General features: G+C 57.3%; 7 protein-coding genes across 8 annotated transcripts in view; 1 reads left to right on the top strand and 6 right to left on the bottom strand.

Annotated features, from left to right (window-relative positions):
• Positions 1 to 3,171: 3,171 nt before the first annotated feature.
• Positions 3,172 to 4,152, bottom strand: GPR119 (G protein-coupled receptor 119). The gene has a single exon (XM_017816982.1). It carries the CDS (start codon positions 4,150 to 4,152, stop codon positions 3,172 to 3,174), a length of 981 nt encoding a protein of 326 aa, XP_017672471.1.
• Positions 4,153 to 7,256: 3,104 nt separating this feature from the next.
• Positions 7,257 to 14,279, bottom strand: SLC25A14 (solute carrier family 25 member 14). Its single transcript, XM_017817009.1, has 9 exons — positions 14,158 to 14,279; positions 13,915 to 14,062; positions 12,901 to 12,995; positions 10,854 to 10,939; positions 9,905 to 10,000; positions 9,417 to 9,541; positions 8,768 to 8,903; positions 8,301 to 8,381; positions 7,257 to 7,696 (listed from the first exon to the last, which is right to left on the bottom strand). Exons 1-9 carry the CDS (start codon positions 14,219 to 14,221, stop codon positions 7,655 to 7,657), a joined length of 873 nt encoding a protein of 290 aa, XP_017672498.1. The 5' UTR covers positions 14,222 to 14,279; the 3' UTR covers positions 7,257 to 7,654.
• A 713-nt stretch (positions 14,280 to 14,992) lies between these two features.
• On the bottom strand, positions 14,993 to 17,173 carry RBMX2 (RNA binding motif protein, X-linked 2). The gene is made up of 6 exons (XM_017816996.1): positions 17,151 to 17,173; positions 16,944 to 17,059; positions 16,788 to 16,839; positions 16,589 to 16,718; positions 16,324 to 16,504; positions 14,993 to 15,824 (listed from the first exon to the last, which is right to left on the bottom strand). The coding sequence occupies exons 1-6, from the start codon at positions 17,153 to 17,155 to the stop codon at positions 15,418 to 15,420; spliced, it is 891 nt and encodes a 296-aa protein (XP_017672485.1). The 5' UTR covers positions 17,156 to 17,173; the 3' UTR covers positions 14,993 to 15,417.
• A 351-nt stretch (positions 17,174 to 17,524) lies between these two features.
• Positions 17,525 to 21,017, bottom strand: RAB33A (RAB33A, member RAS oncogene family). The gene is made up of 2 exons (XM_017817019.1): positions 20,629 to 21,017; positions 17,525 to 18,026 (listed from the first exon to the last, which is right to left on the bottom strand). The coding sequence occupies exons 1-2, from the start codon at positions 20,854 to 20,856 to the stop codon at positions 17,568 to 17,570; spliced, it is 687 nt and encodes a 228-aa protein (XP_017672508.1). The 5' UTR covers positions 20,857 to 21,017; the 3' UTR covers positions 17,525 to 17,567.
• Positions 21,018 to 23,256: 2,239 nt separating this feature from the next.
• On the bottom strand, positions 23,257 to 26,951 carry MARS2 (methionyl-tRNA synthetase 2, mitochondrial). Its single transcript, XM_017814001.1, has 2 exons — positions 26,553 to 26,951; positions 23,257 to 24,487 (listed from the first exon to the last, which is right to left on the bottom strand). The coding sequence occupies exons 1-2, from the start codon at positions 26,835 to 26,837 to the stop codon at positions 23,285 to 23,287; spliced, it is 1,488 nt and encodes a 495-aa protein (XP_017669490.1). The 5' UTR covers positions 26,838 to 26,951; the 3' UTR covers positions 23,257 to 23,284.
• An 807-nt stretch (positions 26,952 to 27,758) lies between these two features.
• Positions 27,759 to 42,867, top strand: AIFM1 (apoptosis inducing factor, mitochondria associated 1). 2 transcript variants are annotated; one of them, XM_017818647.1, is made up of 16 exons: positions 27,759 to 27,846; positions 28,930 to 29,069; positions 31,704 to 31,794; positions 32,435 to 32,541; positions 32,668 to 32,798; positions 33,357 to 33,447; positions 34,190 to 34,274; positions 35,270 to 35,346; positions 36,188 to 36,296; positions 36,919 to 37,026; positions 37,823 to 37,911; positions 37,997 to 38,137; positions 38,662 to 38,804; positions 40,744 to 40,868; positions 41,356 to 41,552; positions 42,648 to 42,867. In XM_017818647.1, exons 1-16 carry the CDS (start codon positions 27,777 to 27,779, stop codon positions 42,717 to 42,719), a joined length of 1,776 nt encoding a protein of 591 aa, XP_017674136.1. In that variant the 5' UTR covers positions 27,759 to 27,776; the 3' UTR covers positions 42,720 to 42,867. The 2 variants fall into 2 exon arrangements, with proteins under 2 accessions (XP_017674136.1, XP_017674146.1); XM_017818657.1 differs by lacking the exon at positions 28,930 to 29,069 and adding an exon at positions 29,884 to 30,011 and having other exon boundaries at positions 27,825 to 27,846.
• Positions 42,868 to 47,340: 4,473 nt separating this feature from the next.
• BCORL1 (BCL6 corepressor-like 1) overlaps positions 47,341 to 66,308 on the bottom strand; it is a 24,644-nt gene continuing 5,676 nt past the window's right edge. Inside the window, exons 2-14 of the mRNA XM_017819703.1 lie at positions 64,182 to 64,320; positions 61,834 to 61,924; positions 58,974 to 61,664; positions 58,517 to 58,682; positions 58,041 to 58,121; positions 57,454 to 57,885; positions 55,306 to 55,535; positions 54,995 to 55,201; positions 54,742 to 54,908; positions 54,467 to 54,612; positions 53,532 to 53,609; positions 49,169 to 49,322; positions 47,341 to 48,600 (exon numbers count right to left, since the gene is read on the bottom strand). Coding sequence (XP_017675192.1) covers positions 48,324 to 48,600; positions 49,169 to 49,322; positions 53,532 to 53,609; positions 54,467 to 54,612; positions 54,742 to 54,908; positions 54,995 to 55,201; positions 55,306 to 55,535; positions 57,454 to 57,885; positions 58,041 to 58,121; positions 58,517 to 58,682; positions 58,974 to 61,664; positions 61,834 to 61,924; positions 64,182 to 64,267 — 4,806 coding nt within the window. The 5' untranslated portion in view covers positions 64,268 to 64,320 and the 3' untranslated portion in view covers positions 47,341 to 48,323. The remainder of the gene's footprint in view (positions 48,601 to 49,168; positions 49,323 to 53,531; positions 53,610 to 54,466; positions 54,613 to 54,741; positions 54,909 to 54,994; positions 55,202 to 55,305; positions 55,536 to 57,453; positions 57,886 to 58,040; positions 58,122 to 58,516; positions 58,683 to 58,973; positions 61,665 to 61,833; positions 61,925 to 64,181; positions 64,321 to 66,308) is intronic.

The raw sequence follows: 66,308 nt of genomic DNA, 5'->3' as shown, positions 1-66,308 counted from the left end.
GAACAGCCCATCGGGAACATCCCACTGGGACCGGCCTCCCAGAAACATCCCACGCGGAACAACCCACCGGGACCGGCCCCCCCGGAACATCCCACCAGGACCGTCCCACTGGGATCGGCCCACTGCGAACAGCCCACCGGCACCAGCCGTATCCCACCGGAACCATTACACCGGCACTGACCCCATCCCTTTGGGACCGGCCCCATTCTGTGGTGCCGCATCCCACCGGCACCACAGAATCCCAGAATGTGTCAGGTTGGAAGGGATCACAGTGGGTCGTCTGGTCCAACCTCCTTTGCTCAAGCAGGATCGTCCCAGAGTACGTGGCAGGGGATTGCGTCCAGAGGGTTCTGGAATATCCCCAGTGAGGGAGACTCCACACCCTCTCTGGGCAATCTGTTCTAGTGCGCGGTCAGCCGGCACGGTGAAGTTCTTCCGCATATTCAGCACAGGGCCCCGGCAGCGGCCGCGTCCCACCGGCACCAACCCCATCCCACCGGCCCCATCCCACCGGGACCATCCCACCGGGACCAACCCCATCCCACCAGCCCCACCCTACCGGGACTGTCCCAGCAGGACCAACTCCATCCCACTGGGACCGGCCCCATCCCACCAGCCACATCCCACTGGGACCATCCCACTGGCACCGTCCGCGTCCCACCGGGACCGGGCCCCCGGGAACATCCCACCGGCACCAGGCGGCCTCTCAGCCGCTCCCCCAAGTCCCCCCGGGTCCGCTGGTCTCGTTCTTCCTCCCCCCCCCCCGCCCCGGTTCTGTGTCCGCCCTCCGCGGCCGTTGCTGCTCCGTGGCCTCGGGCAGAGCCGCCTCGACCCCCCGGTAGCGGAGCAGAGACCATCCCGGCACAAAGGCGTTTATTCAGCGCAAGGCAGCAGCGGGGGGAGCGCCCTCCATTCTTCCCTCTTTCCCCGCGGGACAGGATGACCCCATCCCTCCTCCCTCCACGGCCTCCCAGCACCCACTCCGGTCCAGCCGTTCCCGCGGCGCTCTGCGGTCGCTGCGGGCTGGAGCAGCGGTGGGACGAGGGCTGAAAGCAGGCGTGGCCTCACAAGGAACGGCTGCTGCTCCAGGCTATCCCAGAGGGATATGGAGCTGTATCTATGGATGGAGCGCCAGCTAGGCCAGCCTGCGAGCGCCCCTCCAGCCCGGCTTGGGGAGAGGAGACAGGTCAGTGTCAGAGCGAGATGCCCAGCAAGGGATGCTCTGCTGCAGGAGGAGCTCTGCTTCCAGCTGCAGCATGTCCTCCATGCACAGTGTCATAGAATCCCAGAAGGGTTTGGGTTGGGAGGGACCTTAAAGCTCATCCTGTTCCACTCCCTTGTCCTGTCACTCCAAGCCCTTGTCCAAAGTCCATCTCCAGCTCTCTTGTAGGCTCCCTTCAGATACTGGAGATGTCCCCTCTCTCATCCAAGCCGCTGTGTTGTGCCCATGGTACCAAGGAAGCTGCCTGAGCCATGATCCTGCTTGGATGGGGGATCCTGCACAGCCAGGACTCCCGCTCCTCATGTTGATCCAGACCTGGAGCCTCAGGGCACACACTGCTGCAGGCCAGCCCCACTCTGGGCAGTCAAGAAGCTTGGGAAGCAGCAAGAGGCCCACATCCAAAGTGTCCCTGTTCCTGCTGGTACCTGCTGTGAGAAGGCATTGGACAGAGGCAGGGATCGACTGTGGCAGTACCAGAGGCTCGGTGAGGATGAGGATGATCAAAGCAATAGCCGACAGAGCTCGGGTGTCACCAAGAACAGGCAGCAAAGCCCTGTTGCAGGGAGATGATGTGTTGATCCCCAGAGCTGAATCAGGCTGGATCCACCTGCTAGATCCACCTACACAGAGCCTGGCAGCCTTCCCTCAGGCTCAGTCCATCTGGCACAGCCAGGAACAGCAGCTGCTGAGTGGTACCCGGTCCCAGGCCCTTCCCAGGTGGAGGGGGTTGTCACAGAGGGCCTCTTGGTTTGGTTTGTTTTAAAGGCACCTTTATTTCTTCCTCTTCCTCTAGGATGGGGAAAGCCTTGGGACCAAGGCAGATTCTGGATGCGACTGGATACAGCCCTGAGCCTTCATGTCTGCCGGTGGTGCAAGGGCAGAGGTGGAAACAACGGCTACTTCATGCAGATCACCCTCATTTTCAGGTTAGGGTACATTTTTAGCAAATAAACAGCTTTTAAGGGAAGATTTCTTTCCATGTGGATTAAATGGGATGATTTTATGAGAATCAATTAAATATTATAACCTCTGGCAGGGACAGCCATGTGGCTACCGCTGCAGAGCAGGCAGAGTGCTCCCATGGGATGAGCAGGAAAATAGGAACACTTCCAGTCCCAAATCCTGGGTGGGACAGGGCAGCTCTCCTGCCGGCGGATCTCCCTGGTTCCTAGGCAGCCAGTCCTCCTGCTCCCTGTTCAGCCAGTTACTCATTAACTCCCTTTATAGCCTGGGCAAACAGCAACAGCACAACCTGTGCTGTGCCCCACTCGTGGGGCTGCCCCCACCCCTGAGACTGCCCCCCACCCTGAGTCAGTCCAGCCCACACACAGACACAGCTGCTGCCAAGCCCCTCTGTGTCCCCCATGCCCGAACCCACCCTCCTCACCTCTGCCTCTGGTGGGCACAGCCCAGAGCAGGGATGACTGTGTGAGATGGGTTTGGGAAGGGAGTGCCTGTGGTCCAGGAGAGCTTGAGGATGTTCACACCCCTCCCAGCCTTTACTGCTGGGGCCAAGCCAAGGGGGTGTAGCCCCTACTGTGCCCCCACCTGCATGGGGTCTCATTGCCCATGGAGTCGATGCTGCAGGCAGAGGGGAGGGCAGGAGGTCAGGTCTGGCAGGGGAAGCCGGGCAGTGATGGCTGAAGGGTCCTTTCCTGTGGAGCGAGTGGCAGGGCTTGGTCCAGGAGACACGAGGCTGCTCCAACGGAGGCTCTCCAGGGAAAACCTGCAACCTGGGGTGCCTGGGGCTGGTGCAGAGCTGGCTGTGCTGTGGGTTGTGGGGCAGTGGGCAGGATGGAATCTGGTAGGGAATGTCTGGGATGTCTGGGAATCAGCATCCAGATTGGTCCCGCCCCTCTGGGATCTCCTTCACAGCTGGTAGGCCTTGAGTTCATGGTCACAATGCAGGAGGGGAGCTGGAAAGCTGGAGACAGCTGCTCCTTACTGAGTCAGTCCTGGAGCTGTGGGCAGGACACGGCTGGGAGAGGCTTGGGGCCTCTGCCAGGGAAACAGCGGCCCTTGCCGAGGTGGAGCAGGACCCTCCTCTTCACACCTGCAGCCAGCTGGGAGAGCTGGAGCCGCACATCCCTCTGCCAGTAGGAATAGAGCAGCGGGTTCAGGAGGGAGTTCCCCAGCCCCAGCAGCCAGAGGAAGTTCTCGATGATTTTGTAGGGGAAGCACTTGGGGCAGAACATCAGCACGATGCTGGCGATGCAGAAGGGCAGCCAGGAGAGGGTGAAGCAGCCGATGAGTGCGGCGACCGTGCGCATGGCCTTCATGTCGCTGGCGGTGCGGGGTGGGGGGCAGCCCCCCGCCAGCCCGGCCTGCTCCACCTCCTGGATGTGCTGCACGTGCACCGAGGCGATTTTCAGCATGTCACAGTAGAGGTAGAGAAAGAGGAAGAGCGCGGGGAAGAAGCCCATGAAGAACATGGTGAGCAGGTAGGCAGGGTGGAAGACATGGAAGAAGGAGCACTTCCCACAGTCGGAGAACCTCTGGAAGACGGGGACGAAGACCGGGAGGAAGCCGACGGTGGCAGCAACCAGCCAGAGCCCCACCAAGCACATCCCGATCCTTTGGCCCGTCACCAGCTGGACATAGTGGAAAGGCTTCCGGATGGCCAGGTGCCTGTCACACGCAACCAGGATCAGGGACAAGATGGAGGCAGCAGAAGAGAAGATCACAAAAGCCATTCTGAGGGTGCAGAACTTCTGGGAAGGATAAAATGGCTGGGAAATCTCGTCTATGGCCAGACTCATGACCGTGAAGCCAACACTGGTGTCCGCAATGGCGAGATTGAGGACAAAACAGAGCCCCTTGTTGCTGCTCTTCGGGATGAGGAAGAGGAGGACAATGGCCACCAGCACGTTGGCAGCGAGGATGAGTGAGGCCAGCAGGGCGAGGATGGCTCCCACTGCCCAGCTGCCCATGGCTGTCCCCTGCACAGGGATGGCACGACCCCAACACGATTCTCAGGCACCTCTCACCTGGGGCCTCTCAGCAGGTGCAGGTCGGTGGTAGGTGCAGCCCCTCACTCTCTGGGGAGCAGTGGGATCCTGGGGAGCAGTGGGAGCCCAGGGAGCAGCGGTGCCTCTCAGGGAAGCGGAGCTCTGCCAACGCCTGCCTGTGGAAGGGACCGCTGGACTCACAGCACCCGCTGTGCCCACTGAGGTCCCTCCCCTCCAGCCACGTTTCCAGACAACCCTGGAGAAGAGGGGAGAACAGCAAGCACCTGGGCAGGAAGCTGCCACGGTGGCACGTGGGGCGGTGGCTGTCCCCCACCCAGGGACCAGGGCATCGAGCAGAGCCTGCTCAGACACGTTAACTGGGAATGGGGACAAGCACAGAGAGTTCCCAAAGCCTGGCACAGCCTGTAGGGCTCCTGGGAGTCACCACCAGACCCAGGGAAGCCTCTTCCTGCAGGGACCAAGGAATACCACCAACCCCTTGCCGGAGCAGCAGCTGTGAAGGCGACCTGGTTACGATGAGGAAAAGCACTGAGAAGGGATGTCTGCTCAAATACAGATGGAGAAACATCTCCCAGTCTGGGAACCCAGCAGGCACAGCTGGGAGTCTGTAAGATGGAAATCTTGGCAAGCACAGCAGGGAGCCCAGGGTATCCTTGGGGACCCTAAAACCCAGCTGCTCCAAGAGCTGGTGTCCTCTGTGCACTCATGGATTTATGCAGAAGTAACTGGCTATTGCCTAAAATGAGCCCCTCTCTCTCCAAGAGCTCCCCCTACACAGTCCTTCAGACCCCCTGGAACTCCAGGCTGGCCCCAGGCTCCACATGGATCATGTCCAAAGAGAGACTTTGTCCGTCACCAACAGACCTCACTCCTGCGGGAGTTTAATGAGCTTCCAATGATACTTCCAATGAAATTTATATAAGTGCTAAAAAATATAAATAATACTAAAAAATACTAATAATAATTCTGTAGATACACAATTGCCTTACTAATCACTAGTGTATTTACCTCACTAATAGTAACTTGTAACAAAGAAATCCATGGAAGCAAAGCCACCACATCCTTGTCTTGCAGAATCCCACAACACCCACCCACCACATCCCTTACACCCCCTGGGGTGGGTTGACCCTCACAGGCTGTGACAGTGACTGCTCCATCCCTTAGACAAAGTGCCACAAGCCCTCTCCTGCCTCATGAGCCGGAAAAATCCGAGCTGCCAGGAAACGAGGCCGGTCCGAGCCTTCCTCTGTCAAACAGTAACCTGGGGAGAGGCTGAGGCAGGACATGGGCACTGCGGTGGGGAGGGAGGGTGCAGCACACACGGGAATGGTGGGCACTGGCTGGAGCTCTGGAGCAGGGAGGCCTCCCAGGAACACTCTGGGTCTGCACTGCAGGTGGCCACAGGAAGGACTCCAGTGGCCACAGGAAGGGTTCTGGTGACCTTACACCCCTTCTTTTGTTTGCCCAGGGAGACACCTGGGGAGCCTTTCCCCTGATGCTGGAGAGGGTCCAAACGCCATGGCATGAGATCAAGGTGGAGGGAGGATTTGCAGGGCAGTGTGGAGGAAGAGCCAGCACCTCCCTGTCCTGGTTCACTGCCATTTTTGTCTTTAATGTGGCAGGACCACACATATTTCTACCTTAAACACTTGGGGAGGGCTGTGACTGGTTCCCAGGGCACCTTGAACCCCTTCCACGTCAGAGTTCAACCCCAGGGACCTTCCTGGGGGTGCAGGGGAGCAGGTACAGACCACTCAGGTGTGCTCTCACACGTTACCTGGCACAGCAGGGACAAGGTCAGACAGAGAGACACGTGAACCTGAGCACATATGACAACAGATGTTTCCTTCCTAGGAAGGAAATCCTGAGGGAATGAGGTCCCAGAGCAGAAGGAGCACCTTCAAAGCCATCCAGGGACACTGGTCCAACAGGAAGAAGAAGAGGGGGCAGAACAGCCTCTCACCAAGCACCTTACAGCTGAGAAATGCAGCAAAGTGGCTGTGGGGACACTTGTCTGGCATTGCTGAGGGGCTCCCTGTACCAGCCTGAGGAACAGCAAGGAAATGTCTGAGGATCAGTCCCAAAACAACTGGTGGCAGCAGCATCCCATGGAGCTGCACAGGAATGGCTCCAGAACTACTGGAGAAACCCAAAAGATCAGGAACCACAGCTAAAACACATCTCAGACTTGTGTTCATCCACCACATATGGTGGATGTATTTATTTAATAAATAAAGTACTTATTTACTTTGTCATGTTTGGAAACCCTCAGCCAGGTGAGGCACAGGAACCTTGTTCACTCCCAATCCATCACTGCCTGTTCCTGGGAGATTGTATGGACAGTTAAATTCTGACAACAACCCTCTGGCCTGCTGAGCTGGGCCCTGCACTAAAAGACCTGTTCAAGGCAGTGTTTAAGTCCAAGAGCTCAGCACCTTCACTACACCTGCAGCTGCAAAGGCATCTCTGCCTTTGCAAAACCAATTCCCTCTTATTTTTCCCAGCTGGATTTGGCTAAACATTCCTTGTGTGACCTGCATAGAAACTCTGCTCACAGCAGGCCCAGCCAGGACACGGTGCTGTCACGAGGGACCTTCATCCAAACTAAAGGCACCCCACAAACAGGAAAGTGAGTAGGAACTTCAGAGCCGTTTGCTTTCATAGCCATAAACACTAATAAATAACCAAAAACCAGAAGAGGACAACCAAAATAATCCTGCTGGGTATTCTGCTCAGCACCAGCCGTGTCAGAGCCACCATTTTCAAGTGCTGAGTTCACCTTTAAACCACATTACCTGTGTTTACATCATTTACAAATGATCTAAGCAAAAATAATATAAGCAATAAGCAGTAAGCTAAGAGACCCAGGTTTGGCAAAACTGAGCTGAGAAGGCAACAGCGTCACTTTCTGACACCAACAAACTTGGGTTTAGAAACACCTCTGTCCTAATGAATCCTACAGATTGCTCTTACATAAATACATGGAGAAAAAAAGGTACATATAGTGTGGTGAAAACCAGCAAGGGCAGACACCCCTGCAGTAAACCAGACCCAAACTCAAGCCATCCAGTCAATAAATAATTTAATGGAGTTACAGTTCGGCAATAAACATGACGATGGCACCTTCCAGGGCCCCAGCCCCGCCCTGTGGGCACGAGAGGACACCCACGCTGCCAACCCAGGAGCCACAGTGCCCTGAAGGCCACTGGAATGCACAGATCTTCACAGAAGATATTCCTGCAGGCCCAGGCACACGTACACCTCCGGGTGGGAAACATGCAGCTCCTGCCACGGGCTCCCGGCTATCCCAGCCAGCTCATGCTCCAGGGACCATGCATTTGGGGGGGAGCCCAGCCCACAGGTACCAAACACCACGACATGGGGACGGTGGGATGAAGAGGGAGGCGGCAGCACAGCTCTGCTGCCAGCCCTGAGGGTGACTGTGGTGAGATGAAGGCAGCTGTCAGAATGGGAGGCGCTTCAACTGCTCGTACGTGATAAAAAACTGAAGGGAACGTCAAGGAATTAGGACAGAGACGTGTGAGGCAGCTGCCTGGAATGGTGGGCAGAGCATCAGCACAGCTGGTGGAGACCCACATAGGGAGCTCCTTGCCCAAGCAGCACAAACTGATGTGCACAGGTAGAACAGAGCTGGGGGACAGGGGCTGCAAGGACAGGGGACAGACTGACCCAGAGCAAACCGGCCCAGCCTTGCCCAGACCACTGAGAGGAGGAGGTGGCTCCAAGCCCAGACTGGGAGCTCTTTACAGTAAATTCCCCACCCAGTTTCAGAGGGTAGAAGGGTCTGGGTCAGCACACGGGTACTGCTGGTCCTGCACAGCGGGTCAGCACCTGCCTCAGAGCACGAGAATGCTCCCCAGGATTCCCTCCCAAACAGGAGTTGATCCAGGAACTGCAGCACCTCCCACAGCCCAGGACAGAGAGAAGGTCTCAGCCAAGTCCTCAGAGCACTGGCTCTACAGAAACCAGCAGAGGTGCCCAGCAGGGTCACCAGTGCACTGCACTGGAGTGTCAGCCCCGCTCTGCCCTTCCCAGCTCGGTTCTCCCCTTGTCCCCCATCCACCTCCCAGCAGCACACAGAAGGATACAATGATGTTCCAGGGACCCAGCCGAAGCCAGTTGGGCCAAAAGCCTTTGTAGAGTGCAAAGAAGCCTTCACTCTTCCATGTCTGGGAGGAGAAGACACAGGTGAATTAGGAGCCAGGCCAGGCCCACACTCTGCCCACGTCCCCAGTGCCACGTGTGACACACTGTCCCTCCCCAGCAGCTGCAGGGAGCAGACAGGCCCGTGCAGGTGCAGTGTGTGGAGCATCACTTGCAGTCTCTGAACCTGATTAACTGCATCACAGCCTAAATTTTGTCCCAGAAGGCTGGGAGGATGTTCAGGCTGACAGTGACAACCTGAGGAAGTGACTCTGGGCCCTTCCCTGTCTGTCTGACACACTCGCTGAGGACACGTTCTGTGGCTGTAGGATCTCACTGTTCCCATCAGTGTGGTGCTGGGACCCAGCCAGCCTCCCAGGACAGGCACGTGCCCACCTCTCCTCCCCCTTACCTTCACAAGGCCATCCAGAGTGCCCTTGTAGAGCTCCGTGCTGCCCACGATCGCCCGCTGGTTCATCATCCGCGTCCGCACCACGTCCACGGGGTTGGAGGCGATGGCCCCCGCCAGCCCACACGTGAAGCTGGAACTACACCCCCCAAATCAGGACAGGGACAGCCCTGAACATGGCCACTCCCGCTCAGGCGGGCACAAAGTACCTTCCACCAGGTTTTATGAAAGGCATTTAGCAGTAAACAGGAGCTGCACCACCTGCCTGGTTCATACCAGGGCACAGATGTTGGGCAACAGCATTTCTGGCCATCAGCCAGCCGAAACCAAGCTGACATTCCATGTCACCAAAGGATTTCTGCCAGGTCCTTCCCCAGGGAGGTCTGTCTGGGGATGTGGGACTGGTTTAGTGGTGGCCTTGGCAGTGCTGGGGGAACGACTGGTCTTTTTTAAAGTCTTACCCAGCCTTTATGATTTTGCACTTGCTGCCCACTCTGAGCTGCTCCAGCCAACAGAGCAGATCCTTCAGAAGAACCGAGCCTGTTCCCTGCAGCCCCAGAGCACTCGCTCCATGAGCAAATCCCTCCAGATCCCACCTGGCTGCTCTGCTCCACACACCCCTCCAAGCCTGCTGAGAGCAGCAGATACTCACACGAAGTGGGCGAAGATGGTGTCACCCATGAGGCCTGACAGGATTAAATGCTTCTTGGTGATGTCGTAGACTGGCAGCTCCACCCCCACCACGATGGCAGCTCGCTGGGCCGTGGGGACAACACCCTGTGGGGCAGGAACACCATCACAAGCTGCTCCCAGGGCCTTTTCCTGACAGTCTTCCCCGTGTCCTCCCTGCAGCTCTTCAGGCAGACCAACTTTGCTCTAAAGCCAAGGAAGATCCCTCCACCCTGGCAGTATTATTCCAGTTGCATTAACTGCACGCTGCTTCTGTCCTCCCAGCACACAGGAACCAGGCTGTCACCCCCTCGCCTTCCCCACAAGTTCCAGGAAAGATTCTGTCCCACAAGAGCGGCAGTTTAAGGAGCTGGAAGGGGCTCCAGGTGCTCCCTGCTAAGAGAGCACCCGCTTCCATAAGGCTTTTGTTAGCTGTGCTGCTGGTGGGGGATTCTGGGAGCTGGTGCTCACCCTCCAGAGGCCTCGGGTACCTTCCTGCTGGTAGATGTCAATGAAGCTGCCGATCATCCCGCCCTGGAACAAGCTGCCCTGAGCCTGCATTCGGATCTGGAAGGAAGGGCAGAGTCAGCGGGTGGACACCAGCACCTGTCCTGACATCAGCACCTGCCCCAGAGGGCAGGGACACCGGGGATACCAGCTCCATGGAACTCCTGGGAGCAGGAACACAGAGCAGCTCACAGCTGACACTGCTCTCCACGTCTCTCTCCCTGCAAACCATGCAGCCAATGATGGCAGCAGGCAAGGAGCAGGGAGAGCAGAGGGGTGGGAGCACAGGGACATGAAGGATGAGGCCTTCCTGCCCTGGAAACAGCCTAAGAAGGTGGATCTACACAGGGAGAAGCATAGGGAAGTTCTCCAGGCTCTCTCAGCCCAGAGCAGGGCTACCCTGACTCCAGGGCATCAGGCAGTCCCCACTGGGCTCTGCTCACTCCACGTAACAGGCAGTGCCAGCACAGTGACCAAGGGGAGAGCAGCAGGGCAGGTGTGAGGAACATCTGGCTGCCACCTGCTCACCTTGCCCAGGTCGGATAAGGCAGCATCCATCCTTCACCACAGCAAATTTCATGACCTTTGTTGCCCAGAGAAGTTGTGGCTGCCCCATCCCTGAAGTGTCCAAGGCCAGGTTGGATGGGGCTTGGAGCAACCTGGGACAGTGGAAGGTGTCCCTGCCTACGTCAGGGAAGTGGGACAAGATGAGCTTTAAAGTCCCTTCCAACCCAAACCCTTCTGGGATTCTGTGATCTTTAAGAGCTGTGCTTTTTGCTGTTAATTGCTCTGGGCTTCGGTCTCCATTTATTAGAAAAGCCCAAATTAGCAGAACTGGTGGCTCAGGGAGCACTGAGCTGCACCTCCCACAGGTCCCACAGCCAGCCAAGTGCTGGCCAGGAGCTGCCCTTACCTTCAGCACATCTGTGGGATTGGCCAGCGCAGAGGAGATGACCCCCGAGACCACCCCACAGATCACATTGATGAGCAACGTTTCATCTGCAAGCAAGGGAAGAAGGTCAGACCCTACAGACCTCACGGGAAGGGGCACAGGTGGGATGGAACAAGGGCTGGGAAGAGCAGAACAGCTCAGCTCTCAAATCTCACAGTGAAGCTGCAGGAGCAGGGGCTGGGCAGGTGCCACACCTCGTGGCAGGTCTGTCCCCACACCTGCCAGGGACAGGAGGTGGCAGCTGGGACACTCAGCAACTCACTCTCTCAGAGGGGCAGGTCTGACGGATGAGAAGGAAAATCACGGGACACGTGAAAATTGTGAACAATTATCTGAGATTTCAGTGTCCAGTGATGCATTTCTCATGATAGGGACAAGCCAGGACAGAGGGAGACAGAGAGGGACAACCCAGCACTTCTCAAGGCCACCTGATACCAAATGGTTTTGGCTCCAGTGAGACCATGCAGCCACCCAGAGCCAGCTGAGGACTGGGACCAGGTGGGGAGTTAGATGGGATTAGTTCCAGGGAATAACCTGAGACTTCCAGGCCCAGTATTAGGATGATGGTTACGTTGGGAAAAGGCACAGCACTTTGCTGGTACTGACCACGACACTTCCCAGAGGAGACCAGGCCACTGGCTGCCCCAGGCCTGTAGGGAGACAAACATTCAGGCTCACAGCTCACAGACAAATGGAGCTCACAGCTGGAAAGGCTGGAACAGCGAGGAGGGGCCTGTGTACACGGACAGAACCAGGCAGGGAGAGGCGTTACTGGAGCAGGGAGAGACATTACTGAGGACAGAGCAACCCTGGAAAGGAGCTCTAGTGAACCACAGCATCTCCTGAGTTGGATGATCCACAAGGATCATCGAGTCCAACTCCTGGTCCTGCCCAGGACACCCCAACAAGTCCCTGAGAGCACTGTCCAAATGCTCCTTGAGCTCTGGCAGCCTTGGGGTCGTGACCACTGCCCTGGGGAGCCTGTTCAGTGCCCAATCACCCTCTGGGGGAAGAACTTTTCCTGATATCCCACCTAAACCTCCCCTGACACAGTTCCATGCCATTAGTGTGCTGCATCTCGTCCGCCCACCCTGCTTTCCCAGGTTGGAATGGTGTTACAACATTCCCTCATGTCACCCCAGGGACAAAAATCACCCCTGCAGATCTCAGTGCTCCCTCAGGCAGCATCCACCAGACTCCTGCTGCTCCACTGCCCAGGGAGGAGCTGCAGAGGCCTCCTAAGCAGAGGGCATGGGTCAAGGGCACTGGTGGCATCTCACCTTTAAATCAGGGCCAAAGCTACAGAGCTGAGTCACAAAATCCCAATCCAAACGTTGCTCAGATAAGATGTGACTGCCCCATGCCTGGAAATGTTCAAGGCCAGGTTGGACAAGGCTTGGAGCAGCCTGGGATAGTGGAAGGTGTCCCTACCCACAGCAGGAGGGCGGAACTGGATAATTTTTTCTGGCTCCAAGGTGCAAAGCAGAGATAAAGGCTTAACAGAACGAGAGGACTCCCCCAAGTTGTGCCAGGGGAGGGTCAGGTTGGACATTAGGAAGAATTTCTTCATGGAAATGGCTGTCAGGCATTGGAAGGGGCTGCCCAGGGAGGTGGTGGAGTCCCCATCCCTAGAGGTATTCAAGGAAGGACTGGACATGGCACTCAGTGCTCTGGGCTGGGCAACAAGGTGGGTATGGGGCACAGGTTGGATTTGATAGCCTTGAAGCTCTTTTCCAACCTAAATGATTCTGGGATTCTCCTATGATTCCATGAAAGGAAGGACCTGGCTGGAGGGAGGTGGTTGGGTAGGGATCACAGGTTCCCATTGGGATTGAAACTGATCCACGCCACCACTGACAAACAAAACCACAGCGCCCAGTAACAGAGCTCCATTCCTGTGGGAATCTCGAGGTGGGAAGGACAGAGCAGGGAATGAGCAGAACATACAAGAGAGTGTAGGATCAGTGAGCTGGGAGGTGCCCCTGCTGCCCCATTCCCTGATACTGACCTTCCATGCGATCCACGAAGAGCCGCTTCAGGCTCTGGTAGATCCCGATCTTGATGGTGCCATAGGATGCCTGTCTCAGCAGTGCCGGGGCGATCCTGAGGGGGAACAATCCCTGAGCGTCCCTGTGTGCCAGCTTCCCACCAGCCCCCAAACTGCTGAGGACCAGGCGTGTCGCTGCCATGGCTCCAGTGCCCGGGATAACTGCTGGGATTGCCCCCCACTGTGCCAGGGGCTGGCATCCACACAGTGCTGGCCTTGCTCCTCATCTCGGGAAAACAGGGAGTCTCCACTGCCCCGGTCCCTGGGCTCAGGGCTGGGTGGGATCTCGGGGTCACAGTGCCATGCAGGGAGTGGGAGCGGGCTGGGATGGGCAAAGGGGAGGGGGGAACTAGGATGGACAGGGTGGATGCCAGGACAGAAGGTGGAAGAGGAAGCCCGGGGTGGGGAGGGGGTGCCAGGACAGAAGTAGGGGCCAGGGTGGGCAGAGGGGAAGGACCTGGGATGGGTGGGAGGACCCAGGAGGACCTCGGGAAGGCAGAGGGGGATGCCAGAGTGGAGGGGGGAAACTGGAATGGGCTCGGGGGTCAGACAGGATGGCGGGGATGATGCTGTGACCGAAGGGTGGCCCAGGACAAGCGGTGAGAGATGGTGGGGCAGGGGGGAAGGACCCGTGGCGGGCAGTGGGGAAGCCCAGGGTGGGTGGAAGGAAACGTCAGGCCTGGTGGAAGACCCGTGGCAGATGGGGGCACGGATGCAGGGGGGTTCCCGGGGTGGATCGCGGGGCCCAGGGCGGATGGAGGGTCCTGGTCCCAGTAGGGGAGTCCCGGTGTGGATGGACTGGGGGGGGCAGGGTGGATGGGAAGGACCCGTGGCTTATGGGGGTCTCGGGATGGATGGAGCCCGGTGCCGATGGGATGGGTCCCTGTCCCGATGGGTCCCGGTGGCGATGGGAATCCCGGTACAGATGGGCCCCTATCCCGATGGGGTCCCTGTGCCGATGGTCCCGGTGCTCACCCCGAGTACAGGGCCCGTCCTCCCTCCTCGCGGCAGATGCGGAAGAGCGCGTGGAACATGCCCCGGTACCGCACCTCGCGGAACCGCGCGTCGGTGCTCTGCCCCTGCACCTGCAGCCGCGTCTTGGTGAGGTCCACGGGGAACGTGCCTGCGGGGACAGCGGGGACAGCGGGGACAGCGGCGTCAGCGCCCGCCGGGACCGGCCCCGGTGCCGCTGCCGCCCCGCCGGCCCCGCCGCCTCACCGAACTCGGCCACGATGGAGGCGAGCCCGCCATACACGAAGGGTTTCCAGTTGAGCGCGGACATGGCATGGCGGGCGGGCACCGCCGCCACCGGGACCGGGACCGGAACAGCCGCCGGAAGGGCCACCGGCACCGCCGCGCCCCCCGCCGGCCCCCGGCGGCACCGCACCGGGACCGGGCACCGCCCCCGGCACCGCGGGCAGGGCGGGGCTCAGACCCACCCGAATACCGGGAACAGGACGGGGCTGAGCGCCCCCGACACCGGGAACAGCATGGTCACAGCCCTCCGGACACTGGGAACAGAATGGTGACCATCCCCCGCGTACCGGGAGCAGGACGGGCCTAAGCTTCCCCGGGGTACCGGGAGAACGGTCACAGCACCCTCGGACACCAGGAGCAGGAAGGGGCTGAGCCCTTCCAGGTACCGGGAGCAGAATGGTGACCGCTCCCCGGGGTACCGGCAGCTGGACGGTCACAGCCCCCCCGGGGTATCAGGAGCAGGATGGGGCTGAGCCCCCTGCCCAGCACACTGGGAACCCCCCGGGTCTGCCCCTGCCCCCATCTGACCCCACATCGGGCACCTCTGGGCTCAGTCCCAATTGTTCCATGGGGAAAATGCCCCCTCTGCCCCTCATGCCTGGAACTGCTGTGGACTCTGTCTGGAGGGATTACTCACGGGAATCACATCCAGCTCAAACCATCCCAAAGCCCATCCCTCTCATCACTGTGTGCACCACTCCCCAACTCTGTATCCATCACTCCCGCTTTTCCAGCCAAATCAGCCCAAAATCAGCATCAGGAGCAGGAAGACTGCTCCTGAGACCAGCTTCTGGCAAACAGGAATTTTTATTAGAAGACCTTTAAACACACCCACGGGGAACGGCCCCAATACAGCGGCGCATGCCTGCAGATCCACCACAGAACCTGGAGATGCTGGGTGGGCACAGGACCCACTGGCAGGCGAGGCCAGACCAGACACCCACAGGCCTCTTCTCGCACTGCAAGAGGGGGACACCCCCCAGCACTGACAGAACTGGGGGTTTGGAGAAGGGGAGCATCCTGCTGCTCCCAGCCCCCAGCTCCTGCCACCCTCCATGGCCAGCACTGAAGGCCAACACAGAGAGCCCTGGCCCAGAGCAGGATGAGATCCAAAGGGAAGCTCCCGTGAGGCAAGCAGTCCAGCTGCAGTGCCCTGGGAGCTTGGAGCAGCTGTTTGGGGAGGATCAAGGCCTCCCTGGCCCTGGAATGCTCTCCCAGGGCTCAGTGGCGGCCAGAGTCTCTGCCAGAGCCCCGCTCCTTGTGCCTGGAATGGGGTTCCCGGGATCTGCCTCCCTTGGGGGACACATCCCGCCGGCTGCCGTGCCCGTCACTCCTCCTGCCAGCCTCCTCCCTCTTGTCCCGCTCCTCCCAGGAGCTGCTCTGTCCCCTCTGCTCCTGGTCGCTCTTGTCCCCCCTCCTCTCCGAGGGCCGCTGGTGCCGCCGCTGCTCCTCGTCCCGCTGTGTCCTGTTCCCAGCGTTCCTGTCAGAGCTCCCGCTGGCGTAGCGCTCATACCCAGGGTCCTCCTTCTCCTTCTTGATCTTGATCCTGGGATGTGGCTCCTCTGTGCCAACGCGCTTCCCGGCCTGCTGGCCTGGCTTCGGCTGCTCCGCTCTGCTCCGTGGCTTCTCTGGAACACGGGTTCACAACTTGCCATGGACCCAATTCCAGGAGCGCCCCCAACCCCCCCATTTCACGGCACTGCCCCAACTCCCCTCCCATCACGAGTTGTTCCCCTATACTCCCAATATGCCAGCCTGCTTCCCCCTCAGGGAGATCCCACTCCACTTCTTAGCGTGACACCCTTCTCCTCCAGCTGCGGCCACCCTGCTTCCCTCTTGAACGCTCACATCATGTTCTTTCCAGCAATGCTGGGCACTTCCACTCATTCCCTTTACTCAGTAACATCATGATCCGTTCTGCAGAATTTCCCAGTCCAGACCCGATGACTCTTTTCCCTCTTTGCTCTCCCTCTCCTCCCTCATTTTCAAGCACCTCCTCAACACCTCAGAGCAACACCTTGTCCCCATCCTCACTTCGTGCCCATTTTCCTCCCTCCAACCCTTCTCTCTACCCAGACTCCAGCTCCTAATCCCACCTGGGATCCAGCCTGCCAGAACACTCCTTACCTTTCTGCTTTTTCACAGGCACATCCTCCTCCTCCGACGGGGACTCGGACGAGGAGCGAGGCGGCGTTTTGACCCCGCAGCCCTTGGCATGGAGAGCTCTAGTCACCTCATCCCAGTCCTCCGACTCCTTGGGGGGCCGGTAGTTGGCCACGTGGTCCACGCGGATGGTCCGTCCCTTGATCTGGAGAAGCCGGGCTCTCAGACCGCGGGCAGGTCCCCGGGAGCACCTGGGGAGCCGCGGCAGCAGCACCCGAGCCCCGCTCACCTTGATCCCATTGAAGTTGTCCACAGCTAGGATGGTGCTCCTCTGATCCTCATAGCACAGGAAGCAGAACCCTTTGGACTTCCCCGTCTTTTTGTCCCGCACGAGGTTGATGTTGACGACCTCGCCGTACCTGTGACACACCGTCAGCACCCTCCGCCAGCGCCCGGGCGGGCGGCGGGGCCGGGGCTGCAGCACTTACTGCGAGAACACGCAGATGACATCGCCCTCCGTCAGCTCGTAGTGCAGCCCGCCTGCGGGGAGAGGGATGGAACAGGTCACCGGCACCGAGCGGGCCCGACCCGACCCGACCCGACCCGACCCGACCCGACCCGACCCGACCCGGCCCGGCCCGTACCCACAAAGATCCAGGCGCTGTCCTTGTACTCCGCGTGCCACGACACCGCCTCCTGCACGCCCAGCTCCGCCTCCCGCGCGTTCAGCTCGTTGATCAGCTTCACCTTCGTCAGGGGGCTGCGGGCGAGGCACCGTCAGCGCCGGAACCGACAGAACCAAAACTTCCCCCATCCCTCCCTCCCGCTCCCCTCACAGTCCCCACACCTACTTCATGGCGGCGGCGGCGCGCACTGCGCCTGCGCGCGGCACCGCGCCTGCGCGCTGCGCACCTAGCAGAACGGACTCGGCCGAGAGTCGCCGAGTGGAGCCTATTTTAGCCGAGTGGAAACGATTGTAGCCGAGTGAAGACGATTGTAGCCGAACTAGGCCGAGCGCGGCCCAGCGGGGCCGATTGTAACCGAAGCGGGCCGATTACAACCGAGCGCTACTCGCCGAACCGGGCCGAGCGTGGCCGAGCTGGGCCGAACCCGGCCGATTGTAACCGAACCGGGCCGATCACAGCCGAGCCGGGCCGGTTTTACCCGAGCGCTACCCGCCGGACCGAGCCGAGCGTGGCCGAGGCGCAAAGCAGGAGTCGGAGCGCAGGGGGCTCAGAGCCTTTATTGGGGTCCGGGCCAGGTCCCGCTCAGCACGGGCAGGAGCCTTTCCCGCTGGCCTCGTCCAGCCGGCGGGACTGCGGCTGGGGCTGCCCCGGCCAGCCCTCGGCGTCCCGGCAGGGCAGCGAGCGCTGCGCCTTCAGCCGGCAGGCCAGGCACATGAAAATGGCGTCCACGTTCTGGCTCTCCTGCGGGTCCTTGGCCGAGGTCTCAAACAAAAGCATGTTGTGAGCGTCGGCGAACTTGAGGGCCAGGCTGGACGGCACCTGGATCAGGTCCTTCAAGTCACACTTGTTCCCCACGAGCACCCTGGGGACGAGCGGGGACACCGCGTGCCCATTGCACTCCTCAATCCATGTCTTGAGGTTGGTGAAGGAGCTCATCTTTGTCACGTCGTACACGAAGACCACGGCGTGCACGTTGCGGTAGTAGTGCTCCACCATGCTCTTCCGAAACCTCTCCTGGCCGGCCGTGTCCCACACCTGCACCTGGGAAGCGAAGCAGACGAGAGAAGAGGCTACAGGAGCATGGCCCTGGGAAGGGTTCAGGGGGGCTTCCTGCTGTCTGGCTTTCAGAGAGTCATGGAATGGTTTGGGCTGGAAGGGACCTTAAAGATCATCCAGTCCAACCCCCTGCCATGGGCAGGAACACCTTACTAGACCAGGTTGCTCCAAGCCTTGTCCAGCCTGGCCCTGAATACTTCCAGGGATGGGGCATCCAGAGCTTCTCTGGGCAACCTATGCTAGGGCCCCACCATCCCCACTTTCTTCCCAATGCCCCATCTAATTCTGCCCTGCTTCAGCTTAAGGCCATTCCTCCTTGTCCTGTCCCTCCAGGCCCTTGTCCCAAGTCCCTCTCCAGCTCTCCTGGAGCCCCTTTAGGCACTGGAAGGGGCTCTCAGGTCTCCCTGAAGCCTGCCTTTCTCCAGGTGAACCCCCCCAGCTCTCCCAGCCCGGCTTCAGAGCAGAGGGGCTCTGGCCCTGAGAGCATCTTTGTGGCCTCCTCTGGACTCACTCCAACAGGTCCATGTCTACTTGTCTACCAAATCCTACACCATGAACAAGAACCCTGATAATTTCACAGAGGAGTCAGGGCAAAGAGAAGACGAGGACGGGGAGTCACCCTTCATGTGAGAGTGCAGCAGGAGGCCATGGACCTCTGTGGGGATAGGTGAGGAGCCATCACCCATGGCTCACCCTCACCATGGTGAGGAGATTGTAGTGGAGGATTAAAGAGCAGAACATCACAGAGAGCATTGTAGGGAATCTCCACTCTAGACCATCTGGCCAGGAAGAGCAAGCAGATGAGGTGCTCTATGGACAGAAAGGAACAGCCTTGTATTTGCAGCCCCTGGTCCTCACTGAGAATCTCAAACACCTCAACAGCTGCTGGAATGACAGCACAGCAGGGCACAGGCAGTCCAGAACATTCCCGGAGCCCTCAATGACAACTCCCTGACCCAAGTGACAGAGGAGCCAAGAAGCTCCTAAACTGGATGAGCAGTGAGGTGGATTGGGAACTGGCTGAATGTCTGGGCCTAGAAGGTGGTGTCGAGTGACACCAAGTCTGGTTGAACACTGGTAAGGAGCAGGGTGCCCCCAGGGGTCAGTCTGAGTTCTCCTGGTAACATCTTGAAGCTTGGAACTGGCAATTTCCAAATTAATCCGAATCACCCTGTACCCACAGAGAGACCGCCTGCCCCGAGGTCTTTCAGAGTGAAAAATGCTGGCAAAGCAGAGCTGCTGCTCAGCCCTTTCTGGGCCAGTGCCTGGGAAGAGCAGGAGAGGGAGGGTCCATCTCCCACCTCTCACCTCTCCTCTTGGATGCATTATCCTAGGAAAAGGCCAGTTTGCTGCACTGCCTCCCACTCACGCCCGCTGAAGCACGAATAATATCCAAAGGTAGAAACCCTGGCAGTGTTTTCCTGCCATTGGCCATGAGACAGGCTCCATGCCAGCCTGCACCAGAGCTCACACTAGCACGGCTCCGTGGGGCTGGACAGAGCTGGGGAGGGCAGGGGGGAAAGACCACATCTAAAGGAGAAAGGGAAAAACATTAATGGACAGTCTAGAAGCACAACTAAAGCTCTCACCCACCAACATGAGCTTTGGTTTCATTGTGATTTCAACTTTTGATCACCCATCTGTCAGTACAGCAGCAATATTTGTTCCTCCAGCACCAGCCTCACACTCGGAGGCTGTGGGTGCTGATCCCCCTGAACCTGGCAGGCCAAGTTCCACCACAAGCTCTGCTCCTGGATGGAGCAGCAGATCTGCTCCAACACACCAGCCAGAGCTTTACAGGTCTGGGCTGGTCATTCCTTACAGGTGTCACACGGGCCTTCATAGAGCAAATTCATCCTGTTCCAGTCGTCCTGCAATCACAGCTCCCGGTGCCAGCTGGGAGCAGATTCCAGCAGTGCTCCCACAGCTGCCAAGCCTGCTGCCACCGGCCCGTGGGAGCTCCCAGCCTTCCAGCCTCCCTCTGCCCCCCCAGATGCCCCGGTTCTGGCACACAGCTCCATCCTCCAGCTGTGCCCCTCTGCTAGTCCAATGCCCGGAGCTGGAGCCACCTCGATGCCCCAAGGCTGTGCTGGGAGGGCAGCAGTGGCTCACCCCAACCCATCGCTTCAGGCCGCTGCAGGCTCAAACCAACCCCAGAAATAGCGACAAGGCAGCAGGGATGGATGGGTCCAGAAGCATCTCTGCTGACCACAGGCATGAGAATTCTCCCGTCCCTGTCTCCTCCCTCCAGCTAGGATGAAAGGGAAAGCCCCCAGGAGGGCTTTGGGGTGCGACATGCAGCCCTGGGGCAGGGAATGGGGCTGGAGCAGGGATGAGGACCGGCTGCCGTCGTTGCTAGGGCTGGTGCTGGTCAGCTCGGGGCCAGCACGGGGCCCATCGGGGCCAGTGGGGGGCTCCCCGGGGCTGGTGCTGGTCAGCCCGGGGCCCGTGCGGGGCCCATCGGGGACAGAGCGGGGCTGACCGAGGATGAAGCAGAGCCCACCGGAGCCGGTGCAGAACCTATCGGGGACAGAGCAGGGCCCTGCGGGACTGATGTCAGCCAGCCCGGGGCCGGTGCGGGGCCCACCTTGATGCGCTCCCCCTCGATCTCCACCGTCTTCTCGCGGAAGTCCACGCCGATGGTGGCCTCGGTCTTGCCGGGGAAGGTGCCCCCGCAGAAGCGGAAGGTCAGGCACGTCTTGCCCACGTTGGAGTCTCCGATCACGATGATTTTGAAGATGCGGGTCTGCACGTAGGGCTCCAGCGCGGGGTCGGAGCCCGGCGGCCGCCCCCCGCCGCCGCCGCCCGCCGCCATCCCTCCCGCACCGCCGCCGCCTCACCGGCTCATGGGGGCGCGGCGCCCCGCGCACTGGCTACGGCACCGCACGGCACCGGCACCGCCCCGCGTAGCGGCACCGGCACAACACGGCACCGCCCCGTGGAGCGGCACCGGCACCGCTCCGCCCCACGCACCGGCTACGGCACCGCGCGTCCCCGCCCCGTGGAGCGGCACCGGCACAGCCCCGCGCACCGGCACCGCGTACGGGCGCCAACACAACACGGCTCCGCCCCGGGTACCGGCACTGGCACAGTCCCGTGTAGCGGCACCGGCACCGCACGGCTCCGCCCCACGCACTGGCTACGGCACCGCAGATCCCCGCCCCGCGTAGCGGCACCGGCGCAGCCCCACGCACCGGCACCGGCACCGCGTACGGGCACCGATACAACACGGCTCCACCCCGCGCACTGGCACCGGCACATCCCCGGGTACCGGCACCGGCACGGCACGTCCCCGCTCCGCGTAGCGGCACCGGCACCTCGCGGCTCCGCCCCACGCTCTGGCACCGGCACCGCACATCCCCGGGTACCGGCGCCGGTCCCACCCCACGCACCGGTACCGGCTCTGGGCCAGCCGCCACGCCAAACCCCAGACCGGGGACCGAGTGCTTTCAGCCCGGGCCGGCCCGGGCATCCCCAAGGGACAGGCAGGGACCGGCGGGGCTGCAGGCAGCGGGACTGGCCTCTCCCGGGAGAGAGCCAGGGACACCGAGGGATAGCGGGGCAGGAGCAGACACCAGCGCACACAAACACCCGCACGCTCCAACACGGGGTCACTGCCACCCATGCCAGAGTGACCCTCTCCATGTCCGGCCAGCAGCCACAGCCCCCAGGTGCCAGCATCAGAGGGACCGGGAAGGGGATGTGTCCCTCCTGTCCCCAAGGAGCAGGGCAGCGGGGTGCCAGCACCCACAGTGCTAGGGCACAGGGGCTGCAGCAGGAAGGATGCTCAGAGGGATGGCAAGAGCAGGGGAGCAGGTGACACTCGGCAGGGGAAGGGAACCACGGCAGGAGGGGATGAGGGGACCCGGGTCAGCTGAAACTGGGACAGCATCAGGCTGTGGCACAGCGAGGGTGTGGGAACTGGCAGGGGCGGGCAGACTATGGAGGCTGCACTGCTTTTGCTCACACAGCCCAGGCAACCCCAAGAGCTCACAACCCCCCAAAACAGGCCCATGAAAGAAGATGACTCCTGCACTAATGGGACCTGGAGGAGCTGGGAAGGACTTACCAAAGATCCTCAGTGGTCACCACTGCCCCAGGGTGCCAATGCTCAGCTGCTTCCAGCAGCACTGACATGAAACTAGGGTGCACTAAGCCTTGCAGGAGGCAGAAAAGCCTCAGGAAGGTGAGGCTGGGCCTGAAACACATGCCCCCTTTCCCATTCTGGTGATGCCAGCAGGTCTGCACAGCCAAATGAGACTTCCTGTTCAACCTCGGTGCTGTCCTGCCCCTGGAAAAGAGTGGTCACACAGGATCATCCTCATCAAGGCTCACTCAGACTTGTTTTGGCCCACAGAGGAAGCTCAGTTGAGGGATCCAACAGATCCATGGGCACCACAGCCCATGGGCACCCATATCTGACCACCCCCAGCTACTTCTGGCCTGGCCAAAAACCTGGGAATTAAAGGTGAGATGAGGACACTGATTGTAGAGCAACACCAAGAAGGACCAGGACCAACCCCATCCCTCCTCAGGGCTTTCTTGATCCCCCTGGATACTCATCCTGAACATCAGCCCAAGAAGGGATTGCTGGAGTGAGTGAGGTGGGAGCTGCTGTTTCTGGAAGGGATGGCTGAGCAGACTGGCTGCCACATCCATGGTTACAATGTCTTCAGAACAGCACCTGAGGCTCCTCGCCTCAGACAAGGTAAAGGAAGGGAGTGTTCCAGACCGGATAGGGCTTGGAGCAACCTGGTCTAATGGAAGGTGTCCCTGTCCATGGCAGAGGATTGGAACAAGATGGGCTTTAAGGTCCTTCCAACACAAACCAGTCTAGGATTCTATGCTTCTGTGAGAGACACAGGCAAGAGGGCTCTGGTGGAGCCCCAGGACTGTACAGGAAAACCTTCCTATTTTAAGGGGATAAATATTTGCCTCAGTTGCTTTTTACATCCCATAAAATACATCGAGGCAAAAAAAGCAGCAATACTGAAACCTGAGGCTGTGTCTTTGGTTCAGTTACCAATTTGGCTACTCAGGCATTCTGAGGGTGCTGCCTGAGCTTCCTGAGCCCTCAGCTCTGCTCACACAATCTCCTGCCCAAGCATGTGTGGTCAGCCCCAGGCCTGTCACTGGGACAGCACAGCCCTGGTCAGGCCAGCTTCCCACCCCTCCACACCACCACCATCAATAGAAGGAAGACGAAAAGACAACATTTCCCAGGAGTTCCTGAAGGTTTTTATTCACAGAAGCTGTTTGTCAGAGACTCGAGCTTCTTGCTTTCTGTTCTTCATAGTTTCCAACTTCTCCAGCCTCTGGAACAAGACGCCAGTGTCAGGTCCGAGCTGTCTCCCCTCAAAGGGACAGGGCTTTCCATCATAGCGCGCCAAGAACGTCAGATCAGAGAGGCCCCTCTCTCCTGGCTCAACAGCCAGCCGGGACAGCAGCTTGTCTGCCATGTGTGGGACCACAGGCTGCAGGAGCGTCCCGTAGACACGCAGGCACTCCAGCGTGACGTGCAGGATGGTGTCCAGCCAGAGCCGCTCCGCAGTGTCCCTTCGGTCGAGTTTCCAAGGCCTGTGTCTCTGGAAGAAGCCATTGGTCTGCCTCACGCACTGGGCAATGCATTCCAAAGCCTTGTAAATCTGGAAGCCTTCGAAATAACCAGCCACCTGCGCAGGCAGCGAGGCCACCGCTGCCACGAGTTCGTAGTCCTCAGCAGACACCCTGCCCATGCCTTTTGCTTCCCTGGAATCCAGGACCTTTGGAAAACAGGGCTCTGAGAAGCGTGGGTAGGTGTTGCTGGGGTTGATGCTGGGGGCTGTTGAGCGATTCAGCAGCCCCCCGAGTGCATCCGCCAGCTCCGAATTCAGCAACTTCACCACCTTCTCGTCGTAATAGTCGCAATCCCGCTCCGGGACGCCCTGCCGCAGCAGGAAGTACCGGAACCCGTCCACGCCGTACTGCCCCACGCACGTGGCGGGGTCCACCACGTTGCCCAGGCTCTTGGACATCTTCTGCCCACGCACGGTCCAGTGGGAGTGCACCAGGATGCGCTCGGGGGGGGGCAGCCCTGCCGCCAGCAGCAGCGCCGGCCAGTACAGCGCGTGGAACTTGAGGATGTCCTTGCCCACGACGTGGTGCGCGGCCGGCCACCACGCACCGTGGCTCTCGGGGTACCCCACCACGCTCAGGTAGTTCACCAGGGCGTCCACCCACACGTAGATGGTCTGTGTGGGGTCACCGGGCACGGGGATGCCCCACTGCAGCCGGCTCCGCTCGCGGGACACCGACAGGTCCGGCAAATCCTCGTCCAGCCAGCGGAGCACGCGCTGGTAGAAAGGGTCGGGAGCAATGGAGCGTGGGTTGTCCCGGAGCCAGTTCTGCAAGGGATCCCGGAACGCCGAGAGCTTGAACATGTAATTCTCCTCTTTGGTCCAGTGCACCTGGGATGGGAGAAGAGGAAAGGATTACGGCCCAAATGCTACGAGAACAGGCTGACAATTTGCACACAGCATTCTCAGTGTGGAGTTTGTCGCAAGCTCCCTGTGCCTGGGTGTCCTCCCACCCCATGGAAAGCCCCTGGTATCTTTCCATGACTAGTAGGAACCTCCTTGCCCAAGACACGCCTGAGGACTTGGGCACCTGGGATGGTTCAGCATCCTGCTTTTAAATACTTCCATAATCCCAGGAAGGAACACCTTTCCACCTGCCAGGTTGATGTGACATCAGGAAGGAATTAGGGAGATGAGAACACACTTTCTTACTTTCTTAACAACATAGTTGTGCTATGATAGTGGAAAATCATGAAAAGACACAATGATGTTGTAATTCCCGCCCTACTGGCACTCCTGGTGCCTGCCTTTGCTGTTCTGCTGGGGGCCATGTTCCTCTTTTTCCCCAGTTTATGCATTAATGCATCTCAGTCACTAACTTTGTTTGCTTATGGCACTGACAGCACTTCTCCCCTACTGTTAAATCCATTAAACGACACATTTAGCTAAACCAGTGAAAAATGGTGGGTGGATGCAGTACAAGTGAGCTGTGTAAGGCACTCAGGGATCCATGGCTGGGTCAGGAATCTCGCAGGGTACAAGGAAGACCTGAAGAACATTCAAAACATATTCAAAGACAAGCTGTACCCCTTCACCCCCAGGCTCCACTGGACACCAGAACCCAGACACTCACCAGAAGTCTGGGGTTTATGGCATGTCCCCAGTTATCTTAGGGGCTTTCTCAAGAGTTATTATTTGCTAATACAGCCCTTTCTGTGTGACCCAACACTCCTACGCCCCAGCCTCATACGAAGACCACAGGAGCATAACCTGTGCTGAGCTCTGAGCAGGATTATCTGCAGCTGATGGATTAAATAATGTAACTCCTGGCACCTAGAAAACGCAGTGGCAGAGAGACTCTGGGGCAGGTACCACAGTCCTGGGTGCACCCATCCAGGCATCAAGCTGACCACAGGCAGGTGATGTTACAATGGTTTAGGTGGGGCCAAAACCCACATAAAGAGATTGGTTAAGTGTCCAGAGGCCACACTGAACTGTCTCATAAAATAGGTCTCAAACTCTGGACCCCCAAGGAACCCCTCAGCTACAAACACCATTATCTTCCCACTCAGCTAATTTCTCTCATTGCCACTGTAAAATACCACTTCCAGGCCAGCAGGCTGCAGAACCCCCAGCAGCTGAATCCTTGGCACGTGGCTGTGATGTGCATCTGCCAGGTGGGGTTTGGCAGCTCTCCCTCGGACCCCCACTCACCACCATAACACAGAGAATCACAGACTGGTTTGGGCTGGGAGGGACCTTAAAGGCCATCTCGTTCCACCCCCTGCCATGGACAGGAACACCTTCCACTAGACCAGGCTGCTCCAAGCCCCATACAACCTGGCCTTGGATGCTTCCAGGGAAGGGGCATCCACAGCTTCTCTGGGCAACCTGTGCCAGGACCTCACCATCCTCACAGGGAAGAATTTCTTCTGAATACCCAATCTAACCCTGCCCTCTGTCAGTGGGCAGCCATTCCCCCTTGTCCTGTCACTCCAGGCCTTTGTAAATAGTCTCTCTTCATTTTTCTTGCAGGCTCCCTTCAGATACTGGAAGGCTGCTATGGGTTTTCCCCAAAGCTTCTTTTCTCCAGGCTGAACAATCCCAATTCTCCCAGCCTTTTCTCACAGCAGAGCTGCTCCATCCCTCTGATCACCTTGGTGGCCTCCTCTGGCCTCTCTCCAACAGGTCCATGTCCTTCCTGTGCTGGGAACCCCAGAGCTGGAGGCTCTGGGGGGGTCTTACCTGAGTGGGGCAGAGGGGTAGAATCCCCCCTCACACTGTGGTGATCAGGCCAGGACAGAAGGTTTCTGGACTGACAGGTGACACTCCACTGAAATACAGGTGAGTCTCAGCCAACATGAATGACAAAAGGCTGCAGGAAGCATTAAACACCCCAAATTCGGCCAGAGCAGAGCAGCAGATGCGCGCGTGGTGCTCCCGCAGGTGCCGTTACCTCATGGCCGGTCTCCAAGGACACCTTGCAGGGGCGCCCCTGGGCATCCCTGCGCTCAGCGAGCTGGCTCTCGGGCAGGAAGCTTTCCTCGGGAGTGCAGTACCAGCCCTCGTAGGAGCCCTTGTAGAGCGCCCCGCAGTCACGGAGGGCACCCCAGAAGTGCCGCACGGCCCGCTGGTGCCGGGGCTCGCTGGTGCGCGTGAAGTCGGTGAAGGCGACGCCGGCCTGGGCCAGGGCCTGGCGGAACAGCCCCGAGACGCGCTCGCAGAGCTCAGGGGGTGACATCCCCGCCGCCGCCGCTGCCTGTTGGATCTTCAGCCCGTGCTCGTCGGTGCCTGGAACAGAGAGAGGCCGTGGGGCCGTGGGGAGGGGTGCAGGGCTGGATGCCCCCTGCGGGGACACAGGGCCAACCTGGGGGCATTGGGAGCGGGGTCAGCTCCGGGGATGGGGATCAGACCGGGAGGGGGGTCAGCCCCTGGGGAGGGGGTCAGACCCAGGGAGAGGAGTCAGACTGGGACGGGGTCAGTCCCGGAGGTGGGAGTCAGAGCAGGAGGGGGGTCAGATCGGGGCAGGGGGTCAAATCGCAGGGAGCTGGTCAGCCCCGAGGTGTGGGGGGGTCAGTCCTGGGAGTGGGAATCAAACGGGCGGGGGACCAGACCGGGAGGGGGTGTCAGCTCCGGGAAGGAGTTGAGTCCCGGGAAGGAGAGTCAGCTCCGAGAAGGAGGGTCAGCCCCGAGGGACTGGGGTCAAACGGAGGGAGAGGGGTTCAGACCGCGGGAGGGGGGATGAGCCCCAGAGAGGGGAATCAGCCCCGGCACAGGGGGTCATCCCGGCACCCCCGCTGACCCGTGCAGAGCCGCCCGGGCCCGGCGGCGCGCAGGCGGCGGTGGCGGAGCAGCGCGTCGGCCAACAGCGCCGAGTACAGGTGCCCGATGTGCGGCGGCCCGTTCGCGTAGAAGATGGGGGTGGAGAGCAGCAGGCGGCGGCCGGGCCCGGCGGCGCTGGCGGTGCCGATGGCGCGGCGGGGCGGGCGCGGGAGGCGGCGGGGCGGCCGCAACATGTCGGTGTCGGTGTCGGCGGCGGCTCCGGCACCATCGAGGCGGCGGCGCGGAGCGGCCGCCCGGAAGCGGCGGCAGGAGGCGGTGGCGGGAGGCGGCGCGTGCGCGGCGGGGCCGGGCCGGGGCCGGGCCGGCGGGGCCGCGACCGAGAGGCGACACCGGCGACATGTTCCGCTGCCGCGGGGCCCTGGCGCGCGCCCTGCGCCCCCCGCCGCCGCGAGGGCGCGCACAGGCGGGTCAGTGTCGGCACCCGGGGGACGGGCACGGGCACGGGCACGGGCACGGGCACGGGGGGGGCGCGGCGTGCGCGATCCCCTCCGCTGCCGCCGGTTCGTCCCGCGCGCGGGTCGGGACGCGCCGTCCCTCCCCTGCGGCCCCGGGGGTGGCACCGGAGGGCACCGGGCCGGGAGGGCGCGGGCGCGGCCCTGCCCGGATCCAGCGGGATGCCCCGGGAGCGGGAGGGAAAACCGTGCTTGGGACACCGCGAGTGACCTGCAGCTGCGCGGTCGCCATTCGGGTGGCTTCGGTGTGGCCGCGGTTTTTGTTAGAAATAAGCGCGTTTGGGCAGAGCTGAGGCGGGTTCGGGTGTCCGCCGCGGGAGGTGGGGAGGGACAGACCCCAGACCTCTCCTGGGAGCATCGGCCGTGCCGCGAGCAGGGCTCGGAGCCGTCCCCGCCGTCGCTCCGGGGGGGGATCAACTCCGTGGAGGGGCGGGCCGTGATCAGGCCGTAGTGCAACAAAACGCCGCGTAGCTGCTCAGCCAGGTGTGCTCCTTGTGTGCCGGGAGGTGCCTGCACCTGGATCTGCTCAGTTCCACGGGGGATGTGCTTTGTGCCGGCTGTGTCCTGCTGCTGGTTGACCCCGGTGGAATGAGGCGTGCGGGCAGGGAGGGGGGTTCGTGCCGCTGTGGCCATCCCTGCTGCTCACCCCGGCGAGGTTACCTGGAGCCAGGTGCATCCTCGGACAGGAGAGGCCTGGAGAAGGTGTGGGAACCACCAGCGCACGTCTCTGTGCTCTCCCAGGCCTGTGTGGCCGCAGGCTCCAGCTGCAGGCAGCCTTTTCAGCTGCCTGGAGATGCTCCTGCTATTAATTAGCTCAGTTACTCCTTGATCCTACAGATGTTTTCATATCCACGGCTGCCTGGAGCACGCTGTTGTGGCACGGGATAAATTCCCTGCGGTCGCTCAGATGTGGTGCCACATTTTCCAAACAAGGAACTTGTTTGGTTTCAGAAATGACTTAAGTCTCTAAATTTCTGGGCGTACCTTTGTGTTGACAGTGTTTTTGTGTTGTTTTCTCCAATAAATTGTGTCCCTTAGGCACCTTGTTGCAGCGCTGGAATGTGCCCCCAGACCTGCAGCTGAGCAGACAAGTGCAGACAGGCGTGCCCGGGGAAAAAGGCAGTAATAAGTTTTTTGCCTTTATTGTGGGCTTGACCACCTTAGGAGCAGGTGCCTATGTAAGTAGAAAGGTGGTTCCTTGGGAAGAAGCCACAATCCATCTCTCCTGTCGAGCGTTTTCTGTATTCCAGCTCTCTTTACTCAGCTTTTGATCTCTGTAGCTTTGTCTCTGCTTCCTCCTTCAGAAAACTTTAAGGGGAGCTAACTGGAAATTAACTTCTTGTGATTACTTGGTTTTTAACTGTAATTTCAGTTACCTGTTAGGGTTTTTTTTACCTTAAAGGCACTCTTGGGTTTCTTCTGTTATGACCAAACACAGCTCTGTCTGTTGTCATGTGTGGGATTTGATACCAAAGCAAACCTTTCCTTGCCAAATCTCAGTTCAGAACATTTGTTTAACTTCTTTAAGGATACCAAATCAACTCCCAATTTGTGAGCATTTATGTCCTACATGAAAAGAATAAGGGTTTTTGGCCCGACTTAGTAAATGACACTCCCAGAGAGCTGAAGAGTAGCAGCATTGCCTGGGAGTAGATGGATCCCAAGTTTACATCAAACAAATCTGTGTTTCCAACTTCTTTCTCTTAGAGGATCATATTCATTAAAAGTTCCAAATCCCGATTTTCTCCTAAAGAAAGTCCTGGGAAAGGGGAAAAAAAAAAATTAAAACAGTGCATGGAGGAAAAGTTTTTTCCTATTCCCTTTAAATTTAATTCTTTCCTGTGCCTTTCTGCCCTTTTTTTTTTTTTTGGCAGCCAAGGTAGCTGAAATTACAAAGCCCACTCTGCTTTTCCTAGGGCCTGTTTAATCAAGAATCTTTCCTAATATACAGCTCTTTCCTTCTTCTCTTCCATTGCCTGTCTTCACCTGCAGTTTTGCATTGCCATCCGCTAAGATGCCCTTCTAGATCCCTGATGTCTTCAGGTGTTCCTGGCAAAGCTGGCAGCAACCTCTTGTTATACTTAATAGTGGGAGGAACAGTCACTGGGACAGGAGCTTATGTAAGATGCTTCAAAAAACGTGTTTATTGGGTAGGAGGGTGGAGGGAGGGCACCTGTCTGTACCTCCCACTAAGTTACCCTTCACTTCAAACCCTCTTTGTGCTCCACGGCCTCAGGTATTAATTTTCAAGGGGGCACTGCCAAATAATTTAAGGTTATAAATTTGATATTCTCAGGCAGTGCAGTTCTCAGTGGAGAAATCTGCCTTAGAATTAACCTTTCCACTTTAAGTAAATCTAAACCAAACTGGCCATCTTTGATTTGTAACCATCAGAAAGGCACTAGTTCATTAATTAATGCACCTATCGTGGTATCAGTAATGTCAGCATGCTGAAAAGGAAATAATAACTAAATATAAGTGTGCTGATGGTAAAAAACTTGTCCAGTGTTATGATTTCTTTGGGGAAGAGCACTGAAATGTCACCCCATGATCTGGCAAAGTACAGTTGTGTTTCTGACTAGAAAGAAGTTGACATTGTCCTGTTGGAAATATTTGTCCTGAAGGCCTCATCTGATGTTTTGCTTGTGGTTTTTCCTAAGAGATAGGTTTAATTTGCAGTATGCTGCCCTTTGGACTCGCTTAAAACCTTCCTGGTTCTGCTTGCAAAGACAGAGGTGGTTTGTTAACCTTGGCTTTTCTGTCTTTAAGCAAAAGGCTTTAAAAATACCATTCTCTTGAATTCTGTTCAACACTGACAAATTCTTGTTTCTGAAATTTTTGACATTGCTCCAGTTCCCTGGACAGGCTTTTGTCTGCCCATGATCTTTTTTTGTGCCTGGCGTTAAATTCCTCCATTTTTATTTGAGACTATTTGCTATAAAACACCAACTTGTGGGAGTTGGCAAATGAAATTTGATGTTGCACAAATGCTAGAGATTATTAGCAAGGCTGGGTTTTGCCTTAAAAAGAAGGTTTGCTTCCCTCTAATTTGTTAGCCATGGGGGCAAACACTGGACTCTCACCTGCTCCCAGCACTCCCAGTGTCCAGCTCCTCTCCATTACCAGTTCTTGTTGGAGGTTAACATGACGTAAGAGATGTTCCCTCTTTATCTGTGCCACTAAATTGTACCTGCTGTATCCTGAATTTTCACAGTCAAATAAACAGGTGAGCATTCAGCTGGAAGAGATTCCGTGTCCAAAGGCTGTTACCTGGAGCAGCCCTGCTCCTGTGGCTGAAGGCACTGCTGAGATCAGGGGTGTCACCACTGCCACCACCATGCCTCTAACACCTGGCCTAGAGAAAGCCACTCAGGTTGTTGGCTCTACCCGGCCGCTCTGCGCTTGGGAAGCTGGGAGATGCTTTTTCTTTGGATTCGTCTTCCATTTTGCAGCCTTGTGTCGTGGCCCAGCTTGCACGTGGCCTCGGGGTTGGTTTGGCTGCATTTCCTGCGCTGGAGCTGGTTCCTCTTGGAACAGGTTTGCAGCCAAACACCTACAGGAAGGTTCATTGCTTCTGGGAAGCAGCCAGGCACCCAAGGCTCATCAGACCAGGGGCAAAGCAGGTAATTTTCTGAGCACAGTCTCAATGGGCACCTTGTCCAGTGAGGTGTATTTTGGGTCTGTGTGTTTTAACTAAAAGCAGATGGCTTTTCCAGCACGCGGGATGGACAAAAACCTGTCAGGGCGTAGGAGCAGGATGGTGCCTTGGTTCTGTAAGGTGCACAAGGTCAGTATCTCCTGTCTGTCTCCAGGTGTACAAAACACTGAAGGACAACAAGGAGCGATTCACCAGCCGGGTCTCGTCGATTACGCGACCCCAAGACGAGGAATCCTCTGCAGCCGGTGGGTACCAGCCTGCTGGTTCTGGGGTCGGCTCTGTTCTCAGCCTGTGACTTCCCAGCACAGAAGATGGTGCTGGCTCTCCATGACCCAGAACCAGACTGTTTTACAGACAATCCTGAGGGTGAAGCAGGGTATTTCCTTGGGCTGATTTCTGCTGGTTATTCCTTCTGTGATAAAAAGAGAAAAGAGTGAGCCCTGCTTTTGGCTTTTACCTTTGCGCAGTCTGACAAGGACATTGTGATTCCAAGGGGCCTCTTTCCCTCGATAGCAGAGGAAGAGGACCTGCCCGTGGTAGGAGGTGCCTTCTGCAGGAACTCAAAAGTGGTCTCCTTTAATACAATTACAGAAATATGTGCCTCGGCCTTTTTGGGAACTTCCCTTTCTTATCAACTGTTCCCTGGTTGGCCAGTGCAGAGTTTTCGGTCTTGCTTAGAAAAACCAATTTGCTGAAATCTGGCTGGTTTCTGCAGGGAGCCAGCTTTGGGGGAAGCATCAACGTGGTTCTTGGGAAGGGTACGGGGGTGGAAGGTATTTGGAGGACAATTAGCCAAAGGAAGTCAGGATGTGGAAGGCCCCTGGCGAGACCCAGTTTCCTTGAGTATTTGCAGTAAGGTGTCCCCTCTGTCACCTGCATCTCCAGGCGCTCATGTCAAGGTCCCATCCCACGTCCCTTTCCTGCTCATCGGTGGAGGAACTGCTGCTTTTGCTGCTGCCAGATCCATCCGTGCCCGTGACCCCGGAGCCCGGGTAAGAGCTGTCCTGCTCCAGAGCAGGCCTGTGGGTGGCTGAACGCTGTGCTCGCTCCAGAGCCTCTGTGTGTGTTGCCATTTGCCTGCCACTGCTCCAGCTGATGTGTTTCCTGACCAATTACAGGTGCTGATTGTGTCTGAAGATCCTGCCCTGCCCTACATGCGTCCACCTCTTTCCAAAGAACTGTGGTTTTCCGATGATCCCAATGTGACAGAGACTTTGCGGTTCAAGCAGTGGAATGGCAAGGAGAGGAGGTATGTGGCACTGCAGGTGACAAGGCTGAAGGGCAGTGTTTAGTGACAGGGTGACAATGATCAAAGAGTTCTTGGGAGAGAACCACAAGCCACTGTAGGTGTGTTGGTGCTGGCAGGGCTTGAGGAGCTCTGCTTCCCACCTGAGTCTGCTCTGTACTTGATAGCTCTTGAACCTTGCTGGGATTCCCTTAGACGTGTCCCACCATGGGAATCCTGTGAAATAAGTTAATAAAGGTGAAGCTCCGTGGGTTAGAACAGAGCTCCAGGGACACTGGATCACGTCTGATCCTTGTAACATCTGTGATTATCCCTTACTTGATGGTTGGACTTGATGATCTTAAAGGTCTTTTCCAACCTGACCAATTCTATGATTCTGTGATCCAAAACCCTTGAACTTCAACAGTGTGAAGACCCTGATTCTTAAGAACAGATAAATAAGAGTTCTGGAGCTTGTTATGGATGCCCAGAGTTGTCTTTGTCTCATTGGAATTGCTGAATAGCTGGATCTCTGGTATCCCAGAGCAAGTGGAACCCATTTGGTAATGGAGCTTTTCTCAGTATCTATTTCCAGCCACCGTCATTCTACGTGCCTGTCCAGGACCTGCCCTCTGTGGAAAATGGTGGGGTGGCAGTTCTGTGTGGCAAGAAGGTGAGTACGGCACTGGTTGTTGTTCCTACAGCTTTTCCCAAGCAGAGCCTGGGCTCTAGGCTGGTACTGAACCCCTGGAGGTGCAGGGAGTGTTGGCTGGGAAGGGGGATGTGTACAAGTTTGGGAGAAGTGTGATGGAGCAGAGGTTATGTTAGTCTTAAGTTTGAAAACAGGAGAAGCCAAGAGGAATAGCAGTGAGCTGAGGGAAGATGATGAAGAAGAGAGAAGGATAGGTCTGGAGTCTGGGCATGGGACAAGAAAACGTAGAGCTTAGAGACAAGGTGTGACAAAGCGGAACTGGGCTGTGTTGGCCGGAGGGTGAGGTGAGGAGAGCACAGTGATCCAGGTAATGGGTGATAAGGTGGCCAGGAGCAATGTGCAGAAGCAGCAGGAAGGTGGAGAAATTTAAGGTGAGCCTTCTACTATACTCATGTCCTCAGTTTTTTGTATGTTGCTATGATAAGATGTCAGTGACTCCTCTTCCTGCTGAACTGTGCTGTGTCTGAGCCCATTTCAGACTCAGACCCTGGGAAGATCAGTCTGAGCTGTGGTGACTCCCGTAGAAGTTGTCTTAATTCCCACTTCCAGTCATCTCCCTTCCCACCTCCTGCCCCCCTGCCCCTAAACTTAAAGGTGGGAAAATGTTAATTCCGAGTTTGCATCTCTGATCAGTAGTGCATGCACTTTAACTCAAACAGCCACAGTGCACAGCAGCTTGAGCTTGGCTTGGTTAATCCTGCAGGTTGTACATATGGATGTTAGAGGGAACACAGTGAAGCTCAGTGATGGGACCCAGATAACCTACGACAAATGTCTCATTGCCACTGGTAAGACTTTGAGGTTTTTTGATCTTGTTCCTTGTCTTGTGCCAGGCTTTTTATTACGGTGGCATTTAGCTAGAGATAAATTCTCTAGAGCACCTCTCTTGTGGAGACAGGCTGGGAGAGCTGAAGAAGAGAAGGCTCTGGAGAGACCTTAAAGACTCTTCCAGTGCCTAAAGGGGCTCCAAGAGAGCTGGAGAGGGACTTGGGACAAGGGCCTGGAGTGACAGGACACAGGGAATGGCTTCCCACTGCCAGAGGGCAGGGTTAGATGGGATATTGGGAGAAATTCTTCCCTGTGAGGGTGGGGAGGCCCTGGCACAGGGTGCCCAGAGAAGCTGTGGCTGTTCCATCCCTGGAATTGTTCAAGGCCAGGTTGGACAGGACTTGGAGCAACCTGGTCTAGTGGAAGGTGTCCCTGCCCATGGCAGGGGGTGGAGCTGGATGGTCTGTAAGGTCCCTCCCAACCCAAACCATTCCATGACTCTGTGGTTCTATCTGACAAGTTTCTTCAGTAAGTGCAAACCCTTGGGAGAGCAGTCACACAGAGGACAGTCATGCAGCCAGCTATGCTGTTGGCTTTTGCAGCTGCCTTGCATCATCCAGCTTTTCTGGGACTTCCAAAGTTTTGGCCTGTGAAGGGTAGGAAGGAGGAAAATGTGACTTCCCCGGAAGGAGCTCCTGTACAGACCAACCTCTTCAAATCCTGCCTGTGTGGCAGCAGCAAGCAGAACCAGCAGCTCTTGCTTGGGCAGAGCATTGCTCCAGCATTGGCTCCAGCATTTCTAGAGCAGTTCAGGTGGCACTGGCTGTCTCCAGGCAGTGGGGCAGGGTGTGGGTGTGGGGTCACCTGCTGCTCACACAGGTCAGCAGCAGGGATGGAGCATACTGCAGCAGTTTGGAAAGCACAGTCGGGATCCAAGGCAGCTTTGCACTGTCTGGATAGCCAGTGCCATGGCCCTGGTGTTACTGGTCTCTCTTCTCTCCCTCCTTGTCCTCAGGGGGGACCCCAAGGAACCTGCCCGCCATCGAAAGAGCAGGAAAGGACGTACAGAAAAGGCTGACGCTGTTCCGAAAGGTAATCTCCAGGTGCTGCCAGTCCTGGGGCAAGACTGAATAAATCAGAGCCACTACCCCTGCTTTCAGCTTTTAAATTCTTCTGCTCTGGCCAGGACAGCCTTGCCTTGGCACTGCTTCTCTCAGCTGGTGCCCAGGAGTGCATTGGTGGTTCATTCCTTTTCCCGGGCAGGAAACCAGGGTAGAGTCTGCTCAACCACTCACCTGCTGGCCTCAGGCCTGAGAGCTGTCATAATACATGGGATTATGGGATTTTAGGTTGTTGTTTTTTTTCAAGTTTCCCTCCTATATGACTTTGCTGCACCTTCCAAAGTGAATAAAAGCCTTGGAAGATGGTCAGTGATCTTCTAAGGTCTGCTGTAGAGTTGCTTTTTGTTGGCAAACTCCACTTTCCTTGAAAATGTAACCTTCTCCTTAGTCTAGTTCAGGGAATTGATCAGGAATAAGAAGGTGTATGAGAATCTTCTGTTCTGTGCTGGACTCCCCTGAGGTGTGGTCTGCTTAACTGGAAAGGAAGGATGGATGATGTGAGCTGTTGCATCCTTGTTATACTGGTTGTGCTGCAGGACATTTGAGTTTAGAAGTTTTACTGTAGTTGCCCTCGAAATTCAGGGGAAATGCAGGAATTTGAGATTTCCTGGTCAGGTAAAAGCTTGCACAGACATAAGGAATCCAGGGAGGTTTTTCTGTGCGACAGGCAAACAGGAGGAAGGAGCAACACATCTCCTTTTCTAAGCTGGAGAGAGAGTCATTCTTATTTCAGAGGGAGAAATTGGAGACAAATGCCTTCTGCTGCCATTCCTGTTAGAGAGGATTTGAAATGGGGGTAAATATTCTTTCAGATCGAGGACTTCCGAAACCTGGAGAAGATTTCAAGAGAAGTCAGGTCCATCACAATTATTGGTGGTGGTTTCCTTGGCAGTGAGCTGGCCTGTGCTCTGGGAAGGAGAGGTGAGTGTGTATCCTCAGCTGTGATAGACACTGAGTGGAAGCAACCTGATGTTAGAAACTTCTTTTCACTCCCAACTGCTCAGTTTTTGCACAGACTTTGTGTTTGCCTGAAGGAAACTGAAATCACATGTGTTTTGTTGGCTGCAAGGCCAAGATTTTCCCAGTTTCTCCCTCATTAACTGCCCAGCAGCCCCTGACCACAAAGGTGGGAGCTCTGCAGGCCAGTGCATGCTGCAAAATTACTCCACCCTCTAAAAAATCACATTTGTCCTCTGTGCTCAAAGCCACCTTCAGACTAGGATTTCGGGGTTGGAACTGGATGATCTTTAAGATCCCTTCCAACCCAAAGCACTCCATGATTCTGTGGTAGTGAACAGCTGGATTCTGTGCGAGGAGTGACTTTTTGGTAATTTTTCTATGTTTTCTCCAAAATACCAAGCATTTTACCTAAAAGGCTGTTATCTAGAGTTTGCAGGTCACTTTGTGACTCCCAGAGAAAGTCCGGGAGCCAGAACTCTCAGATTTGGAAACTTCTGTCAAGCTCCTTGTGTAAAGTCAAGCATGTGTGTCCTGACATCCGTGCTGCTGCTCTCTATCCCACTGCTCTGTGCTTCCCTTCCAGCACGAACCCGAGGCCTGGAGGTGATCCAGCTGTTTCCAGAGAACGGCAATATGGGCAAAGTCCTGCCTGAATACCTGAGCAACTGGACCACAGAGAAAGTCAGGAGAGGTGAAGCTGCAGAGCAGGGGGGTGGGCCGGTGGCTGCTGTGCAGCTCTTGCTGGTGACATCCAGCTCTGTTCTGTCCCTGGGCTCTGCAAGGTGGCCCAGGTGCAGCGCGGAGGAAGTTGCAGTTCAGGCAGCTCAGGCAGCACAGAGCTGCCATGAATCCCTGGCTTCTTGGCAGTTCCTCTGGGAAAGCTGAGCCAACAGGCTTGCTGATGCCAGTGAGGCTTTCCCTGTGGCTGTTGCTCCCTGGAATGGTCCCTATGCCCATGCACACACCTGGGTCAGGCCAGGAGCTGTAGTGTTTAGCTGCTAAAGCCAGTAAGATCCAGGACACCTTTTTCCATTTGCTGCGTTAAGTGCAGAATATTCCTGTGCGTTGGGAAGTGGAGTGGAATAGAGGGAGGAGGAATATCATCTGAGTGTGGATTGCAGGGCCTGATAACCCACAGGTCTGAGTTACTTTCCTTTTTGAAAGCTGCCTTGTCGGACCTCTGGGTCTGGCTGAGGCACAGCAATAGGTAATCGAGTGTCCTTAGTTCCTGAACACCTGTTTTGCGGAATTCTTTTGGATGTGACCTTGTTATCACATACGACATGTACTTTGGATTGTCATTCAGGCAGCTCTCTCAGACTTTCTATCTGGATTTCTCCTCGTGCTTCCCTCCAAGCTGTACTGGCACAGCTTAGGAGGTCTCTGTCTTGGTTCCTCGCCTGGAATCTGTCTGCACCAACCACCTGCTCCAGGTGGGATCTGCCCAGCCCTGAGCAGACACTGAGGTGTCCTGTGCTTGTTTCCAGAGGGGGTCAACGTCCTGCCCAATGCTGTGGTCAAGTCTGTCTCTGTCTCTGGCAACCGGCTGGTGATTCAACTGAAGGATGGCCGGAAGGTAAATGGAATGGAAAAGCAGGGAGAGGGTAAAGCTTGGAGGGGCGTGGAGGGAATGAAGATCCTAACTCCGAATTCCCAAACAGGTGGAGACAGATCACATTGTGGCTGCAGTAGGGCTGGAGCCTAACGTGGAGTTGGCCAAGTCGGCGGGGCTGGAGGTGGACTCGGACTTCGGGGGGTTCCGGGTGAACGCGGAGCTGCAGGCACGCTCCAACATCTGGGTGGTGAGTGAGTGTGGGCACAGCTTTCTGGCTGTGCTGATGCAGCAGCTCGGGACACACGAAGTTGTGGGGCTGGTGCACTGGGGTGAGGTGGAAAAGAGCGAGTAAGGAGTAAGGAGAGCAGTTGTAGCGCAGGCCCAGAGCCTGGTCAGGCATCGCAGCCGCCTCGTTGCCGTGGTAACCACGGCGAGTTTGGAATATTTATGCTGTGTAAGAGGAGTTGGGGTAACCTAAAGATAGCCTGGATCGCTTGCTTGCGTAAGAGTCCCTTGGTGGGCGTCGTGACTTTTTGATTCCTCTGGAAAACGTACCTCATGCTGCCTTATTTTTCCAAAGATTGGTGAAAAAATGCCGAGAAACTGGGAGTTGTGTAGCCCAGGGAGTGGGACGAGGTAGTGGCGGTGTTTGGGGCTTGTCAGAAAAACGCAGTTCCTTGTTCCCGTTTGTTCTCTCCCCAGCGTTTCTTTGTGCACTAATTGAAACTGTGGCTGTCAGGGTTTGGTGCTCACTGGGTGATTCTCTTTAAGGCAGGGGATGCTGCCTGTTTCTACGACATCAAACTGGGCCGGAGACGTGTGGAGCACCACGATCACGCCGTGGTGAGCGGGAGACTGGCTGGAGAAAACATGACTGGAGCTGCAAAGCCCTACTGGCACCAGTCCATGTTCTGGTAACGTTCCTTTCTTCCTCTGGGGTTCCTTGTTTGGCCACGTTGCAGGAGCTCGGACAAGATGCACCTTGGCAAGTGTGTGTTTCCCAAGAGCAGTGAAACCACCTCAGCAAACGCCTTGTACAGCTTCATGTTCCCAGAGCCCTGGGAGGGGGAGGTGTTTGAGCATTCGCTGCTCTGCCCTCACCTCTCTGAAGTGTTTATCCTTCCTGTAGGTTCCAGTTTGTCATAGTCCCATTCTGCAGAGCACGAAGCAATAAAGAGCAGCCCTGTCCTCAGAGCAGGCTGATTTACGGGTGGAATTTAGGAGCAGCTTTTCTGTTACGAGTATGTGACGTTCACCAGCACAATCTGTTGCTTTCAGTTGTGTTGCTGAACTGATGCTTTAGTGGCAAAGCATTGCTGCATCCAGGTGTACCTGAAAGGTTGTTTTCTGGAGAGAGGTATCAAGAAAATGGGCAATTTTGCTGTATCTTCCTGAAGTTCTTTTTGAAACAAAGCGAAACAAAATGGAACAAACTTCACAAAAAATTAAAATCCCAAAGGCTGTTGGTTCGAGGTCAATTTAACAGGATTTTAAATATAGGGAAAAGAGTTTTAGTTTGCTCAGAGAAATCCCTTCAAAAATAGGTATTTATGACCTGCTGTCATTTACCTGAACTCTTGGTCTGTCCTGCCTGGGTTGTGGGCCCAGAGCATTTCTCACTTCACTTTTAAACAAGAAACATGGAACCAGAGAATCACTGAGGTTGGGAAAAACCTCAGAGATCGTGGAGTGCAGCCAAGGACACAGAAACATCCATTTCCCAGGTGTGTTTTTCCTCAGGATGCTCTTGGCCACAACCAGATACAGGTGAAGGAGGGCTGTGAGTTGCAGCCCCGTTTGTTGGCTTTGCCAGCTTTCCTTCTCCTCTGCTGAAAAGCTGGGAAATGGCAGGAACCCCTTGTGTACTTTGTCAGGATGTTCAGGACCCCATAGCAGCCTTCCAGCATCTGAAGGGGCTACAAGGAAGTTGGAGAGGGACTTTTTAGTTAGGAACTGGAGTGACAAGGCAAGGCAGAATGTGTCTTCAGACTGACTGAGGGGGAATTTAGGTTGGATATACGCAAGAAATCCTTCCCTGTGAGGGTGGGGAGGCCCTGGCACAGGTTGCCCAGAGAAGCTGTGGCTGCCCCATCCCTGGAAGTGTTCCAGGCCAGGTTGGACAGGACTTGGAGCAATCTGGTCTAGTGGAAGGTGTCCCTGCCCATGGCAGGGGCATGGAATGAGATGAGCTTTCAGGTCCCTCCCAACCCAAACCACTCTACGATCCTTCCTGACTGATCACTGCTGGAAGCCTGCTCTGGTCAGCTGGCATGTTACTGGTGTTCCTTGCAGCAACCCCAGTCTGTGCTGGAGGATTCTGGCTGGGAAGGTCGTGATGTACATACATCCAAACTGTTTTGTGATGCATCTGTTCCCTCAGCATCCTGGGGAACACTTGAGACACCTGGTACTTACAGGTCCCAAACCACAGCTGCTTTGTCTCCTAACAGCACCCCGGTTCAGATCCAGGTGCCCAGTTCAAGGAGCTGTTAGGACAAAGTGTTCTTCTCTTTAGTTTTTAAATACTCTCTGAAACATGCACTAAATAATTGTCCGTGCTCCCAGGCCTGGTGTGGATAACAGCCATTGCCAGAAGCTGCCACGCAGGAAGCAGCCTTGAAGGATTTCAGAATTTTGGTCAGGGAACTGGTTTTTCTGAAGCTGTTGGCCTTGGACTTGCTGTGTCTTGGCTCCTTGTTCCACCTCTGTATGCAGAGCAGACACGGTGTGTCAGTCACTCTGCATCCGCGATCGCCCACACCACACTGGCAGTAAGGATGGATGGATGGATGGAATTGCCTTGGATTTGTCTCACTAATGCTACAAATTACTTTATTTCCACTTGATTCCTAGGAGTGATCTGGGCCCCAACGTGGGGTACGAAGCCATTGGCCTCGTGGACAGCAGTTTGCCAACAGTCGGAGTCTTCGCGAAAGCGACAGCGAAGGACACGCCGAAAAGCGCGACAGAGCAGTCAGGTAAGGCCCAGGTGTGCTGGGGAGCCTGCAGGTGTTGGTGTGGGCACACACAGTCAGTCTGAGAGCACAAGGAGTCAGCAATCTGCTACTCCCTTTCTAGACCAACCTTTGAAGGCTGGGTTTGATATTAAAATGTGATTAAACCACAGCGTTCCTCCAAGAAGCCATCAGGTAACTCATCTACTGACATGCAGACTTTCCCAGTGAAGCTCGATCTCCTCCACAGCAATAAAATGATCAGTTTGGGACAACAGAGGCTGAAGATCCAAGCACATTTATTTTGTATTCACTGCCTGGAGGAAGCAGACTTTTCTGTCCTAGGCACTTGGGGGTGGAAGTCAGGAATTGTCGGGTGTTGTGCTCCAAGTTGGGATTGTTTCATCCTTGTGTTAATGAAACTTAACTTTTGGGGGACACAGCTCTTGAGTCTGTTCTTGTCATCACATGTCCTGCCCTGGGTGTGTGACACCTCATGTCTCTGCCTTAGGGACTGGAATTCGATCCGAGAGCGAAACGGAAGCGGAAGCCTCGGAAGTTCACATCTCTCAAAGCTCTTCACCGACACCTCAAGTCCCGAAGCAAGGAGAAGATTACGGCAAAGGTGTCATTTTCTACCTCAGGGATAAAGTCGTGGTGGGAATCGTGTTGTGGAACATCTTCAACAGGATGCCCATTGCTCGGAAGGTCAGTGCAGGACGGGGGTGATGGGCAGTGGGGCTTGACAGAGCAGGGATTTCCTTGTGGAAAAATCAATCTGCCAGTCCAGAGTGAGGATAAATAAATGCAGATGCTCTGTCTGACGCAGAGCTGGGCAGTATCCAATTCACCCTGTCCTGGGTGATTTAGGGGAGCTGCCCTTGTGCTTTTTTGCATGTGTGTGCAAAATTTTTACGGAAATGAATCAAGTGTGTGCTCCAAGCCTTGCCTTGGCATGGCTGAAGTTCTAGGCCTATAATAAGTAGAGGCTGGAATCATGGTGATGGAGCATGAGTGAAATGTCCCATCTTTGTGCTGCTTTGTCCAATGTCCAAGTGCCTGAAACAGTCTCAAACATCATTGTCCCAGAAACAGCCACAGAGTCAGGGCTGGGACAGCCCTGAGAGGTGCTCAGTGTGTCTCCACCCCCGTGGTCTGTCTCAATCCTTGCAGGTCAGCTCAGCCAGGCCAAGGTCAGGTTTTAACACCTCTGGAAAATTTCAGTAGTTTAAACTATGGGAGTGATCCCACACTATCCCCAGGTGATCTCTCCCAAAACAAACTATTCGTGGTAGAAGTTTTTGATATCTAATCTGAATCCTTTATGATGCAGTTGAAACCTATTGCTTCTCCCATCCCTGTGGAAGGGAGATCCTTTCCTTCTTTCCTTCCTTCCCTTAGCAACCTTTCCCCTAAATCTGAATGTGCAGTCCTTGGCCTCTTCATCTTGTCTAAAAGCTCCAGGTTCAAGCCAGGTATCCTGGCTCTGAGACAGTGCCAGGCTCACCTTCACAGAACTGAATCACTTTTTGAAGACACTTGTTCTCCCCAGCTGTAAAGGGAAACCCAGAAACAAATCCCACAGGGACAGGGAGGTTGGTTTTCCAGCTGTTCCTGTAGGCAGGTGCTGGTACGTTTAAGAGTCCCATGTGAATTTGGGTGCAGAAAGTGCTGTTGTGTTGTGGCTGTCTCAGTCTGGTGCTTCAGAGAGGATCCAAGGAGTTCCTGGCATCGGCTGTGACAGTCCTGCAGCGCTGGCTGCTTATAGGATGTGCAGGATTTAATGCCTTCTCCTTCCTCCAGATCATCAAAGACGGGGAGGAGCACGAGGACCTCAATGAAGTAGCAAAGCTCTTCAACATCCACGAAGACTGAACTCTCTAAGGGGAACATGGCACTAGGAGTGAGGGGGCTGCTGGCTGTGTGCATCCCTTCACCTTGGACAGCTTCCCTGGAGCACTTGGGAATATTCCACTCACCTGAGCCCAGTGTTTGCACCAATAAAGTCAGATTGTTCTAGTTACCTGCTTCTTCCTGCACCACTGCCTGGCTGGTGAGGAAAGGGGACTGTGCTGCCAACTGGGCTCAGTTTTCCTTTGTATCAACCTTGGAGAAGCCTGCAGAGCTCCCTCTTTCCTTGCAGTGATTCCCAGCTGGGAGTTGGCAGGGCTTCAGCCCCTCCCATGCCTGAGGTGCTCCAGCTCCTGTCTGGGGCTCTGTGGTCCTCACTCCACAGTGCCCGTGTCTGCCTGCAGCTGGACAGCCCCAGCTCACACCCTGTGTCCCCACAGCTGGCTTTGCCCACAACACCAAGCTTGGAGAGCCTGCGGGGAAAGCTGCTGCCATTGGGATCCTTCCCAGGCACCACATCACACGATCCATGGTGCCTCTCCTGTTTGGTGATCCCCTCCCCACTATGCCCAGGGTGTCACTGCTGGTCCCCAGGCACAGGTTACCTGGGTGAGGGAATACAGGTGTGACAAGAGCTGGCACCAGGTGCCACTTGGGCTCTGAGGACAGGGCTGGGAAGGGCAGGGGTGGGGCCACACTGTCCCACAGAGCAGCCATCTCGTGACACCTACATCCCACAGGAGCCCTGGCACACCTGGAGGAGCCAAAGAGCTCCCCGGGCCTGAACTGAACATTCCACCACCTGGGTGGTGTCAGCTCCGAGGAGGTGCCGCTGCTCTGCTGTCCAGGCTGCAGGGGGGGATCCCCACACGCTCCCAAAAGGTGCCAAGAGCAGCCGTGAGGGACCCGCTGTGGTGGAAGGGGCTGCTCGGGGCGGGGCCTCTGTGAGCGGAATGGGGTGTGGGGGTGCTGCCCCATGCCCGGTTCCACCCAGTTCTGGGCACGGGCATTTCCCTGGTGTGGTGGTTTGACCCTGGCCAGATGTCAGGTACCCACCAAAGCTGCACCATCACTTCCTCCACCGCTGGACAGGGCAGAGAAAGTGCAACAGAAGGTTCATGAGTTAAGGGCAGGGAGAGGTCACTCAAGGTGATTCAGGCTCTGACTTGGGGAAATAAGTTACCCATTGCAATCAGAACAGGATGATGACGAGTAAAACCTTAAAACCATTTTCCCCACACTTGTCTCTCCTTCCCAGGCTTTCCCTCCTTCCCTGCAGCGCAGGGTGTTGGGAAGGGGGGTCATGGTCAGTTCAAAACATGTTGTTTCTGCCTCTGCTTGTGGAGAGGAGTTGGAATCCTTCCCCTACTGCAGGGTGGAGTCCCTCCCACAGGAGAAATTCTCCATGAACTGCTCCAGTGTGGGTCCCTTTCCATGGGGTCAGTCCTTCAGGAACTTCACTAGCATGGGTCCCCTACAGGGTGACGAGTCTTACCAGCAAACCTCTCCAGTGTGGGCTTCTCTCTCCATGGGTCTGCAGGTCCCTGCCAGGACCCTGCTCCAGCACAGCCTTCTCATGGGTTTACAGCTCTCTCTCAGGCATCCCCCTGCTCCTTGTGGGCTCCTCCCTGGGCTGCAGGTGGATCTCTGATCCATCAGGGACCTCCTCAGGCTGCAGGTGGATCTCTGCACCCCATGGCCCTCCCTGGGCTGCAGGGGCACAGCTACCCCACCATAGGCTGCCTCACAGGCTGCAGGGGAACCTCAGATGTGGCGCTTGGAGCACCTCCTGCCTCTCCTTCTGCACTGCCCTGGGGGTCTGCAGGGCTGTTCCTCTCCCATATTCACACTCCACTCTTCTCAGGACCCAATTCCATCTGTGCAGTAACTTTTTTTTCCTCCTTAAATCCCTCGTCCCTGAGGTGTCACTGCCATCTCTGATGGGCTTGGCCTTGGCCAGCGGCGGGTCTGTCCTGGAGCTCCTGAAACTGGCTCTGACAGACATGGGAGAAGCTTCTCACTGTAAGCTCACCCCACCCCTCTACCAAAAGCTGGCCACGCAAACTCAATACACCTGGGAACTGCCTTGGGTGATGCAGGGCCTCACAGAGCCCAGGGGCCATTGCGAGAGAGTGGGGCCTGATGGCACCAAGGATCCATTGTGACATTGCAGGGCCTTGTGGCATAAAGGAAGGGGCCCTTGTGACACTGCAGGGCCTCATGGCACCAAAGAAGAGGCCACTGTGACACTGCGGGGCCCTGCCCTGCCCTGCCCTGCCCTGCCCAGGAGCTCCCTGGGGTGCCCACTCAAGCAGAGCAGAACACCTTGCTCGGGAGGCAACAGCTCTCTTTTCCTTCTCTCACCTGCAGGGGAGGAACCACGGAGAAGAGGAACACCAACCTGCGCCCCAAAGAGGGGCACCAGCTGAGAGACAGGACAGGGGGCAGAGGCCGAAGGTGGGATGGCGCCGGTCGTGCCAACACTGTGCCAAAGCAGCCGCCTCCATTCCCGTCCTCCCGCCCGTGCCAGCGGCAGCCTCAGGACAGCCAGGGCCAGCCCCTCCGTGAGGACACGCTGTCCTCGCCCTCCAGCACGCTGAGCTCCAGGGGCTGTCCTGGCCGTCCCTCGCTCCCGGCCAGCAGCACCGCCGCCCGCAGCCAGCGCCGGCGGGTGAAGAGCTGCTGGGCCTGCAGTGGGGTGGCGAGGCCGGAGCCCCAGCAGCAGGACAAGGACCACGGATGGTCGGATGAGGCTCCCCTTGTGCCTCAGCGCTGCAAACACATCATCTCCCGTATCCCTGTCCCAGCAGCAGCTGCTGGGAGGAGCCAGGCGAGCCCTGCCAATCCCCCTCTCCCCTTTCACGCCTACAAGGGGAAATCAACCCCCGGCCCACGGCGAGAGGTCTCTCGCTGCGTCAAGCAGGAAACCCAGCCTAAGACCCCAGCACAACGGGCCGATTCAGCTGTTCGTCAACACGCTGAGCAGGAAACCCACCTCGAGACCCCCCCAAAAGGGGTGGATTCAGCTGTTCGTCAACACGCTGAGCGGGAGACACAGACAGAGGAGCAAACTTCAGCTGCTCCCCTCTTGGTTGACCAAGAGACACAGACTGAAACTGCAACACAAGAAGAGGAGATTTCACCTGCTCCTCAACTCATCGACCAGGAAACACAGATCGAGTCCCCGGTCCCACGCAGCCCCTCGGCCCTGAGCTCAGCCCTCTCCACCACAGAGCTCTGCTCTGCTCCCCCGGCTGGTCGGCAGCGGCTCCCCGTGTTCCGGAGGGCGCTCGGGGCTCTGCGCGGGGCGTTGCGGTGCCCCTGCCTGGCGGGACAGCCCGAGCAGCGGCGCGGTGCCCGGCGGGACCCCGGGGACGGCTGCTGCTCCGAGCCGGTGCAGCATCCCCGGGGCGGCACGGCGGGCACGGGGGCAGGGGCGGCACCTCGGGCGTTCCCCGCCGCTGAGGACACCGAGCCGCCACCGTACTCGTGGCCGTGGCTCATCGAGACGAGTCTGTGACTGGCCACGGCGACTGTTAATAAAAGGTTTCGCCTTTCCCATCGTGCTCGCCAGTGCCTGGTCCATCGGGAGAAGGCGGGTGCAGGGAAGGCCCGCGCCGGCAGGCAGAGAGGGAGAGCCCCCGTGCTCCTTCAGCCAAGCAGAGCCCGTGCCCTTGGCCTCTCCCCTGCCTTCTGGTGCTCCAGCTCCTCTGGTTCAGATCCCTGGGCTCGGTGCTGGCTGAATCCCTTCAGGTCCCTCCCTTCCACCCACCTGCATCTGAGAGAACATTTCAGATCATAAATTTGGTGAGTTTTCCCTGCTGCTGCTCCCCCCTGCACCTCGTTGGCCTCAGGAGGAACCTCCCCAGCATGGTGGGGGTAGTAGCACCTGCACGAGCCTCTCTCCCCTCTGTTTTTGGGACCCTCCTTGACAGCTCCAGTGCTGAGAGCAGTGGGAGCAGCACTGTTCCCCCCTGGGGAGTCAGTCCTTGGTAGTGCCTGAGAAAAGCTTTGGAGAAAGCTCCAAAGCTTTCCTTCCAAAGCTTACCCCCATCAGGGCATTCCTGCTACCCTTTACAAGGAAAAAGAATAACAATACCCAGAGGAGCCCCATGAGCTCCCTCTGCTCCCGAAGGGGTGAATGAAGCCAGACAGGGACTGGTTGCCTCACAGATGGGGCTGGGGGGATGCTGAGGGCAGACAGGGCTACCCAGCCATCAGTGGTGGCATCTGGCCATGGCCAGGCTTGTCTGCAGAGCTCCCATCAGCAGGGTCGGGCAGCAGAATGCCCCCGAGTTTTTCTGGCTCAACCCGGTGCAGAGACATGGGCCCTGCAGATCCCACAGCCCCCACAGTCAACCCTCTCCCTTCCCTGAGCCACAGGCTCGAGTTGACACACATGGAAACCTGCCCAGACACAGGACACAGAAGAAAGGGCAGGAGACGTTGGGCCTGATGCAGGTTTTTTCTGTACATCAGTGTTTTTGACACCACAGCCTGTTGCTGCATATAATAAAACAGAAATCAGAAAGAGCAACCAGAATACACACCCAAAGGCAAAAAACCCTCGGCTTAAAGAAGGTGCTGCCGGGCCCCCAGGGGGAGGCTGGCAGTGAGGGTCCAAGGGGGGGACACGCCTGCCCTGGCTGGGGAGAAACACAACACAAAGAAAAAAACGAACCAACAAAAAAACCCCACCCAAGGCTCCCGCTGGGGAGCGGGGAGAGCCGGAAATCCCCCGATTGTCCCGTCCTCAGTCCTGTTAGCACCTGTACAATAAAACTGTACTGGCCCCGGAGCGGAGCAGCCTGCCCGTGCCCGCTCCCTCCCGGAGAGATGCTCCCGGGGACACCGGTGGGGAGCGGGGCAAGGAGGGGGCTTCTGCCGTGGAGACAGTCCCTGGGGCAGGGGGACAAGCTGCCGAAGCTTAGGGTGTGCTGGGGGGCCGCGGGCTGCCCCTGCCCGGGCGGCAGCCGCCTGGGACGGGGAGCAGCAGCACAAATGAGATGGAGGAAAGAGCCCGGGAGAGGATGGAGCAGCGGGGCTGGCTCCCGGCTGGGGCTGAGTGCCGGTGGCAGGAGCCAGCTCCAAAGCCAAGGGAAGGGGCTGTCCCCAGGCTGCAAGGGCCAGGACCCTCCGGGCCTGGCCAGCCTCGGGGCACGCTGGAGGAGGGCTGGGGGACGGCCTCATCCCCTGGCCCGGAGCTCACCATCACAGTGATACAGACTCAGCAAAAACAAAGAAAACATTACAAATTAAATACTAATTAAATAAATACTATGGAAGACGTTGGGAAGGGGAGGGCAAACGGAGAGGCGCAGTTCCTGGGGGTCCAGCGGGGAGGGGCGGCGGCTCCCACCACCCCTCACTGCCCCGTGAGCCCCGTGGAGGGGCTCCATCACCCACTGGGGCTGGGTGGGATGGCAGCGGCAGCGACCGCCACTGCTCGTGGCCAAGGGACCCCGGGAAGTCCTTGGAGGCGAGGGTCCTCCCTCCCCAGCTGCAGGAGACCCTGAGGAGAGGAGGAGTGGCTGCCCAAAGACTCGGGTCCCTGCTGCTGGCGCTAAGAGAGCTGCTTCCCCTTGGTCCTTATTATTGCCTCGCGATGCCGGGAGCGACCCGTCCCCGTCAGCTGCTCCAGGCCTGGTACTCCACCGCCGAGCCCAGCAGCTGCAGCAGCTCGGGCTCGTAGTGCACCAGCTCCACAGTCTCTGCCGTGCCCGGTGCTGGCTCGGGGCTCGCCGGCACCTCCTCCTGTGCCAGCACCTGGCTCAGGGACACCTGGCGTTGGAACTCTGCCCGGGGCAGCGTGGCGATCTCCAAGTGTGGGAAGCGGGCCTGGAATATGCGTGAGGACAGCTTCAGCCGCTTGAGCACGTCCGAGAAGAGGAACCAGTTGCAGGGCCTGAGAGGACGGCAAGAGGACGGTGGGTTAGGGGTGGAGGGGCTGTAGGCACAGTGCCCACCTCCCAGGGAGGAAAAAGGGGAGCTTCCTGACAGGCATGGCACAGGCACCCATGGCAGCAGGATGTGCCTGCCCAGGGAGCAGGACTGCGTGGGGGGGAACCCTGATGAGCCTCTCCTGCTCCCTGAGAACATTCCAGGTTGCCCCAAGCGAGGCAGCGCTGCTTCCCCAACTTCCCCAGCACTGCAGCCACAACTTCCCCTCTGTTGCCCAGAGCAGCTGTGGCTGCCCCATCCCTGGAAGTGTTCCAGGCCAGGCTGGACAGGGCTTGGACCAAGCTGGGATAGTGGAAGGCGGATGGCAAGGGGTTGAAATGGGATGAGCTTTAAGGCCCTTCCCAACCCAAACCATTCTGGGATTCTGTGACGATTCTGTGAAAATAACCACCTGAGATACACCAACTGCTCTTCACCCTGTCGGAATGACTGACGTGCTGGACGTGGTGCTGCCTGTGCCAGGGCTGTGGCCCCCCGTGGTACTGCCCTCTGCTCCAGGGAAGGATACTCACCCCCGGGAGACGGACACTTGGAGGTTGTAGCTGGGAAGCAGTGGCTTGTCTGAGAACTCAAACATGAAGTTGTCTGCTTCTTGCTCCTCTTCCTCCTGGTCTGAACTCCCCGGAGGGTTGAGCAGAAGGTCACAGCCGATGGTGTCCTTCCCCTCTGCAATAGGCAGGACAGAGGTTGGCACCACTCACAGTCACACAGCAGCCAGTGCTGGCACTCCCTGGGGATGGCTCTGGCCGCTGCCACAACCCCACGAGCACCTTCCCACAACACCCCAGCAGCCATATGTGAGCTGTGTCTCTCCTGCTCTCCCCAGCCTCTCGTCCCAGAGGTACATGGAGTGAGCGTTGGCTGCTCTGCACAGTGAGACTCTGTTTGCTGACCAGGTCACGTGGAAAGAACATCCCAAGTCATGGCAGGAACCTCAGGTGTGCTGTGATCCCACAGGTGGGACAGGGCACAACCTGCACCATGAGCTACCCCACTGGCAGACCCCAGACTGTCCCTGACCTGGCCTTGGCCCCTCTGCCATGCCAGCACAGCCCTCCTCAGCCTGGAAGAGCCTGGAACAGTGAGGTAGGAGGTGGATGTAGAGAGGCTTTGCCTGCACAGGCCCTACTAAGGAAGGCACAGCAAGTGCTCTGCTCAAGAGCTTCTCCACCCAGATCCCACCCTCAGAACATCCAGAAGGTGATCCAGAGAAGCCAGCACCAGGGAGGACAGTCTTTGTTTGTGCCAACAAAGAGTAATCCAACCAAGCAAACATGAGGGGAAATTTAGGTTAGATATACAGAAGTTCCTCTCTGCGAGGGTGGTGAGGCCCTGGCAAAGGTTGCCCAGAGAAGCCGTGGCTGCGCCATCCCTGGAAGTGTTGGACGAGGCTTGGAGAAACCTGGCCCAGTGGAAGGTGTCCCTGCCCATGGCAGGGGGGTGGAACTAAACCGTCTTTGAGGTCCCTTCCAACCCAAACCACTCCATGGTTCTATGACTTATAGAATCCACCCTGCAGATAAAAGCTGGCTATTCCAGGAGGCACCTGAGTTCCAGCAGGACCCGAGTCCAGAGGAGATGGAGAACAGCATGCTGGATCCATAAACCATTTAAAGACAGTCAAATTTCTTATTCACCAATCTGAAAAGCTCCTGCTGAAAAGGAGCTTGCTGCCTGGATTTTATTATTAAGAGGTATGAATAGTCTTGGTTTTGCAGAGTGGTTTTGTACCAGTGAGATAATACCTGATAACTCCAAAAACTTCCAGAAAATAGAGTTTAGATTCTATAGAGAGCAGCCAGACCCAATGTGCTGGTGAACAAATAAACCAATCATGTAGAAGTTCAACATCATGCATGAGAGAAAAGGCTAAAAACAAACAAACAAAAAATCTTCTGGTTCGAGGAAGGTCCACACACCAGACTGCTCACCCGGCACGGATGGGATTCCAGTAGAGGAACAACAGCAGATGACAGGAGACACTGGTTCAAACAGGGTCTCAGAGAAAAATAGAGTCATTTATTAGTGCTGCCAAGGGAAAAAAATCCCTAAGAAACAGAAAAGCAGAGTGCTGAAATCGTCAGAATTCGCTGTAGAACAGGACAAAAATAAGTGACACGGATATTGATCCGATGTCGCTGCTGGCAAAGCTCAGATATTTGCACTGAAAAACCTCAAGTTTCTTGAGCAATGCAGGAAAAAGAGAATTAAATGCATTTAAAGTGGTAAAAATAGGGCCCAGTGTCTGTCCTGAAAGCTCAGTCCTGTCTGTCAGGAGAGTGAAGGCTGGGACAAGGACAGGAACATCCTGTACCACTGCAGGAGACAATCAGGCACAACAATGTCTGTCCCAGGTGGAGACAAACCCCAGAGTGGGACTTTGTGGCTGGAGCTCCAGCAGCACCAAGTCCAGGACACTGATGACTTTTCCACACTTGGACCTCAGAGATCCCACACCCTGGCTTCCCTCATTATCCTTCTGCCCCCAGAGATTTGCAGACTTCAAGGAAAATGTGGACAACATTCCTGCCTCAAAGAATAGCAACAGCTCGAGCAGGGCCTGGGATTTCTCCTCTACACTGAGGGACGAGCAGTGCTTCAGCTGGTGGAGCTGATGGAAAGGGAGACTCCAAAGGGATGATCTGGGAGGAGCTGTTTGCTGCCTGTGACAACTGGGAGCAGCTTGGTTATTCCAGAGCAGAACCTGCCTTGGGCTGTACCCACTCCAGGTGACCCGAGGCAACTGCTGAGGTATCTGAGCCATTTCAGGACACCCAGTAAACACGGTGTAAAGAAACCAACCCCATGTTTCAGACTCGGGCATCCTGCTTTTCCTGCAGCACTGGCAGCAACCGGCGGCAGTGCCTGACAGAGCGCAGGTGACACAGGGTGACACCGCCACTGCACCGCTGCTGTAAGCTGATCTCAGGAGGATGGCGAGCAAGGTCCCTTCCTGTGCCTGCTGGAAACAGACCTGGCAGAGCAAGGGATCACTTCCCAGCTGGGTTAGCTCTCGCCTTGCCAGGCAGCCTCCCAAAGGCAGCACAGGGAATGCTTCGTGGATGGGGCAGAAGGAGGGATGGCGTGCTCGGCCCTTGGACAGCAGCATGGCACAGCTCCATCTTGGGGTCTCCCTGAGCCAGAGATGGAAATACCCTACAAGCAAGACCAAAGCCACAGGGCTCGAGAACCTTTTTGCAGCTGACATTTCCCCAGGGACCATCGCCCCCACGTCTGGGAGAACCTCTGTTCTCCACAGGGGTACCTGTTAAAGCCTGGAGCACCAGAGGTGTGAACATCAGCCCAACCAACACTGGAAGGAACTTTCCAGTACAGAAAGGATGAAATGATGCTTCCAGGGAAGGGTAGAGGCAGATCAGTGTGGAATTTGTCTGGCTTGTTAACAGCTTCAGGTTGCCCAGGAGAGAAGGAAAACCTGGCAGATGGCACCATGTGAGTAACAGGGACCCAGCAGAGACATATCCACAGCGGCCAGGACTCGGTGTGAAGTCCCACTGGATGAGGTTGGACGTGTGGTGGTCTTTCACCACTCCCAAATAAAGAAATACTCTGAAAAGCTCAATGAAGGTCCAGGTGCAGGAAAAGAAGTGCAGTCCCCAGCTCTCCCTGTGGAGATTTTCCATGTGTTAGCCAAGGATCCAAGTAAGGCCCTTTGAGCAGTGGACTGCCATCACTGTGGCATCCCGGTCCTCCTCCACCCCCAAGTAACACCTAAAGAGTCAGTGATGGTTTGCTTACTGAAGAAACAATATCTTTCTTTTTGCCTACAGGGGTGGAAAACAGAAATGTGGGAAGACAGCAGCCTACAGCCTAAGACAAGAGCTTCCAGAGGAAAGGACACAAGTAGATACCAAAACTCAAGCACAAAGCTCTCTGGGCAACTAGGAACTCAGTAGTGACCAAAGAGAGCCAAACTCTCCTATCCACGAATTCACACACCATTTTCCTTCCTTGTTTATCAGAGAAATCCAAGTGGGAACCAGTGATAAATCAAAAAGAGTAATATCTTTAAAAATATCACCAAGAACAGCTATTTTTCCTTCATAAAGGCTGGTGAGAGCTTCAAGAGTAAGAAAATTCGAGGAAGGAGGCTGAGGTTTCAACCGTTTCCTTGGCAGGCCTGAGGTACAACAGCCTACAAACAGTGCTCTTAGGAGTGCAGAATTTCTCTTGTTCCAGAATGGAGAGACATCAGGGTCCTCCAAGGATAAGTCCTCTACCAAGAGCACTCTCCTGAATGTATCAGACTTTTTTCGTTTCTAGAAGGATGTTGGAAACAATGAAGGTGAGCAACTAAAATCAACAAGCAGCCTTTCAGCCTGCCAGCAGCTGGAGGGACTCCACTGTGCCACAGGCCCATGCCAGATCCAGAACATCTTCACTGGGAAATGCCTGGTGTTGTAAGAAGAGGACCTCCCCTGGATAAACACCTCCCCTCCAAAGCAGAGGAGAGGGATGGGCAGCTCTGGAAACCACGGAAGTTCAAGACTGCTATAGCTTAAAGGAAAGAGTATGTCCTTCACCTTCCTTGGGCTTACCTTGGTGACTGGTTAGCAAGGGAGCAACAAGAACTGCCAGGAGAATGACACGCTCTGGGACTGATATCCAAAGACCCTCAGGAATTACCAGCAGCACTTGGGAGCCCAGCCCTGCACTTGGAGGGATGCACACATGCAGTTTCCCACAGAAAAAATCCCTTTCAGGAGCAACTCCCAGCATGTAACACCACAGAAAAGTCTCTCTCCAAGGTGTGAGTGGGGAGGGATGTGGACAAACCCGAGGGAACGATGTGTTGTTACCTGGCATCACCTCCTGCTCTGCTGCTGTCAGTGACCCGGCTCAGACTGCACTCACCTAGCACAGAGCTGCTGTAGAAGTCCCAGGCTGTCCGAGGGTCTCCGTCGGAGCGGCCCTGGAGATCCGACAGGTAATCTAGAGAGGGAGAATCGAGAGGGTTAATGGAGCAAAGCACAATCCTGGCATGCATATCCACTGATCTGGGGGGGAGCTGCTCCACCCCTCCTGCTTTTCCCACTTGGGCAAAGGCTGAACCATGGCTTGCAGGAAGGGTGACCCTGCTCAGGAGAGGACATCACCCTAGGCCCCAGGTCAGGAAATGGGAGCTGAAAAGGGAAAACAACTGACAACATCAAGTGGCTTGGAAAGAAAGGTTCTCAGGGTGGTCCTGAGCTCCAAATCAGCCCCCCAACACCTGCATGTGGAGTTGAGCCTGGAGGAGCTCAGACAGTGGGCAAACAGGGTTTTTTGACACTGGAGATTTTCTGTCTTGTGTGTACCTGAGGACCACTACTACTCTGGCTGTCCCTTCTGTTGGGAGAACCCACAACACTCATCTTGCATGTACATACATGGTGCCAAATGCAGCCATAGGGAACCAAAATGGCCCTTTCTGTCAGCAGCAGCATTTGGGCAGTGCTGCTTTTGCACAGAAGGCAGCACTATTTGGCACCAAAAATATGTTCACTTAGGTTAGGCAGCAGAACCAGGGACTGTGGAACAGTGTCTCCGTGCAGAGCACTGTCTTTAGCTGTGTGACCACAGCACCGTAACCTCCTCGCACACTGAAGACTGAAAAGTGTCTTGTATCTTATATAGGAAAGATACAACTCTACAGTTAAAGTTTGGGTGGTAAAAACACGCTTGTGTGACAGGACAGAGCTAAAATGATGAGTCACCTGCTGCTCAAGCCCTTTGACACCCAGACTTGGCCCTGCACGCTGCCAGAGGGGAAGGACGGGAGCGCTGTCACCCCCACGCCTGACACCTACCACAGAGGAAGCGCTTCATCACATCGCTGGTGGCCAACTTCACTGCTGTCTGCCCAGAGTACGTGGCCAGAGTGGGATCAGCACCATAGGAAAGTAGAAGCCACATGGTTTCCAGGTTGTCATTCGCTACTGCATCATGGACGGGCCTGCAAGGACGGAAGCAGGAAGAGACCGGGCGTTCGCTAAGGAAATGCTCTGGTTTGGGTTAGGACCGATTTAGTGACGACTGACAGCTCCTCCCGAAGAGCCTGCCCTTGCCCAGGCGTGCCCCTCACCTGGTGCCGTCCTGGGCGCTGCAGTTGACGTTGGCGCCGTGCTCCAGCAGGATGTGCAGGATGTCGATCCAGCCGCGCGCGCAGGCCTCGTGCAGGGCCGTGTACCCCGCGTTGTCGCGGTGGTTCACGTCGCTGCTCTTCTTCTGCAGGCAGTACAGCACCACGTCCTGCGCCAACGAGAGCACGGTGGCCGTCACACACCGGCCTGGGGGAGCTGGCGGGGGGCACAGGGCAGGGGGGCACCAGCACTCACCTTGTAGCCCAGGCGAGCCGCTCGCTGCAGGAGGGTCTCCCCTGCGTTCTTGTTCACGATCAGCCGCCGAGCTCCAGGAGGAACGTTCTGGGCCGTGGGCGATTCCGGGGAGCTCCCTGGGCTGACCCGATGGGTCTTACAAACTGTCCACAAGTCCTGGGGCTTCTTCGGAGAGCATGTTTTGGGCTGGTTGCAGCAGCCTTTCCCCTGGGAAAGGAAGGAATACAACTCCTTGACACGTGACTCACAGGAGACCCCTGTGAGAACCCTCTTCTCCCCACACATTTTCCCCACATCCCTCCAAGCCATACCTTCCCCTCATCACAGATCCCTGCCAGGTGTTTGGTTTTGCATTTGCGTTTTCCTGATGGTTTCTCCAGCTCTTCTTGGACGGGAGAGCTGTCAGAGTGCTCCAGGAAGAAGCCATTCCGAAAGTCTGTGCGTCCTTGAGATTTCCGGGGGGATGGGGACAGCCTGCTCCTCAGCTGTAGCTCTGTGCCTTTACCCTTCCCAGACTCCTTCTGCTTCCGGTGCCTAAAATCTAAATGAAAAATGGGAATGAGGAGCTTTGGGCATTTTATTTGGGAACAAACATTTCATTTCTAGGTGGGGATCTGGGAGATGTCCAGGTGGGTTGGTTCAAGGGACCAAGAGGATAAACTGCAGGAACAAAACTTTCCATCTCTTAGGGACAATGCTGCCTCCAGTGCCACAGCAGGTTTTTTAGATCTCCAGGAGCAGCATCTTCAGATTCCACACTATGCTGAGACTCTGAGGCCTCCACATCAAGTACCACACATAACTTTCACTTATGTCCTGCTATTGCTAGGAAGCAGGGACCACAGATCTTGTACAGAAAAATGTGTTTGGACAAGATACCAAGGCAGAACCACAAACAAAATCTCAAAGCCAGCATGTCTCAGGTACTGTTGTGCTGTTCTGGTCTCCACACCTCAGGAAGAATGGAGTGGGAATGGGAAAGGCAACCAAAATGATGCAGGAGTGGAGATATCACCCAACAAGAGAGACTGTGACTCCTCAGTCTGGAGAAGGTAGAAAAGGATGTGACCAAAATTTGCAAAAATCCTGAAAGGGTGAATCTTGCTCACTCAACCCTGCAGCACAAGACTTACTGACACTCAATGAAATGAGTAAAAGATCAGTTCGAAACAGACACTTCAGGCTCCACTGCCACTGGAGGTGGCTTCAGCCTTAACTTCTGAATCCAAACTACTGCAGCTCACCTATCTGAGGGCCAAGCAAGCACCCCCTGAGGAAAACCTGACAGGCAGACACTCTCAACACGTGTGGTAAACCTGCTGGAGAAAACCCTTCTGAATGCTGCTGCACTCAAACCTCCTTCCAGGCTCCTATTCTGAACAGGAGGCATCCTGAGAGCACCCCCGAGTAGCCAAGATGTGGGGAAGCCCATTTGAAACTTTGTTCCTGGTCTGACAGAGGTTCTCAGACAATGAGGTGATAGTGTAACACTGCTGAAGCAGAAACCTGGCTTGAGAGATCAGCTGGTGGGAGGACAGCGGCCACCTCTGCTCCTCAGAGCGGCTCAGCAGCACCTCAGCCTCTCCCAAGAAGTGTCAGTCTGAGCTTGGATGTGGCAGAAGGCAACAGGTCTGTGGCCACCACATCCCCTCCAAGAGCACAGCCCAAGTTAGTGGAGGGCTGGCAGAGGTGCTGTCCCTGACAACTTCTCCCCCCTGCAGAAGTTGCCTTTGTGACCCCGGACACAGCTACGAGCTACAGGCACACACTGAGCCATCAGACACCAAGGGATGTGTGTCCCTGCACAGGGAGAAGGGACTGTAGGGACTGCTGCCCTCAGGGGAATGCTGATCATGGGTTTAGATTTAGGTCTGGCAGTTGTGGAGGAAGGAGCAAGAGCAGTGGCAGAGCAGAGACAGGCACAGGCGGGCGCACGGCGCGCTCCTCCTCGCACGTACAAAGCACAGAGAGGGGTTCCTCCATCACTCCATTCTTGTTAATCCTCTCACCCTCCTGCTCCCTGGTGCAAATCTGCAAGTTGCCTTCACAAAGCAAGACAAAGCCAAGAGCAGCCCAGCTGAATCGTGATGGCTCCACGTCCCTCTGCGCTAGCCCAGAATGCTGAGCAGTGCTCCCAGGGGCACATGGCTTGTCCAGAAATATTCCACTGTGCTACCTCCTCCCATTCTTGTTTTCCCACGCCCTCTGTCTTAATCTGAGGGTAAGATCAGTGTCTAATTGGCCACATAAATTGCTGTTTACTGCTCTGGAATTTACTGCAAATGTTTCTGAAAGAAGAGCCAATTGATTGAAGTGGCCCATGCTGTAGCCATCAAGTAATTAAAAAGGACAGAGTTTCATCATTACAAAAAAAAACCCCTGAAAACCAAAATCCCCCAAAAATCTCACTGTAACACTGGTTTCCAGTTTGTCACCAGAACCCCCTTCCCAGGTTGTACCTCCTTTGGATTTCCGCCTCCGGTGGGGATAGCCCACTTGCTCCTCCTCCCGCTCAGTCAGATATTCCCCTGTCTGGTATTTCCGACTTTTCTGCCGTCTCCTTTTCTTCCTTTTGATGTGGCCGTCTTCCTCCTCCTCCTCCTCCTCATTGGGCTCCCACAGCTGCCTGGGTGATTCTGCTCTCCAGGGCAGCTCGCGGGTCCTCCTCGTGTAACAGCTGTTCCTCTCGGACGCAGATCTGTCCCTGTCCCTGCGGCTGTGGCAGTGGGATGTCCTGTGGGATTTGCGCAGCTTGCGATGTTTTGAGGATGTCTCCTCCTCCTCCTCTTCCTCCTCCTCTTCTTCCTGATCCTCCTCCAGCAATGGCAAAATCTCCTGACTGGTCACATCACACTCTCCCGTCACACCAGCAGAAGAGCCAGCGACGCTTCCTGCAAAAAAGCGGGATTTCTAGCTGACAAAAAAGCCAAGAGGTTCCACAAGACAAAGCCTTAAAGCAGAACAGAACACAGAGACAAGGCCACATGAAAAGGGAATGCTCCCAGTCCGCCCAGGACTGCCACTGGGGGCCCTGACACCAACTCACCTGACTGACTGCGCGTCCGGCTGCTCAGCACCACCGGAATGAAATCCCGAAAGTTGTTCTTGGGCTTCTTCTCCAGGTAACCTGTGTGGAAAACCGAGCCTTGAGAAAACACATCACGGGCCTGTAGCCTGGGAAGGGCAGTGCAGTGCTCCCACAGCAGGAGCTGCTGCAATGGGACAAGGGGGATGGCTTTAAACTGCAGGAGATCGGTTTAGGTTGGATATAGGGAAGAAGTTTTTGACAATGAGGGTGGTAAAACCCTGTCACACAGGTTCTCCAGAGAGATGCGGGATCCCCCATCCCTGGAAACATCCAAGGTCGGGTTAGACAGGGCTTGGAGCAACCTGGGCTGGTGGCAACTGTCCCTGTCCACAGCAGGCGGTGGAACAAGATGAACTTTAAGATCCCTTAAGGGATCAGTTTGGCCCCTCAGGTAGCCTGACCCTGCAGTAACCCCCTGCCGTTCCCAAGAGTACCTTCCTCATGGCCGTCCCCTCGGTGTGCCGGAGATGGGCACTCGTTCTTCGCTGGCCTCCTGCGCTTGCGCTTTACCCTGAGGCTGTTGTGATCTGTGATGGAGCCCAGGCTGCCTCGGCCTTCCCGCTTGCCAAGCTCATGTGGATTGTCGTGGTGCTTTTGCCACTGTGAAGGGAGGACACAGGCTGAAGCTGGAGCTGCCAACTGACCGAGCTGGAGCAGCACAGAAGAGACAAAACTCCGTCCCCCACTCATCACACTGGTGCCCTCCAGCGTTTTTGACACTCCAGATCCATTTTTGCCTTGGATAACCTGCGGCACAGGTACATTCCCCACAGCCAGGCAATGCCCAGAGCATGGGTAGAATGCCCTGTGCCCTCAGCCGCCCCCACCATGAGCGCTCCCTCCTCTCCCCAGCCCCACCATGACCCAGCAGTCCCAGCCCGTCCCACCCACCTTCCGGCCATGCACGCTCCGGCTCCCTGACTTGCTCGGGGACTCCTCGCCATCCTGGCCTTGGCACTTCAGTCTCTTGTGGCTCTGCCTGGTATCCCCATCGTGCTGCCGCTTGGCCTTGCAGCGCGTGCTGCCCTCCTGCTTGATCTGTCCCGTTCCTTTGAGCTTGGCCTCGGCGAAGGCCTGGGGAGCAGCCCCGGCCTGCAGGCAGGTCACAGACGGAAAGGACACGTCACACTCCACTCGCTCCTTCTTGACCCTGCACAGATCCACCTGCCGCACACAAGGGAGGGGCTCCGCAGCCGGCGGCTCCTGGGAGCCCTCACAGCCCGGCTCCTTGCGCTGGCTCTCCGTGGGCACTTCCGGCACCACCCGCAGGCCCTGCTGCCCAGCCACGGGCAGGTCGTGCGACAAATATGCCGCTAACACTTGGTTTTTGGGTTTTGCATCTGACTGTTTGAGGCTACAGCTCCCCTGGGGAGCCTCAGTCTGTGCGTTGCCCTCCTGACCGGAGCCAGCCTCCGGCTGGGTGCACTCCTGACTCTTCGGAGCGTTGTCCAGCTTTCCTGTCCCCCCTTTCCCATCCAAAGCGCTGGTCTGAAGAGCTGGACCTGCCTCCAGCGGGGCTGGGTTGGCCGGCTCCTCGTAGGGCTTGGGCAAGACCCGGCAGCTCTTGCTCTTGGCTGTAGCTTCCCGTTCCTGAGGTGAGAGCCGGGGCAGCCCCTCCAGCAGGCTCTGGGCAGCCGTGCTGGGCTCTGCGGGCTGCACACTCGGGAATGCCGGGAGCTCACCTGCTCCAGCTGGCTTGCAGGGGCTGCTCTGGTTTGGGGGCAGCTGTCCTGCTGTGGAGATGCCGATGGAAAGCAGAGGGGTTTGATGGTAAGGAGACCAGCCCAGAGGCAGAAGCTGAGGATTGGAAGGTTTTCCGTTGACAGGGCATCGTGGGTAGACACTTCCCTGGACGGGATTCCAGGTGGAGATGTCCTTGGACTGACACAAAGGAGCTCCTGGAGCAACTCTGCCATGAAGTCTTTTGGCAGGATCCTGCTGTCCTTCTGCAATGACCTGGTTGGCCTTCTTCCCACAGGGAACGCTGGCGCTGCGGGGCTCGCCCTGGTCGATGATGGAGATGGGCTCCTGCTTGGGCAGGTGGCGCGGGTCCCTGCCGAGGCTCATGCCGGGGTCCTTGCTGAGCAGCAGCGAGGCGGGCACTGGGTTGGCGACGCCGACGTAGGTGCCGGGAATGGTGCTGATAAGCGTGGTGTTCTTCACCCAGGAGCCCTGCTCGCCGTTGCGCAGAAACTCAGGGAAGATGACCAAGGGTGGGGTGGTGCCAAGACACGAGGTGACGCTGCTGCCTGCGGCCTGGGCCGCGCGCTGGGACTTGGAGAGGACGGTGGTGAGCAGGGCTTTGCCGCTGGTGTGCACGGGGGTGAGGATGGGCATGGGGGGGGTCTTGCGCTGGCTGGGCGGGGGCAGTTTCTGGCGGTTGGACTTGGAGGAGAGATCGAGAGGCATCTCACTGTACTCTGGGGATGAGACCATCTCACGCTCCAGCTGGGGAGGGGACTTCAGAGGAGACAGGGAAGTGGCAGCCCCTGGAGCGTGTGGCTCGGGAGCTGCTGGAGCTCTGGCCTGCGCTGTGGTGCCGGAGGAGGGAGCGGCACTCCCACCTGGTGCTGCCGGTGGAGCCTGGCTGGAGGGCAGGGCCGGGCCAGAGGGCAGGGCTGGGCCAGAGGGCAGGGCTGGGCCAGAGGGCAGGGCCGGGCCAGAGGGCAGGGCTGGGCCAGAGGGCAGGGCCGGGCCAGAGGGCAGGGCCGGGCCAGAGGGCAGGGCAGGGCCAGCACTGGACAGGGGAGCACTCTCGGCCACAGCCTGGGCACCGCTTCCACCTGAGGGCGGAGGGCAGCTGAGCTGACTCACCTCCACAGACACCACTTTGGCATCCGAAGCCAAGGGCCTGGTGACAGAGAAGGTGTAGGGGTAGGAGCGCAGCTCTGGGGAAGCGATAATGCCTGGCAGGCAACGCTCGTGCAGGTAGGGAGGCAGCACAGGGAGGGTGAGTGTGGAGGAGACCCCCAGGGTGGCCGGGAGCGTGGCCACGCTGAGCGGCTGCCCACAGCTGGGCGGGGGGATGTACACCAGAGACTGGCTCGGGCTTAGCACCGCACCAGCCTGGAAGGACAGGGGCAGCTTTTGCATAGCAGGGGCCTGAGACGGGGGAAAGCACACCCTGTTCAATGTGAAGGTGGCAGGAGTGGAGGCAGAGGTGTTGCAGCTGGAGACAACCACGGACAACGTCCCTTCTGCCAGCACACCTGGCCCTTGTGCTACAGTGCTCGGGGGGGCTTTCTCCTTCCCAGCAGACTCGCTCTCTGGAGCCACGGAGCAGGCTGGGGCAGCATCAGCCTGCTTGTCACTGGGAGGATCTGCTGGTGTCCAGGCAGTGTCAGCACCACTGCTCTCCTCCTCCACAGCTCTGGGGGTTGCTGGCTCCTGCCCTCTGCCATCCCCCTGACCTGCCAGAGGGCCCAGGGCATCATCTGTCACAGTCTTTCCTGCACTCTCCGGGTTTGGGTTGGGATCAGGTGGCTGCTCCTCCAGTTTGGGTCCAAGCTTTTCCTCCACCTTGCCATCAGCATCCAGCCCCTGGGCACTGCTGCTACCACCGCTGACTGCTGTGAGCTCCACCTGCAATGAAGGGAGAAGGTGTTCCTAGGAGCCATGCAAGTGGCTCCCAGAGAAGCAGGCAGGATCTTCCCACCAAGGACACAGAGGCAGAAGCAGCAAATAGCTCTGCTTGGCCTGTTCCATCAGGGAATGGCCTTCTTGGACCCTGCCGTGCAGGCAAAGAGCTCACCTCGGAAAGGCTGCTGCTGACGCAAAACTCTTGAGACCCCAAATGCTGGGAGCTGCTCGTTTTAGACTCCTCATCAGAAAGGGGGGCTCTCCTAGGCAAGGAAAAAGACACAGCATTACAAAACCCCAAAATACCCTCCCCGGCATCCCATCCCTCCCTGTCCCTGTGTGGGACAGGGCAGCGGCTGTGCACCTTCCTTACCCACGGCCACCTGGCCTCACCGTGGGCCAGCCCAGCCCTCCCCACCGTGCTGTGCCACAGCCCAGAGCCACACACCCACTCCTGTCCCCTCTGCTTCCCATTCTGACCCATCACACCTTTCCAGTTCCATCCTCCCCTGAGCCTCATCCTGCTTGTCTCCCCTTCCACAGGCATCTCATTCCTGTTCCTCCTGCTTGCTCCCTGCCCTGGTACCCCCAGCCCAGCAAAGCTGGCTGTGGGATCTCCCTCTGGTGCTAAAGCTCTCTGGACTCAGGTGGCCCAGATAGGAGCAGCAGGTGTCCACAGCCATCCCGGTGTGCCATGTCCTGCTGACCAGCATGTCTGACCCTTTCACTCTGGAATATGATTCCTGAGTGGAAAGCCTGGATTCAGGACAAGGACTGTGACCTCCCTGGGACACTCCTGCCCTGGCAGTATTCACCAGACAGCATTTCCCCAGTGTTTAAGGAACATTGGGAAAAGCTGCTGGTGCCAGGATAAAACAGATCAAGTCTGGATTCTGTACATGACATGATTTCAGCTGGATTTGGTCCCTACATCCTGGGTTTTCACAGCAAAGTCAGAGACATGAGCTACGGGTGCAAGCTTCCTCCCTGGGCTCTGCACCCCCAGTGCCGGGATCTTGCTCCACACCCCTTGCATCAGGACCCTTCTCCGAGCTGCCTCAGTACTGGGACCCTGCTCCGTACCCGCAGCGCTGGGACCCCGCTCGCGGCTGCCTCCGTGCCGCCCGCACCGACCCTCGGCTCGATGACAGCTCGCTCAGTTCCTCCAGGCGCTCCCGACCACGCCGGCGCTCCCAGCGCTCCCCCGGACGCCCGTCACAGGCCGCGGGGCGGGGACGGCGGACGGGGCCGGGCCGCCTCGGCGCAGCCCGCGGCGGGGGGGCTGAGCGGGCCGAGGGGCCGGGGCGGGCGGGGGTCCCGGGGGTGCCGGTGGTCCCGGGCCCGGCGCGGTCCCCGCGGGGCCGGGGCGGCGCCGCGGCCGAACGCGAGGGGGAGCCCGAGCGCAGCCGCCCGCCCGCGGCCCCGCGGGGCCCGCCCGGGCACGGCGCTTCCCGGCGCTTCCCGGCCCGCCGGGACCTGCAGGGACCCCCCCGCCCGGCCCCCGGCAGCCGCCCCGGGGCAGCCCCGAGGGCGGTGCGCGGCCTCCGCCCGGCCCTGCCGAGGCTCCTCCCGGGGCGGCGGCCGCGGGGCAGCCCGTGATGCCCGCCCGTGATGCCCGCCCGTGATGCCCGCCCGCGGGGTAGGGCCCGCGCGGACGGGGCACAAGCGCTGCCCGCGATGGGATGGGGATCGCGGATGAGGGAGCGCCCGCTCAGCCCCCTCTGCCCAGACACTCCAAAATTTGACGTCTATTGTAAGCTCGGAGCGGCGCCGAGAGGTTCGGCGGGTATCGCCATCGCAGCCCTTATCTGCGTGGCGCAGGGCGCCCGGCGGTGCTGCGGGCGGCAGATCAGCTCTGCCCCGAGCCAGAGCCGGGGCTCGTCCCTGCCCACCGCTGATCCAGCGGCCTCGGGGGACGCCCCGCTAAAACCCTCGGCACTCCCGGCCAGGAATGAGAGCCATGCGCTGCCTCTGCACACGTAAAAACCTCCCTGGTTCCGGTAAACGCGTGGAACAGACGTGGTGGGCTTGAGGAAGCCACAAACTGGTCGGTTGTGAGAACAAGACCCCCGAGCCACGGCAATGAACAGGCAATGCAAAGCCATGGGGACTGCCAGGAGCTTGGCTTGATCGATTCTGCCTCCCAGCCACTAATCCTCCCTAATCTCCTGTTTGGTGGCAAGTCACAACTCTCCCATCTGATCGTTTGGTTGGTACAAACTCTCCTGGGTCACCAAAAGCTCTTGGTTCAAGATCTTTTCCTTCCTTAGCTTTGAGAGCACAGGTCTGGTAAAGCCAATAGCACATGCAGAAAACTTGGCCTTCACCACGCACAAGCAACAGATCCTCTGCAGAGACTTCGCTGGAGGCCCAGGGTGTGGGGACCCTCCTGCAATGCCATCACAGCCAACACATCCGAACCCTCCCTGCGGCTCATTTGCACCTCAGGCCATTTCAGACCCCAGCAAGTCACTTTCTCCTCTCTCCTTTTTCCCCCCGCCCGCCGCCCACGCACCTCACCTCTCCTCGTTGAGGCCACACATGCGAATCCGCTCTGTGCTGGTCCAGTTGTGCACCCCGCTGTAGAGAGGTGCTGTAGAGATCATGACAGCTGCTCCTCACCCTCTGGGACCTGCTGGGGCTCGAGGGGCCGCTCTGCCTGCAAAAGGGAAACAGAGGGTTCGGAACTCTCCCCGGGATGATCCCTTAAACAGTGCTCCTGGGAAACTCATCCCCAGCTTCGCTGCCAGGCAGAGACAGAGCGATGCCCCAGGATGCCACAAGTCTGGGAGAGGGCTAGAAGGAATCAGCAGTGCCTTGGGACAGAATCCACTCATCCTTGCACTAAACAACATTATTGCCAAAAAACCACTGGCTACCCCGAGAGTTTCACACAAATGTCTTCACACACACACACACATGCACACATGCACACGCACACACATGCACATAAGCATCCCTCAAACATTCCCCCACTTTTCTCCTCCCTCCAGAGGAACCTCCAGTGCTGGGAGCCGCCAGGCAGAGCTGTACCAAGGCGATGGTCTGTGACAGCACTGACACCCCCGAGGCTTAACAGGACTAAGGCAGTGTGTGGCGGGTCCAAGGGGCATAGCCTCAAACAAGAGGGAGTCTGGAGGGAGCAGAGGTTTGCCAACACTGCTGTCAAGGGATTATTCCCCTCCCTCCGTCAGGAAGGTGCTGGTATTCCGTGGAGTTACGGGTGGAAAACAGGAGGGAATCCAGAGATTCGGGAGCATCCACGACGCACTGTCGGCTGGGTGGAGCTTTCAGGGGAGAGCGTCGCAGCCAATCGTGCAGCGCTGGGTGTTGGAGCATTGAGGAGCTCTGCTGCTCCAGGGAAAAGGCAGCGCAGGAAGAGAGGATCTCCTGCGCTAACAAGTGGACTCAGCCGAACCAAGCAGGACTGACTGCAAAAGGGAGAGAGATGCTATCAAGGAGGTTCAGGAAAATACTAAACCCCAGAGGTAAAGCAGGCACAGAGCCACAGCAATGCTCTCGGTGCAGCGGTGGGAGTGAGAATGAGCTGAAAGCAGCACGTGATCCCAAATCTCCGTCGGATGTCTTTTCCCTGACAAACTCCTGGAGACACCAGCTCTGCATGGGACGAGCAGCAGCTTGTGCCATGAAAGGAGCCACACAGGGACCTTCTGGCCAGCGGCTCAAGGGACCGAGCAGTGGGACTGAACGGCTCCTCCTAACGCAGCTCCTCCGGGTGTCCTCACTGCAGCCTGAACGTGCCAGTGGGGATCCGCCGGAGAGGAAAAAAGGGCCAGGCACACGGGAGAAACGGGGGCAAGGCAGCTGGTGTGCCAAAGAGAAGCGACGGACCCATCTGCACGTACGAGGGCACAAGTGAGCAAACAGAGTACGGAAATCAGAGGTCGGGGAAGAGGGGAAACCTGCTAAAAACACACACTGTGAGACGGGAGCAATCCTCAATAGCGACGGGGGAGCCGGGCAGACGCCGAGGCAGAGAGCAGGGTCATACCCAAAGAGAACGAGGTGGCTTGGAGCAGGAAGGGGAGGAGTCTTTCGATGCTTGGAGAGAAATGCAACATAAAGGAAATAGGGGAACAAACAATCTGCGGGGATTTCACCATCTTAGGCTAAACTGAAAGAAGGGGAGGAGGAAGGTTCTGCCCCCGAGCACAGCAGCAGGACAGATGTTCTGGGAGGAATCAAAAGGGACCTTCTGTGCAACGGGGGAAGGGGATGCGTGTGGCTGCACAACGTGGAGCAGGAGCTGGGGACAAGCAGAGATCAGGCATGACCCTGGAATAGGTCTGGCAAGGGAGGAGTGATAACGGGGTGGTACGAGGAGCTGGGAGAAACAGCACGTTTGGAGTGCTCGAGTAAGAGCTGGTCCAAAGAGCAGGCACGACAACCACAAGAGGAGAGCTGGGAGGACACAGCGACAGAGATCAACACTGTTTCATGGATTCTTGGCCTCTATCCTCTACGGACAATGTGGGACACGTGCCAAAGACAGGCATTTCGCAGGGAACGAAGAAGAACAGAAGAGAAAAAGAATCCAGATATGAACTCAGAGAAGGAATAAAACAGGGGCCAAGCACCAGATGTGGGCTCAAGCACAAACCAGCAGAGCAACAGCATCCTTAAGAA

This window comes from Lepidothrix coronata, unplaced genomic scaffold, assembly GCF_001604755.1.
Source record: "Lepidothrix coronata isolate B3197 unplaced genomic scaffold, Lepidothrix_coronata-1.0 Scaffold2, whole genome shotgun sequence".
In the NCBI taxonomy this organism is placed as follows: Eukaryota; Metazoa; Chordata; class Aves; order Passeriformes; family Pipridae; genus Lepidothrix; species Lepidothrix coronata.
This window is presented reverse-complemented; position numbering and strand designations above follow the sequence as displayed.

Bases quoted from the DNA above. Each gene is read 5' to 3' on its own strand.
- SLC25A14 (XM_017817009.1), bottom strand. From the start codon at position 14,221: ATGTCCGCGCTCAACTGGAAACCCTTCGTGTATGGCGGGCTCGCCTCC. The intron at 12,996-13,914 runs GTGAGCACCGGG...GTTCCCCCTCAG, and splicing joins GGACGGGCCCTGTACTCGGG to GATCGCCCCGGCACTGCTGA. The intron at 9,542-9,904 runs GTGAGCACCAGC...CCTGCCCCACAG, and splicing joins GTACCCGAGGCCTCTGGAGG to GGTGTTGTCCCCACGGCCCA.
- GPR119 (XM_017816982.1), bottom strand. From the start codon at position 4,152: ATGGGCAGCTGGGCAGTGGGAGCCATCCTCGCCCTGCTGGCCTCACTC.
- RAB33A (XM_017817019.1), bottom strand. From the start codon at position 20,856: ATGGCGGCGGGCGGCGGCGGCGGGGGGCGGCCGCCGGGCTCCGACCCC. The intron at 18,027-20,628 runs GTGGGCCCCGCA...TTCGCTTCCCAG, and splicing joins TCGAGGGGGAGCGCATCAAG to GTGCAGGTGTGGGACACGGC.
- MARS2 (XM_017814001.1), bottom strand. From the start codon at position 26,837: ATGTCACCCCCTGAGCTCTGCGAGCGCGTCTCGGGGCTGTTCCGCCAG. The intron at 24,488-26,552 runs GTAACGGCACCT...CTCCCATCCCAG, and splicing joins CCTTGGAGACCGGCCATGAG to GTGCACTGGACCAAAGAGGA.
- AIFM1 (XM_017818647.1), top strand. From the start codon at position 27,777: ATGTTCCGCTGCCGCGGGGCCCTGGCGCGCGCCCTGCGCCCCCCGCCG. The intron at 36,297-36,918 runs GTGAGTGTGTAT...CTTCCCTTCCAG, and splicing joins CTGTGCTCTGGGAAGGAGAG to CACGAACCCGAGGCCTGGAG. The intron at 38,138-38,661 runs GTGAGTGAGTGT...ATTCTCTTTAAG, and splicing joins CACGCTCCAACATCTGGGTG to GCAGGGGATGCTGCCTGTTT.
- RBMX2 (XM_017816996.1), bottom strand. The intron at 16,505-16,588 runs GTGAGCGGGGCT...CGGCTTCTCCAG, and splicing joins ACAACTTCAATGGGATCAAG to ATCAAGGGACGGACCATCCG. The intron at 15,825-16,323 runs GTAAGGAGTGTT...CCCGTGTTCCAG, and splicing joins GCCTGTGAAAAAGCAGAAAG to AGAAGCCACGGAGCAGAGCG.